Source organism: Falco biarmicus, chromosome 3, assembly GCF_023638135.1.
Source record: "Falco biarmicus isolate bFalBia1 chromosome 3, bFalBia1.pri, whole genome shotgun sequence".
Lineage (NCBI taxonomy): Eukaryota > Metazoa > Chordata > Aves > Falconiformes > Falconidae > Falco > Falco biarmicus.
Genome location: NC_079290.1, coordinates 94,055,133 through 94,126,346, shown reverse-complemented (window position 1 = coordinate 94,126,346; position 71,214 = coordinate 94,055,133). Strand labels below are relative to the sequence as shown.

General features: G+C 47.8%; 2 long non-coding RNA genes across 2 annotated transcripts; both read left to right on the top strand.

The window, feature by feature from the left end:
• Window positions 1-13,649: 13,649 nt before the first annotated feature.
• Window positions 13,650-16,556, top strand: LOC130147001 (uncharacterized). The gene is made up of 2 exons (XR_008821066.1): window positions 13,650-14,354; window positions 15,656-16,556. It is a non-coding gene; the product is annotated as an uncharacterized LOC130147001 (long non-coding RNA).
• A 42,005-nt stretch (window positions 16,557-58,561) lies between these two features.
• Window positions 58,562-60,874, top strand: LOC130146835 (uncharacterized). The gene is made up of 3 exons (XR_008821028.1): window positions 58,562-59,551; window positions 60,023-60,176; window positions 60,775-60,874. It is a non-coding gene; the product is annotated as an uncharacterized LOC130146835 (long non-coding RNA).
• The last annotated feature ends 10,340 nt before the right edge of the window (window positions 60,875-71,214 follow it).

Below are 71,214 nucleotides of genomic sequence, written 5' to 3'. Positions count from 1 at the left end.
CATTTTTGTAACACATGCACCTTTCTCTTGCTATCCTGATTTTTCTTAAATTCTTATGCTGCTGACCAGCGGTACTGGAAGGCCCTTCCCCTTTAGCAAAATTTCTTTTTTAGTCTGAGCTGGTACGCTTCAAACCCAGTTCCCCTTGCTCTAACATGAGGCTACTATTTGTTTGCATTGTCTTTCATGTGAGGAAGCATATCCTGAAAAATGACATGTACGATTTCTTCTAAATCCTATTTTATGTTTTTGTGCCTCTCAGTTCTGATTTTTCAGAGCAAGCTGTATACAATGAGGCTGATTTTCAGAGGTGCTGAAAATAACATGTTCTGACCTGAAACGCTTTCCTACTCATCAAAAAAAGGGGTGCTAAGGAGTATTGAGAAATCTGTGTTTGGAAAGGGAGAACAAAATAGGAAGGTAGTATGCTTTGCAAAGTCCTTATCCATGTTTTTCGTCCTCAGACCTCCAGCGAAGAGCAAGCTGGTGGCTGCAGAGGAGCTGATCTGTCAGGCACTCTGACTGTGCCCTGAGCTTGGGTGGGAGGACCCATGCACAGCCCTGTGACCTGGAGCACAGCCCTTTGTAGGAGAGAAAAAGAGTACAGCCTTGGGCAATGGAACCTAATTTCACTCCAAGGAGTTCTAGTTAATGGGAACTCAGAGGAAGCAGGATTATACCACAGTGACTGTTTCCAATGAAGTACAAAATGCCTGCATCTCCCATGGTCCAGTCGCTGCATAGCCTCTCCCGTGGGTGTTGGCTGAGTTATAGCAAATTAAGATAAGGGAAGCTGGGTGGGTAATTAAGACTTTTATATGCACATTTTGAAACAGGATCCAGTAAACTCACAGCTAAAGTTTTGAAAAAATAGGGTAGGTTAAGCATTTTAAGTCCACCATGTTCTTACTTGCAAGATGCAAATCTTTTGAGCTCCTTCTGAAGCATCTCACTGGAAAAAGGGCTATAAATCATTGAATACTTGACTTTTGTTGTTTGGGACACTACAAAAACCAGGGAAATGTGTTTAATGAACATTCTTCTTGTTCAAAGCATTTCAGTAGTTTAGCTCTGATATTGTTTCAAAACTGTTTTCTCAAGGCCCTCCAGCACATGGCGTTAGGAAAAAAAGTTGTCAGACTGGTTTTAACATCTTTTCAGTACTGATAAGCAAAAGTTCACGAAATAATTCTCAATAAGATACATGTGGAATATACCTGTCTTAAAGCTTTCTTGTTGAATTGAAACTTTAAGGAAATCTGTTGCATTCCAAGCTTAAGCAGCCTCTTTCGAAGTTGTTAGAAAAGTACAGGGATGCATCACATACTGTGCTGAAGACAGTCTATGTCACATCCTGTTAACCGTGTCTGCTTTTAAACCTGTTTTGTAAGTACAGCGAGTGGCTGACAGTCTCCAGCTGCAAACAGCTTTGAAACTACATGAGCGAGTTTCAAAAGAAAGCCAGACGCTACTCTGTGTTGGTTGCTAAAGGTAAAACAGTCGATAAATAGCATGTTTTTCTTAATGAAGTAAACGATTTAATCTTGAGACTACTTTGCTTAACAATGCCATCATTAAAATGGTAATGGACTTTGAGGTCCCTATTCAGCATAGTATGGCATCATACCTTTGCTGCTATTGTTTCATATTGTTTACACAGAAGTTTCTGCAGTTCAGTCTGGTAAAGAACAAGATATTAACCAAGGAAATAAATCTCCAATAATAGCATGTGGCTAAATCTTTGAATCTATTTTAATAGGGCCCAATCTATCCTCTCCTTGAAGCCAGTCAGCCACTTTAGTAGGATGCAAAATAGTTCCCCTGCCAGACGGAAACAAGATGAGCTAATAACTTTTAAAAAATTATTATTACCTATGTTGGAAACAATGGTTTTAAAGGCCAAAACATGATAAAATTACTTAGAAAAAAGTATTTTACTAAACCATGCACACTAGCCTGCTAACATGATTTGGTAAAACTTTATACATCTTTTTTCTCTCTAATAACCAGGGGGCTCAACTGAACACAGCTAGAAAAAGCCCTATCTAAATAGGTTGGGTTTTTTCTCACTTAATTTTCCAGTGTACAAGTTAAAGCAAAACCAAAGCAAAAATACTTTTGCAGATGGACTTGGGTATCAGACCTGGAACTTTTCCATGTTTCCTTTTCCATCCTTTTGCATTAACCAGCCTCTCACTGCAGACTAGGTCCATGCCCAAAGCTTGACTAGTCTAGGATGACATAATCAGCTACTGTTCAAAGCGGCCACCACATGTTGTAGGTCTAATTCTCTGTTAAACCTAAGCTGGGCTTCATGCCTTGTCATTATCTGGTCCTTCTGGGGATCTCTAAGACATCAATACAGATTTACAGCGGTGTCAAGGTCCCTGCCATTTACCCTTGAATAGAAAGGCCTTTGCCAGAGCCAAGAATAACTAGAAAGCAGCAACTTTCTGGCCACACCTCCTTCCTCACATCATCCCTACAGAAAGGGGTGGGAGGAATAGATAGGAAACACCGTGCTCCTCCACGGAGTGCAGGAGGATTTTGCCGTTACTGTTTCTGTAAGGCTTAACATGGCCTTTACTTGTGCAGAGGGGCATAAAAAGGGCCCAGCCTAACAATGAAATCAGACCCTCCCTACTAGTAAGTGAAGGAATGGTTGCCAATGCAAGTGCTTCTTCTCTGTAATATTTTGTTTTCCCAGTTCACTGGGTTGCCTCAACACACATGGAAATATGCTCATAATAAGTGGGACCATCAAGAATTCTTGGCAGACCCAGAAGAAGAAGCTTTCTAACCTGGCATTTTCACCCAATAATGGGAGAGACTTGTGGGGTCCCACTGCCCAGATCTGCCAGACTGCACGGCGGCAGTGGCCCCTGCAAGCAGATGGCATGAAAGACTGTGGTCACTGACTGTTCTGCATTGCCAGGAGAGTTGACAAAACCAAGTAATGTTGTTCCACAAAAAATAAGCAGAACATACCTAAGCAATTGTTGATCTTAAAGCTGTGGATAAAGACTGTCTAAATATTTCCCATGACTGGAGGCAATGGGCTACATTCGTCTATGAGGTATCCCCCACGCCCTTTGCCGAGTTCCTTTTAAGTAAGCTTTGTGGCCCACAGCACTTAAACCATTATTGGTTTCTACTTTTTTCTTAAAACAGGAATAATGGTACAATAGATTAGTTATATTTTACCATGAATTGCTTATGTCCATGTAACTTTTATTATTAAGTTTAGCTTTTAGTAGCAAATGATTTGGGAAATCAGCTTGAGAAATTATCTCACATAAAAAGTAGAAACAGTAACATTCATTGTGCATCCTTGAATGTCCTTGAATTAAAGGGCATGGATGCTTTTGAACACTGAGTAGCTTTCAGAGATGAAAGAAGCTAAAGGGATGTTTATTTATAGCAATACCTTCTTGACAAATAATTCAAAGGAGTAAAAGGAATTGGTCCACAATTTGCTCCAGTGACTTTTGTTCCCTTAATGAAATGTACATGCATACCCTCATCCATTGACTGGCTGCATACCTGTCTATTGCCTGGCCTGCACTCGGTGTATCCCCTCACTCCTGATGCATCTGTGAGCCTGAGAGCTCAGTTCTCCTCTGTTGATCCTCAGACTGGGAGCAGAATTGGTCCCATGTATATATAGCAACCCATTTTTTCTTCAGAATACTAGTGCTTTAGCAAAATCACAACTCTCAAAGAAAACTGAAGAAGAAACAGATATATCCCAGTATCTGTCTTCTGTGGTTTTTTTTCAGTTGTTCATTCTAACTCTGAAAAGCAATTCCCCACCCCTGTGAATAAACATCCCTGTGTCTATTTCTCTCTAAGAGGAAGATAGAAATCAGATTATAAGAACTGGAGGGAATAGAGAGAAATGACGCATGTCTGCACCTCAAGTTGAATATTTTTTTGCTTATTCTTTTAGTTTGTTCTCCACTTTGCAAGTATTTAGTTTGGGGATTTCCTATAGGAGCAGAGCTGATGAGTTCTCTCCTTTAATCTGAGTAACAATACTGAAAATTGTTAATCTAAAGTAACAATGCCAAAAAGAAGATGGATGCAAACTTAAGGTTTTGAGTCAGCGTTCACCTTTCCACACCCCTTAACTTTCAAAAATTCAGGCCATCAAGCAAAAGTTACTTGCATGCGAAAGAGCTGCACAGGGCTTCTTCAGAGCTGTGGGTGAGCTCTGCACCTCATGCTACATCAGTAAGGCAGTTTATTTCTATCTGTTTTCTTAGTAGTTTACAATACATAGGGGATGAATTCTGAGAGTTTTATTGCACCAGGAAATGTAAAAGTCGTGTACTTAACTAATACAGTTTGTTGGGACATTTTTTAAACGTTTCCTGACCTGACTGCAAGAGTTATCCAGCCTATACAGTTTCAGCTTCCTCCTCCTCCATTAGCAAGGCTCACCTATGATATTTACTGCATCATTGCATCCACGCCAAACTTGGTTACTGCGGCAACTAAGTTTTTCTTCTCAAAGGGTCACAGGGAAACACATCCTTCAGGATCCCCTAGTAACCGTCAGCATAGGACTGGGGAACATCAACAGTGAAATGCCTGCTTTCCATCGCTAAGGCAGCGCCGCCTGCGCCTGCAACAAGGGGGGCAGAGTCTAGTTACATTCCTGACCCACTTTCACATCCCTCCCTCCTCCTCCTCCATCTCCTCCTCCCTCCCTGAGCACAGCAGCAACAGCCGGGCAGCAGGAGCCTCCATTTAGCAAGCCTCACACACCCGCAGCCACCAAGCTGTGTGCTGTCTCCCAGCCAGCAGCAGAAGCGCAGGTTTCCCCAGCAGCATGCAGGGAATGGGAGGGGGAACTGCAAACCTCTAGGAAAGGAGGTCTTCCCTCTCACCACCCTGTATGTGCAGTGATGGTGCTTCTGTCTTTTGTCCAGCCCTTTCACACACCCGCATTGAAGCATGCACCCACACCAAATGCAGAACAAGGCTGTGTCCCTTCCCTCCACTCTCCACCCAGCTGGACGGCCATGCTTCCTCTCCCAACACCCTTCTGCCATCCTCTCATCCCCAGATCCCGGGCACACGTATGTGTCTGACTGTCCTGCTCCCCTTCTCACCCACCTCTTTTATGCAACCCCACCATTTGTCTCCCACTCTCATGCTCCTGGGGCTCACCCCTTTCCCCAGATATTGCAAAACCTCCTCCTGCCTCCCAATGTGGAGGGCAGCTAGGTGAGTAAGAGGAGGGAGCTCCTGACTGGTTTTGCATCCTGCGGCTGCTCACAGCACCGCGTGTTACCCTAGGAGGGCACTCCCTTCCCCTGCGGGCAGCTGAGAGGGATTTCACCCCATGCTGGGGGCAGCCATTAACCCCCATGCCTCACCTCACCTCGCCTCGCCTCGCCTCACCAGGGACTGCCCATGTATCCCTGGCCGGCCTTGTGCCCCGGGGAGGTGCAGGCCTTGCCAGGCCGCGGGAGGGCCCTGCCGCTTGGCAGGGGGGTGCAGACAAGGCGGGGGGGTGTGTCCCTGCTGCTTGCGGGGTGCAGCCAGGGCCTGGGGGTGCACGTACCACCCGGGGGGTACCAACGTGTGCAGTGCGGCTGGGCCTGGCGAGGCCTGGGAGGGGGCCGCCACCCGGCGGGGCGGACAGGGCCCAGCCACAGGCCCTGGCCTTTGCCGTCTGCCCTTAGGGTGCGGGCCCCCCCCTGAGGCAAGGAGAGGGGAAGGAAGGCAGCCCCAGCACCCCAGGTCCCAGGGCAGGTGGGGGGGTTCAGCGCTCCCTCCTCACGGGGACCTGAGTGGGGCAGCTCCCTGAGGAGGCAGGGGTGCTGGCCCCCAGGGGTGCGGGTCGGGGAACACCTCCCAGGGCTACGGGGGATGGCAGCTGCCAGGGCACCCACCGGCCCACAGCGGCGGCTGCGGGAAATGTTCATGGAAGCCATTATTGGTTGGGCTTTTTTTTTTCCAGTTCTGTTATTGCAAAATACCAGCTACAACCACGAGCAGGCTGCTCTCCAGCTGTGCTGCAGAGCCCTGGTTTGTACCCATAAAGTGCTCCCATCCCACAGTGTTAGACACCTACTGGCCTGGGGGCACAGGCTGCTGTTGGCCCTGCAGGCAGTCCCTGGGGGGCGGGAAAAGTCAAAAAAAGTGGTTCCCTGCTCCCCCCCCCTCCCTGGGAAGCAGCCTCCGTTTTAAAATTACAACTTAGATTTCACATGTTGCTTTCTCAGCCCTCTGGGGGCTTCTTTTTGGGTGGTGGAAACAGGAATAAAAATAGCTGTTTAATTTCTGAACACAAAAAGCGGCTGCCTAAAAAATTGTTCACTGTTCTTTGTGCTTGTATAACTTAAAACCACCTGTTTTCAAGTTTGGGCTTGATACATATTTCTGCTCCATTCCTGTAAGCACTTCAGCACATGTTACACACATGCTTACGTCTGCGGAGTCAGGGGCCTGAATCTTCAATGTCACCCGAAATCTTTAGTGCTGTACCACATTTACAAAACTAGTTGAGTAATAGTTTAATAATGACTCAAAATAACATGACACATAAGCAGTATATTATTTCCATCACAATGGAAAAGGTGGTTTTCCAGATTCTCTCTCTAAGTGCATATAGTGGAGTTCCAGGTACTATGTGGTACATTTGTATTTTTAATTATTACATTTGAACTAAATGTTCATACTTCTCATTTAACCTAATGTTTTACACACAGAAGTTCCCTAAAACGTATTTATTATTTACGTAAGCTTTCAATTAGCATGCACTGTCCTGTGTGCTGCCAGTACTAAGCTGTTAGCAGAACCTCAAGCATCTTTAAACCTTCCTCAGGTATTTCTGCGCAACAGTGAGTTGATGCCTATAGCTAGCCATACACTAGCAAAGAGTTACACACCTGCAGGGCTGTTTGTAAGGACATGAGATCGCACACAGGTTATTTCACTCCGTGGTAATGTTTTTTAGGTTGAGTGGATACACTGAGCTTCCCTGCATCTGTTGTGACCATGACAGTGACCACATGCCATGAAGTGCATTTGTCAATGACAGATGCTTAAGTGGAAATAAGCAAAGAAAAATTAGAAAATAACTGGGAGAAAACACCAAGAAAACTACCAGAAAAACTACTAAACTAATTCTGAGTGCAGTATTTTTCACTGAGATAACCAAATCTTGTGGTTAAGATAAAACACACTTCTGAATAAGCAGCGGTAGCTGTGCTGCAAATGCATTTTTCATGTCCTCAGAGCTTTTAAAGAAATTAAAGAACAGTGACCATTTGCAATACCGTTTGATAGTTTATTATTAACATAGTAGCATCCCCATTCCTAATGTCAGAAGGCATGACTGAAGCTAACTGCTAGGCTGTTTAATGAACAATTGTTGATGAGCAGCATATGCCTTTTTCTGTAAAGGATTTTTACTTCTTACTAGGCTTGCAAAAGTCCTACCCAAATCACAAACTGAAAGATATTTCTAAGAAGAGCTGTAGAGAAGAATGTATCGTCTGGATTTATTTCATAAAAAATTGCTTTTCAATACTTTATAGTGAAGATTTATTGATTAAACTGCTTGTTTAAGGAGCTTTTTGTGATAGTTCTGAGAGGCAGCAGAGAAAGGGAGGTGAAATTGTATGGTGCAAGTTGGTACAGAAACTGAGCCTAGCTGCAGTTCCTCCAGTTTAATGGTGCTTTGCAGGGATGTGTTTTGTGTATTGCAAGGCAAGTTTTAATGTTAATCTTTACCATATCTACTGTAGTAAAGATGATAGTTGTAATACCCTGGTCGAGCACTCTCCTTTGGTGAATTCATGTTATGGATAAAGAATGGTTTGCTCCAGAACAGATACTCAAATATCATTAGCAAAAGATGAAGTAAATGCATATGTAAGTTTCAAAAGGCTCAGAGGAGGGTGGCAGGGAGGCTGTCGTAGGCTGTCCTCGGACACGGGGACAGCACAAGGGAGTGTGCTGAGGACAGGAGCTGGTGAGCCTGAAACGGTTACTTAAGATGGCCTTTATATAGGCGTGCAAGGGAATATCCTGGGAAAGCCTTTCCCAAACAGCCAGGTGTGCCTCGAGGGGCCCTGCTGTAATGAGAGGCACGTGGAGTATTGCACGGCGCAGGAAGAGCCAGGTGGCATTGGGAATGGATCTCCTCACCTCTCGCCGCTTCCCCACGGCCTCCAGCCATGCTGCCAGCTGCAAGATGAAGGCCTGAGGGTTGGGGGTGAGAAAGCCCATCAGATGTGGCAGCACTGGGGAGCATGGAAGGGAGGGGGAGAACAAATAACCCCAAGCAACCCTCTTTTTATACCCTTTATTTCAAAACACACATTAAGGCCCGCCTTTCCTGCTCTCAAGGTTGGTGGGTTTTTTTCTAAAACCTTGCTATAACTGCTGCTGATGTGGCAAAATAGGTGAGGCCAGCAGCACAGCCCCATTTGGGGTTGACCCTGCCTGGTTTGCCTTGCAGTGAGGCTGAAGTTGCCTGGCTTCGCTGCTTTTTTACCTTGGGACAGGTCAGAAACATTACCCTGAGGTAAAAACCGATACCTCTTTGCATAGCGAAGGCAAGGCCTCGCTCTGCCTCAGCCATCTCTCTTGGTAACTGGAATTTCAGCAAGTACCTGCCCCTAAGATGAATGTTGCACGGCATTCCCAGGCACGCCCCACCTCGAACAAACGCTAGCCAGATCTTCCTCCGGGCCCCAACACAGCATCAACAACCTCCTCCCGCCTGGAGCAATGCACACCGGCTTTGGAGCACGGCTCCCTGCACCGCCTGCTACTGATTCATGCCGTTCTCCCGTCAGCAAGCAGGGAGACATCTGCCCCATCTCGGGGACGTGGGTACAAGTAGTTATCCAGGCAAAGTTCGTGCTTGGAAGAAGGTCTTTTTCTTTCTCTGCTTGCCCCCTTCTTGAAGATTTATATGACTGATTTATAAACTCTTCTTAATTGTAGAGATAATGTATTTAAAACACATGTGCTTCCCGGAGCGCTGTGCACGCTTTGAATGCTGTCTGCCTCTTGCCCTGTCTACGTTCACAGAAGGTACTTGTGCATATGGAAACAATCAGGCTACCCAAAAGACAACACACTTGATACTGCTAATTACACGGAGTAAACGCCGCTGGGACTATAACCAGTCTCTAGATCTGAGTCAGTTTTGCTGCTGAGCTAAAGAAGAAAGTCCATTATGTGCGCTCGTATTATAGCCAGCTAAGTCCCTGCTGCACATATTGCTGATTTCTCTACATGCTACATGGCAGAGAGCCAAGGAATTGTAGCACAAACAGGATTTTATAACCAGTGTTATTTAAGGATGGGCAAACTGTGAAGCTCCAAAAGTTAATGATTCTAGCGCACTTTCAATTAATTTTTATTGTCAAGCTATATTTCAGGGCACTAAAGACCTCTTGCGATGACAAGAAGGAGTGTGTGGGAACAGGCGGGAATACAGTATGCATTGTTATTCTCTCTGATTTATAGATCGGTGAATAACCTATCCAGCTGACAAGTTATTTCTTTCCTCTCATGTTAGATGGAATTCATCTCTGTGTTGAGCTCCCCGTAGCAAATGCATTTTAGCAAAATAAATACAGTATCAGGCATCATATTGCACAAATGGTACACTTGAGCTCCTGAACAGGAGTATCACCCTTTTTGCACTAAGGATATCTGTAATACTTGGGTGCTTAAGATGAGGCATCACTGAATGGAGTTTAAAAGTATTAACTACATCTTAATGACTTACAGAAGGAACTTCTGATAGGATACTATATTTTAAAGCATGAGTACATACTGCAGCCTACATGCCATAAGTTTCAAAGTCTGGATTAAAGCAGGCTGTGCATGAGCAATCAAAGTTATAAAGCCTGGCCTCATATGATGAGCACTGGGTTCACCGCCTCAGCTCCCTCCTTGTCCCTCTGAAACCGTAGGCCAGAGTCATGTGCCGGCTAATCGACAGCACAGGCTAGCAGTTGAGTTTTGCCTGCCTTTCTCCTTGCAGATGACATGAGTTTGGGCTCCTACCCGGACACTGGCTGATTTTGAGGGACATGCTGCATTTGAGACTCTTTCAGATTTGACTGAGATTGGACAGCAGATTTAAAAGGGATTACAGGAAGACTGAGGGACAGAGCAATTGCATAAGCCTTATTTCCTTAGGAAACGTAAGAAAAAAACCTCAGCCCACAAAACAATCCAAACCAAAACACAGACTTTGGAAAGTATTGGTAGACCTGGGCTGCAGTCAGGCATCGTGCTCTAGCTTGCAGCTGAGCGAGAAGGCTGCTCAGTTCGCTCCTTCTGCACTGCCCCGGGTTACTGCTTCATTGGCTGTGCTGATTCAGCTGTTTGTCTAGCTGCCCTTTAAGCCAGTTCTGTGAAATGATGTACTTAAAAGAAAAGACTTGCTTTTCAGAAAGGATGTATGGTGGGCTTTTTCTTTTTAACCCAAAGGTCCTTAAAAAATCTTTAGAGCTCAGCTACACAAACACTTGATTTGGTGTCATGGAACAGCAGGTGTAAGTGTTTCGGAGGGTGTGTGAGGGTTGAGGGGGAGCTACACCAAGGGGCTCTGCTTTAGTCTGAACAGATGTATGTCTGTAACCTGAAGTGACAAAACAGTGTTACATCTGTTCTGCTGTTCCGACTCTTCTCAAGTCCGCCAAGCCCATAAAGTGACCTTAAGCCTGTCTCCACAGTGTATGCTGGGTGGTCACTGTGGACAGCTGCTGTCCTCACCACAGGGTACTCACTGCAGCGCAATGACTTCCTTTGGACCACCAGTAGCCTGCACTGGTTTTTGCCATTTAAGCTATATTGTACCAATTTAAGAACTGAAATAATGGCAAAGCTATGCCCACACCATTTAAAAGGTTAGCCAAGCCTAGTGCATTAGCACCAGGCTCATCTCCATATGAAAGCTGGCATGTGACAGGCCAGAGTATGAACTTGCAGACACTGTCACCCTGCACTTAGTCCATAGATGTCCATGTCATCTGTGGCAGAAGTTACCATTTCCAGCTTTTCCCTGGCACTGGAGGTTCCTGCTGCTTGGGCTCCAGGGAGTAAGCTGCGGGGTGACCGCTCCCTGTCTTGCATTAGGTGGTAGCTTGTAACGTTGCAATACTGGGCCTCTGCTAACCTACCTCATTCAGACTGAAAAAATGTGAGAAGCTTGAAGCACAGGTCAGCAAATCAGATCTTCAAGGGATGGTAACCACAGGCTGGGAGGAAAGCCTTTACCACCAGCACCTTAGCTGGGGAGGATGTGCATCTGTAGCCCAGTCCCATGCACAGACGTTGTTAGATTATCTCTAGAGAGTTTATTGCAGAGAGACTTGCTGTTTATTGCTAGCATGAAACCACACAGCTCCTCTTTTGGGCTGGCATCATGCTCCAGCTAACGGAGGCAGCTATTCAGATCATCTGTGTCTGTTTAAAAGGGGCAGACATAATCTTTGTGTATGCTAAACGGGAGGTAGCTCACCTCTTTTTGAAATGCAGGTAAGCTACTTCATCGCTGATTGCAAACCAAGAGCATCTTAATGGGGAAGTTTTCTGCTGAAACCAAAGTGAAACTTTACCCTTGGCTTTCTTATTGGTACCTCCTGAGTCACCACATCCTTCTCGTGTCACCATCACCTTTCAGTTTAGAAAGTGGCAAGAAGCTACGGTGTTCAGCAGTAAGTGAGAAGTGGGTCTCTCTTTGTTTGTGGGGAAGGGATGAATTTATGCAGGAGGTAAAATTTGCTCTTTGAAAGCAGTGAAGACTGAAGGGTCCACCTGGGGAGAATGTTTCTGGTGTGCTGCAATTTTACTGAAGGGTCCACCTGGGGAGAATGTTTCTGGCGTACTGCAATTTTACGTTGCTTCCCTACATGTCTTGTGGAGACAAGCCCCAAGGAATCTGAAGACTTGGCTTATTTTCCTGGTCCTGCAACAGATTTCCTGTCTTGCCCAGCCATGGGCAATTCTTTCAGGTTCACATTTTCTAGCATGGGCTTTAATTTTAGCCCTGTAGCTTGAGATACCTAGAATCCGTCTTGCACATGTATTAGTCCCTTATAGCTCTAGCCAAAATTAACAGAAGCTGCCTGCACACAGAAGGGCACTGACAATTAGATGCTACTTAGAAAAAACAGGGCCAGCTCTGACTTAATCATCTTGTTCATATGTTCAGTGGAGATGATAACACCTGTCCAGCTGGGGACACATCAGGCTGAATTAATTAATGTTTGTAAGGCATGTGAAGCAATTACTGTTTGGTTTTTTTTTTTAGTAGCATTATTTGCAAATGTGACAGAGAAGAGCTCTTTGAGCACTGTTTCTTCTGTTTTGGTGTTTTTGTTGGACTCAAATGAGGATAAACGTTACCTCCTTCAACAGCAAGATCGCTGCCGATGAAGAATTTGGTTTTGCTTGGAAGGATTAGGGCATGAGATTTTGGTTCCTCTCACTTGTTTATGAGCATGAATTTGCTACACATAAATCACTGCAGGTCAGAACATTGCTGTTCCCTTAGCACAAGGTAAGAAAGCACAGAATCGCTCTTTAATGTTGTGCAATTGGACAGGATTTGGCTTGTCCTGATTTTGTGTTTGGAGAACTGGGACTGCCCTCTGTGCTTGATGTTTTACCTCTTTTTCTCTTGAAGGTCCAGTGGAGAAAAATCTGACTAGGCGCATTTGTATCACTCACTCACTCACTGTCTGCTTTTTGTCTGTGTTCAGTGTTTTGCTGAAATTAAAGTACAGCTTCCTTCTCTTTTGCTTTCTGTGGGATTTCCCAGTGTTTCACCAGGCTGCAGTTTGATGAACTCTTCAAGCTGGCACTGATGCTGAAAGAAGCAGGTGTATTTTCTTTATACCCGGTCCAGAGCGCATGTGGCTGTAAAGTGGACCAGACCAGGGAAGAATCTGGCTCAGAAAATAACCGTTTCTGGTTTTTAATCAGCTCAGTTTTGTGCAGTTCAGTTTCACGATAGAGTTGAGCAGCAGGGCAAGAGCAGGAGTTGCAGAGGAAGGGAGTCAAGGCCTGTTCCTTCGACTGGCCTTGCACGGTGGTGTTTGCAGAAGCGGTCTCACTATTTGCCACCTCGTGTCTCTTCATCTCTCTTAGTGCCACTATCTCTTGGTGGCTGGGGGGTGGTAGCAGTAAGTTAATGTTACTCAGTAGCCAGCAAGCAATGAGGATAAAGATCCATATTGTGCCTTTCTGATCCCAAGGCCACCCCCCTCCCCCTTTTCATTCTTTGGTTTACTCAGTAGAGCTACCCTGATTCACATAAGCTAACAATCTGTTTGAGAAGAAACAATTAGGCCCATAGAAACTGTTGACATCTTATTTTCATTTTTTTCAATGGCATAACGGGTACTTCAGTCCAGCATGTCCTTTTGTGTTCTCCATCCCAGGCATTCCTCCCAGATGCAAAGACCCTGCGAGGATGGCGACAGAACAGTGGCTCTCCCAAACATTTTGGACCAAGAGACTGCTAATGACACTTAGCATTCCTCACAGACCATGACGTGGCTGCTGAGCCGGCTATTAATTGAAAACACTGCTCAAACTAGGCAGGCTCCCCCAGCCAGCTGCAGGCCGCTTCCCGTGCCCTCTGAGCCCACAGTGCTGGCAGTTGCCGGGATGAGCTGTGGAGCCCGCGGAGGACGGGCTGCGGTTGCAGGAGGCTGTAAGAACAGCTTGGGTGTCTTTTCTGGGAAGTCGAGCGCACGCTCCCTGCTTCTTCTTTCTCTCTGGTCTTTTGGAGTTCAGCTTAAATCAGATTCTGAAAACAGCATCCTGCTGCAGAAGAGTCAGTGGCCTTAGAAACAGACTCCTACTATAAAAAAAATCCTACAGGAGCCAGATGCCCCCGACCCTGACAAAGATTGATCAAGTGGCTGGCCGTATCACCTTTCACTTCGCTTTGGCAAGGGGGGAAGCGCAGAATGATGGAAGGTTTTCAGGTGGAGTTGTGTTTAAGTTTGGTTTTTTTTAAGTGCTGCAGATGGGAGTCATTCTGCACAAGGCAGTGCCAGCACAGAGACAGAACGCGAGGACTGTGGCTGCAGAGGAGCAGTCATTCCTGAATGCACCGTCCTACAGATTTATGCTTTGTGAGAGGTCGGATTAGATCACCGCTGTGGAAAGGAAATCTATTAAATGTATCTCCTGGAGGTATGGGAGGCTCTGTGACAAATCTCTCGGGGCAGGGTGAATATTTGCCCAGAGTGCTGCTGGCCTTTGCAGAACCGCTGTGTAAGCCGCTCCTCAGGTCTCAGCTGGAGCTGAGGACCGTACCCGTTCGTCGCCGGGTCTGTCTGTTTCCGACCTGCCCGGTAAGTCACGATGCTTCTTTAAAACACCGCTGAGGGCAGCTCCAGGCGTAGCCGCCTGCCGTCGCCCGGGCTGCTGCGGGCAGGGGCAGCCGCGGGGCTGGCTCGGGTCAGGCCGGCGGGCGGGCCGCGGCCGGCGTCGTGCGCGCCACCAGGGGGCGCTGCGCGGGCGCGGGAGGGGGCGGGGGCCGGGCCACCCCCGCCCGCGCCGCCGCTCCCGCCCCGCCGCAGCCCCTCGGGGCCGTGCCGTGCCGTGGGGCCGTGCCGTGCCGTGCCGCGGGGCCGTGCCGTGCCGGGGCTGCCGGCGGCGCCGGGGCTGGCCGTCCGGAGATGGCTGGTGGCTGTATGGCTCTGCAAGGGGAGGAAGGTCGAGGCGGTGGATAAGGCGGTTGTGGCATCCCCGGGGATGTGTGTGTCGCCGGTAACGGCCGAGGGAGCCAACGTGGCTGCCCGCAAGGATCGGTTTGTTAACGTGGCGCTGCTCGGCAGAGCCGCCGGCCGCCGTTTAGCAGAAAGGCTTTAAGAGGAGACCAGGGAGAGCATCAGTCGGGGGATCGCATCCCCCTGCTTCCCCCCTCACCCCGCCGCGTGTGCGTGTGAGCATCGCTGCCGGCGCCTGCACGTCCCTTGTAAAGGCACCTCCTGGCACAAAGGTGGTCCCTGGGAGCGGGATCCTAGGTTGAAATGCAACCTTTTTGGAATAAGCAAGGACCAGGGGTTTGTTTCCTATTAAGCTAGCAGATAGTTGGTTCGTTTTGCTGCAGTTTGCAGTGTCCGACCAGATATGTCTTGTCTTCCTTCCTCTTTATATTTCCAGTCTGGAAACAGCAAAAAAGTTAGTGAAAAGAGTAACATCTGTGAGACAGAGAGAGAGAGAGAGAGAGAAAAGGATGAGGCAGGCTGGCCAGGCAGCCAGCCTCAGGAGATGGTAACACAGAAGAGCTATTCATTCTGAGAGCCAGTTGCTCCTCGCCCTGCTAGATTATAAATTGGACACCTTATTAAGAGCTGATCCTCCAGCAGCCCCACCCAGGGCTGTGCTCATGCTCTAAACCAGTGGAACGTAATCCCATTTCACTATTGATGCCTGTTCCTGGATAAGCACATGTGCAAGCAGGGCAGAGGGTACTCGGCAGAAAGAAGAGGTGCCCTGGATGTTTTCTCTCAGTGTGAGAAAAGAAGATGGAGTTTTGGGAGAGAACAGGGAAGAGGTTGGTTTGCACTAAAATTTGGGCACTTTTGTGATGATGCTAGGTGCTTTACCAAATAATTAAACCAGCTTCTTCTTCTTCTTTTTTTTTCAGTTATAACTTAAAATGCTGACTCACTAGCATGGTGTGCCAACCAAATGTTGCTGCTGGAATCAACCACTGGAAGAGCCTGAGGAGATACAACCCCACCATGGCATAGGTTTTAAGTGGGCCTCTTTGGTGATTCCAAGTTTCTCTTCTGATGGTTTACTTGGTCCCTTATTTCTTGTCAAATTAGCCCCAAAGGTCTGTACAAATTTAGGCAGATGTCAAGTTGAACAGTTGTCGTGGTGAAAATGCCATGGAAACCTAGTTTAGAAAGTTCAGCAACATTTTATCATCCTTGGAAAGACTTTCAACCTTTCAAGCTTTTCAACCTTTGCACACCTTTTAACCATTTGAAAAGTTGTCCAACAATTTACAATGCACAAAGTTATAATCAGTTGTCAGAAATAAGTATCTGACATGTATTCTTCAGGGCTTATTTTTGTGCTGAAGAAAAAAGGATGGAATATTACAAACCTGTTTTAGCGTTGCTGAATGGTATCCCTGCTCATACATGGATTTTCTTCCAGGCAAAACCAGCTTGAGGGTTCATGCAATACTAGATGCATCATGAGGATTCTGCATCATCAGAGTGTTTATTCTGAATATTGCATAGATACACAGCTGGTTTGTTCCCCTGTTGAGGTACCCCTGTTTTACTTTCCTTGGCAGGCAACTTAAACATTGATGTATTGCAGCTGAGCAGTGGTCATGGGATTCAAAAGTAACATGGAAATGCAGCCTTAAAACAAGGCCCCCTCCCTGGTGGCAGTGAGTTATGGACATGGATTCAGGTGTATTTTGATGGTGTCTTCTAGACTTCTTGACTTGTTTTACATCTTGTATAATTGGAAAGAAGCTTTTGTGTTTGTTTTAGGAGGAAATAAATTTATTTCGGATCTGATTATCATTAGTGACTCATTGTCATTTGAGAATATTTGTGTGATTCTGTCTGGGTTCTGAGTCCCTGACTGTCACTGGCAGTGGTCCTCAAACTTTTTAAACAGGGGGCCGGCGCGTGCATGAAGTGGCAGGCAGTCATCTGCGGCTGCTTGGTTTCCTCCCACAACCCCGGCGGGGGGGGTTCTGTAAATACCGGGGGCCGGACTGAGGACCCTGGGGGGCCGTATCCAGCTCGCGGGACGTAGTTTGAGGACCCCTGGTCACTGGTGTGTTGGAAAGCAATGACTCCTCAGATGTTCCTGAATACCTTTATGTATCTGCCTCCAGTTACTTTATCAGCTCATGAAAATGAACACAAGACATCTTCGACATGCCTTTCTCTCTTCCTCTCCTATTTTTTACATAGGGCAATTTTGCCAGTAACTGTTTCCTAGTAAAACGATGCCTCTGAATTCATGCTGTGTCTGTATGTCTGTCTGCGTATGTGATTGCATGTGCCCTACCTCCCCAAAGTGGTCAGTTGATTTGGCAAAAGAATACAGATCTGAAAGGGCAGTTCCTGTAAGGTTGAAAGAGAGAGGCAGATGGGTACGTGCAGATGGGTACACGAGAGAGCCTGGTTGCGCCACAAGCACCAAGGTGCTGCCAGCTCAGCTCGTCTTTTACCAGGCACCAGAGAACCTCCACTGGAGTGTGCCCTTGGAAATCAGACTTCATCCTGTCTGTCAGTCATGGACTACTTGTTTTTACTGGCGGTTTTGGTATAGTTAGAATAGAGATGGAAAGGCTGGGTTGAAAAACTGGCATTTCTCTTTTGTGCTGCACTTTTGAGGTTTATGGTTGTCTCCCACAGGTGATCAGGAGTTCACAGTGTATCTTAGGCAGTAAGGACTATCTGTCCCTGGCACACACCTCCTTCAAATTGAATATTTTTTTTTTGTTACAGAGCAATATAACTGTCAGATTTCAACAGAATGCTAGAAGTGTGGATGTCTCTCAACCAATTTTTGCTAAGGTCATGAAGGCTTTGACTGTAAGGGCAAAGCCTTGAATTTAAGCTGGGACTGACTGGTTCGCAGAGCAAAGAAGAGAGCTCAAGCTTGTCTGGTGGTCTTGTGCTGCTGAGTAAATGGACTGAAGCATTCTTGTATGAGGTGTCATTTCTAAACCTGCTAGGTTTTAGAAATCAAGCATAAGGGCCAAGTTCAATCTAGCAAGTCATCTGATCAGAAATAATGCTGAAGGACTGAGGGTTTTGCAGCAACACTTGTTGGGGTTTCCAGAATGAACGAGTTTGGATGAACATTAAATCTTCAATTAGTCTTAATGCCAGTGATGGAGATTCAATGACATTATGGAAATGTTAAATACTTTCCTATACCACTGTCAGCCCAGGCTTTTGCAACAATTCAGCTTCTGACAGCTTCTCTTCATTTGCTGATCTCAGCCAACCCCTTGAAGAGCTGGGTAATGGTGTTATTTGCATGGGAGGTGAAGATGATGTAGAGATGGGTGTCATATGTGTACTGCTGACAAGTCAGTCCATGGTGCCACCGAATCTTCTCTAGAGGCTTTATATAGATATTGAACAGGCTGGGTGAGGGGAAAGAATCTTGTGTTATTCAACAGGTGGGAAAGGTTTTGGAGGTTAAGGAAAGAGCAAGTGTTTATCATAAATCTCATGACTGTACAAGAGATTTATGTAAGGGATGTCTGAAGATGTACCAGCTCAGTTCCATCAGGCTGCAGACAGACATTTATTTTCAAACAGCTGAACTGGCTGGAGATCTTGCAGCCATTCCAGATGCTTGCTACCAACCCTCTGCTGATGGCACCTGTACCCCTTGCTCTGTTATTAGAAAGGGTGAACCAAGGTCTTCCTATATGTCAGGTGAAGCCTTTCAGATGGTTTTAAATGCTGACAAAGGTGGTGTTAGTTAACCCAGCTGACATTGCTTTACCTTTAAGAGGGAGCTGTTTACCAGCATAGCCTTACCCTGAGTTTTAGAAAGGAGAGAAGGTGGCTGCAGCTTTTCCCACAGAACATGCCCATAGCCCCTATGTGCATTGCCTCCTATAGGTTTGAAGATGGGTAAGGAACATGTGTGAGACTGGATACATCTACTGGAATAATTATGTTACTCCTGTTTTGTGTGACTATGCGCTTGGATGTTTTATGCCAAGCATGTGTGTAAAATATGTGTGAAGTACTTGTTTGTTGTATGAGCAACTAAAATGGAGTATTTGGAGCTGTGTTGGCCTCCTGTGTAAACAAGAGCTCTAGGATGGGTACACAGTGTGGTAGAAGTCAAGGTAACTGAGAGATCATTATTGTCCAAATTTACTAACAGACCATTTACAAGAAATAGGTATTAATTATTATGTTAGTACCCCTGTGGTTAAAGCTGAACCAGCAAGTTATAATAAAATCTTTAAGAATATCCAGTTGCGGCAAAGAAGAAAGATCCTGTGCTCAAGGGGGTCATTCAGAAATGGGAGGAAGTGGGAAGAAAATGTACAGGTGGTTTTGAAGAGATCCTGGAGTTCCTACAGGGTTTTCAGATCCAAAAATACAGAACTGTTGAAGATTCCTTGATGCATGCACGGGCAAACCGGAGCAAGCTATAGTATTGTGTGTGGCCTGTGCTAGCAGTGCTTTAACATGGAGAGCTGATAGTACCCACTACTGTGATTTTCAGGTAGTGAAACATGCTCCCTGTTGTCAAATGGTCTTCTCTGAGGACTGATGAGACTCAATAGTTTTCCCAGCATCCCAGAAACAACCTGCAGCCTTTCTGAAACATGGAAATGAGCACACAGTTTATAAATTCTCCCTGCATCAATAAATAAACCGGCCCTTTTGTGTAAAGCTGCTGATTTATTGTATGACACAAACCTGTAAAAATGGGCCACCCTCATGTCTGAGTCTGGTTCTAAGCAAGATCCCTAACTTACTGGTCATACTGGGCCAGAACGAAGCATCCTACCTTAACAACAGTCTGTAACTCTAGTGGAGTTTGGACTTGGATCCAAACTCAAGGCACAGGCTCTTCTCTAAATAAAAATAACTAGATCACAATCTATTTTGGGGTGGTGACTTTTAGACAAGAAATGTAGGGCTTACATAGGTTTTTACTTCTGTCAAATACATCTGGATGCCGTCCTTGTTCCAGCCAATATTCTGAAAGTGCTTTCACCAGCTCAGAGCCAAATAACCCCAACTGGAAGGTAGAAACTGTAGAACAACTGACCTTATTCACAGTAAACACTGGTGGTTTTTTTGGTTGGGTTTTTTTTCCCCACACATAATATTTTGCTACTTTGCTGCTGATGCTGATATAATTTCTGTCAGAGCCTGTGATGAATAGCATATGCAATGCTGGGTCAAGATAAGAGCCAAGAGTGTGCTGGAAAGCCTTCTCTAAATATGAATCCCTATGGTTCTGGCTTTCTTGACAGGGAGGCGGTTAACTAAATTGTTATGCCTGGTACCATTTACATAGCTGCCGAAGCTGCTGATTGCCATCACCTCCCTTCCCCTAGCACCTGCTAGCAAACCTGGGTTTTTCCTGTTTACTTGGCTGTACCTGATATAATGATATGAGTCGTTTCCATTCATGAAGAATGTGATGGGATACAGCTGGCTATAAGGGGTAGGAAGCGGTATGCTGGGACCTTATTGTCAATGGCACTAAGCAGCAAGCACTAAACCATATTTTACATCAGTGGGAGCCGGCTGTGCGTGGTACCAAACCAGGAGCATTCCCACTGTGCTCAGCAGATGGACTCCAGGAGGGTTTCACTGCTGTGTTTTAAGGTAACGGCACTTTTCACCTTGGGAGCTCCAAGCAGTCTACAAACTTCAGTTAATTTAAAGCTCTGGACTGTGTAAATTATTATCCTGTTGTGTTGAAGAGCAAACTGGTTTGCTTAAGATGTCAAAGGAAGTTTTCAGCTTTGCCAAGGGTATAAACTAGATCGTCTGACTCATAGGTCTGGGCTATAATCGGAGTTTTCTTCCTCTTAACGCAGCTGGCTACTTTCTCTTTGATATTAGCCCGTCTTCCCCTAATCACTGGGTGACACCTGATCTCCGTGATTTACAGCATCTGAGATCTATTGTATTTGATCCAAGAGCTCACCTCCATTTCTGGCTCTTCTAATTCCATTTCAGTCCCTGGCAATTCCAGGAGGGTCATCCCAAGCCTGGCTGCTGAGCCCTTGGAAAGCGGGGTGTGCCTTGGCAGTGTATCTTACTATGGCGTGGAGGTTTCCCTGGATCAGCCACAGGAATGGTCGCAGTGTCCTCCACTAAACTCCAGCATGGAGGATGGCTGTTGCCACCCACACACTTCCTGCAATTTCTGCTTAAAGACAGTGTCCTTTACTCGCTGCCTGCAGTCGGTATGTAAAGCTGCTTTCTGTAGGTTTAAAGCTGCTGCCCCCTCTGAAGTGGCTTTATTTTAGTGTTCAGGTCAGTGATTTCAACAAAATACTTACTAGCCGGTATCTAAGGTTTTACTTAGGGTCAAGTTAACATATAGCATTGCTTTTGTCAACATTATTATTTTTCTTCTGTCTCTAATCTCACTAATTGTTTTAGGGCTATTGTCTTTTTTTTTCCCTCCCTCTCCTTTAAGGATTTGCAATTGTTCTTTTGGGCTATAGATGTCATGGACCAAATCCTGTCCTAATTTACACCTGTAAGACCAATGGAGCTGCATACACACTCATGAGGACACAGTTAAGAGGATGCTGAAGTTGTTTCCCTGTGTTGAAAAGTCATGTGGTCTAGAGGACTGATGCTGGGAAATGTCATTTAGGATTACATAACTCCTAAATCTGTAAATCCTGATGTATAGATAGCTTCTCTCCTGGCTATGTACTTTTATTGCTGATAATGTATATATATTTCTTGAGCAACTTAAGATGCTGTATTGGTAGAACCCCTTACTGGAGTTGTAACACTTTCATAACAGCATTTTACACAACACAGCACTTTTCCTATCCTGCCTAGTCCTAAAGGCTTATCTACACCAGGAGATTTCACAGACTGAGAATTGTATTCAAATAATGTTTAACATTTGTACATAGGATGAAAATTGAGATTTAGGTTTGATTTTGTAGAGGATTTTTACTCTTCAGAGTTTGATTTGGCAAATTTTAAAATCTTCTGGTTTTTTAGTCCACACTTTTTTGTTGTTTTGTTTTCGTGTGTTTGGGTTTTGGTGGGGTTTTTTTTGTTCATTTGTTTTGGATCCATTGGAAGCTTTGATTCTGAGTTTTGCAGCTTACCTAATAGAATACAAACAGACACAGAATTAAAATGAAAGTAGTTTTGAAACTAAAAAAAACCAAACCCACCTATGTCGCATTTCAAACATGCTGAAAAATGTTTCAACACCACTGGAACTCTTTGTTTTCCTGATTTTCTTAAGAAAATCCTGGCAAAAGTCGCTAGATTTTGTGATGCGTTTTCATTCCAGCAGAACAGGATTCCAGCACAGACGTTTTCCTGGTGGATGGAGAAGAGCAGGACCAGCAGAGCTCTCCGTGCAGAGGGTGTTATTCCAGAAGAAGAGCACTCCCTCACCCGTGGAGAGGAGTGATCCAATACGCCTTCCGTCTGGGGGCAGGAGGGGGAAGGAGGGAGGAGAGGGGGGATAAGGATGCTTCCTTCCCAGCACTCGGGGCTGCCAGCCAAGAATGTAAATCTAAATTCAAGCCTGGTGAGTGCTGTGCCAGATCCAAAGAGTTTGGAGTCCTTTTGTCCAGAAGCTTGCAATACTCGAGGGAGTTGCCAAATGGGATGTGTGGCATCCATGTAATATATCTGATGCATGGAAACTGGTTCCTACTGAGTTTACCGTCGTGCCTGAGGCAAAAGTACTTCTAATTCCCTACATGATACAGCAATCACCAGACCACTGCTGTTCTCCTTAAACCCAGCTACAATGGCAGTTCAGGACAGCCTCCCGCCTCGGGTCAGGCTGAGGCAGATGGCACGCACAGGGAGAGGAAAGGTGGTGCTGCCTTTGACCCTGCTCGCTCTCTTTGGGAAGGGAGGACCCGATGCTGTTTGCATTTCTCCCTAGGCTGAACCATTAAGTCTGATGACAGAAATGAACCTTTCCCCCTGGACATGGGCCAAAAGACTTTTTTTTTTTCCCTTTCCTTTCCCCTCTTGTCTCTTTCATAACCGTCATTTTCATGTATCTCTGGAACATATCATGTATTACTGTCATGTGCTGTAGGTGTGCTCCCCATTTTTTCTTCAGCTATGTCCTGCTTCCCATCTGCCAGATAAGAGTCTCTCCTTGTCTGGCTGATGCTTGTTTGCCACGGGTGACAGGGTGGACCAAAGTCATTGCTTCTGCCCCGAGGGAGAGCCTCTGCATCTAGGAGAGAGGGAAATCTTCTCTGGAAACACCATCTGTGTCAACAGGGCCATAGCAATTCCTGTGGGATGGGAGTGCCTGTGCTCCTGTGCCTTGTTGGAAAGTTCAGCCAGTTGTGCTTGTGCAAACCCCTGGAGGGCTTCTGAGGTTGAGCAGGTGTCAGTGAGGACATAGCCCAGGTTGCAGAACACCTACAACAGGCTGTGCTGGACATAGGAAACTTGTCTGGGTAGGAATTGTTTTTGTGTTCCATAGGGATGCCAAGGGGGACAGTAGACAGGGGGAATCCCGTGATGACACCTCCCAAACCAGTAGTACCCAAGGTGGGTTTCCCATTTCTATCTTAATGGGGTTCACATCAAATGCTGGGGGTTGCTGAGGGCTGCCTGTGGAGCAACTCTGATACAGGACCTGCCATTGCGCAGCCCTACACAAGGTCATCAGTTCAGCTAGTGTCCAGGCAGAGGTGAAGCAGAAGCAACGTGATTTGATGTGGTGTGGTTCTCCTAGGCTTGAATTCCTGCTAATACAGGTCTGAAAGAGCCCACTGGCACGTGTGGCAATAAGTTTATAACTCAGGTCTGTACCTGGATCCAGGTTATTGCTAGAGAGGCTAAGGAAGATGTGATCCCTCCATCCCTCATCCCTCCTGATGTCAGTCATGATCCTGGCACATGTTCCTCCAGCTTTCTGGGGCTTTTTGTCAAAGCTGTGCTGCTGCACTGAGATCGGGAGCTCTGGACCAGAAAATGAGAGCTAAAGCTTTTTTCTTGGGGCTACCCCAGCCTGGGCAGCCGTGCTGTCTCCTGGGCTGCAGCTCAGCAGCTCCGGCTCCACAGGCAGCAGCCCTGCTTGTCTCCAGCACCGTGTGCCAGGAGGCGGGTTTCAGCTGTGAAACAGAGCATGGTCTGCCCTGCCCTCCCTGGGTGGAGGTCCAGAGAGTGTGCCCTTTCCCCGGCATCTCACCAGCACGGGAAGCTACCTTTTCCCTGGCGTTTCACCCACTCCTTCATCTTCTCCTCCATTCACATCAGGGCTGCTTTTTCCCCGGACACAGCGAGCAGTCCCCCGCCTTTCTGTCCCGCGCTGGCTGGGAGCAAGGCTTGCTGCGTGAGCCTCCCAGGCAGTGTGACTGCTTTCCAGCAGCTACAGACAGGCCTCTATTCGGATGAATGTCCCTGTTAAATATGTATGAATTCGATTGACTTTGACTTCCTAGTTGTCCAGGTTTTATTCCTTTCTGTTCATTCACGGATGCCTCCTGCTAAACAGGGAGTTGAGACCACGTCTCCATTTTAACTTGTTTGAGAGGCTGCCCTCAATCTGCTGTCTTGAAAGCTTCCTCCCCTCCTCCTCTGCTCCATCTCCCTCTGGCTCATTCCCCCCCTCCCTTCCTCCCTGCAGCTGCTGGACAGCTTTGTGACCACCAGTTAGGATGGCTGTTTGCCACTCTCCCATGATTGCTGCCATGTGCTGTTTTCCTTATGCCTGTTCCCTGTTTTCTTCCCCAGTCAAAGAGGAATTCTCCTCTGCAGAGAGAGAAGCAGGCGCAGTTGTGTCTGGGCTGAAGTGGGAGCTCGTGCTTAGTTCTTACTCCATGGAAAGCCTAGCTTTTTTTCTTTTTTTTTTTTTTTTTTTTTTATGCTGACCGTGTACACTTGGCAAGCACAAGCAGCTTTCTCAACCCAGCTGTTCACTGCTTCTCCACCACAGGTTACCAGCCATCAGACAAGCAAAATTCCTGATTGCACCTCTGCTGTGGCCTTGTGGAGTCTGGCAGCTCCATCGGCGGAGCGTCAGGAGGAGCTGCTTTGGGGCAGGCAGGCTGTTTGTCCCACCAGATCCCAGAGGGAGCGGGGATGAGTGGTGAGGGGCAGCGTCGCAGCTGCTGGGGCTCACTTAGCGATCGGTGCTGTGAGCACCGGCGGTGGAGCTGGAAGAGGAAGCTGGTGCTTTATAAATAGACTTATTGTTGTGGATGGGGCAAAAGTCCTAGTGACAGCGGTGCCTGTGCGTGGGCAGGTGTGCTTGTACAACCTGCTTGTGCTGGGCCTGAGGACTTTGGGTGGGATTTTCAGTGGCACCAAAGGAACTTCAGTGCCTGACTCCTGCTGAGGTTTTGTCTTTTAAGCTTTTGGGATGTTGTGATTTCCCTTTCTTCCAAGCCATCAGGGAATCTTCCCAGACAGGGCCATGCTAGTGATGTGAAATAACAAGTTTTGGTGGAGAGATCTCCAAGCGGACGTGCTGACCCACAAGCTAGTGTGCCACCTGCTGAAGTGGTGGCTGGTCTGAAACACCACCTCAGCTCGGGTGAAATCAAGGGTTTATAGATTTTGCAGCCTACCCCTGCTGTGTGTGCCCTGCCAGTGCCTTTCAGGGAAGCTGGTGAGCCCACCGATGCTTTAGACATTGCGGGCCCAGGAAAGAGGACATCTGCTCCCTGTTGTGTTCACTGGAGATTTCACGCCGGGCAGCAGTCCCCTGCAGGGACCTGCACAGGCCACCTGGCCTGGCCAGTGATGTCAGGTGTCCTTGTCCTGCTTAATGCAGGAGGGTGTGAACAGAAAAAGGAAGTGTTTTCCCCTCCTCCAGCACTGAAATCCGCTCCTGTGTTTTCCTGGGAGCACCCGCGGCACCGGCTCTGCTGGGAAGCTGCTGTGGCCTGCGAGCTGCCCCAGCCTTTGACCCGGGCGCTGGGTTCCTGTTGACTCCCAGCCAGAGCCGCCCGTGGAACAGCAGCGTGAATCAGGGCGAGATGGCGCCCGGGGAGGGGCAGGCCCCTTCACTGCCTCCTCCTTCACTTCACACCTCCCGAGGGCAGCCTCCTGGGGGGGTGGCGGCCATCACCCCGCTGTCAGTCGGGGTGTTCTGCCAGGGGTAAGGCCCTGTGAGGCCCATCCTTGCCCTTCCGTGAGCGGGGACAGGGCTGTGCTGCTGAGGCAGGAGCCAGGCACGGAGGTTCCTTTGGTACCACTTAGTGGCTGCTTCCCCATTCCTCTCCCCTCCATGTTTGATTTTACATTTAAAATGTGGGGGGTTTTTTGTTTCATCCTATTCTATTTGCGGTTTATATATTTATTTTTACTATCTTCTTTTACTTTGACTAGCTCTATCTTCTTCAATCCTCCCCCCACCCCGAGTGCTCTTCAGGCTCCCAGTCCCTCTGGCCCCGCTCTCTGCGCCTCCCTCTCCTTCTGCTCGGTGGGAACGTGCTGGAGCTCATCCCTGCATGTAGCCCATCGTTGGGCTGAGGGGCCGTGGCAGGGCTGTCCCCCCACCCTGGCTGGGCAGCAGTGCTCACAACAGGCTGATCTTTGTCCTCTGACTTGGGCATCCCATGTGCTTGTGGCCGCTTGCTCATCTTTTCCTGCCAGGTCTGAGATGAGGCCACAGGCCACCTCTCCCGCACTCCTGTCCCTCTTTAAAGATACAATATGATTCCTTTATCTCCCAGCACCAGGCGAGCCTGGGATGCTCGGAGGTGCAGATAACACTGTGGCTGTGCATGCCGGGGGCTGGGCAGCTGAGCGGAGACCTCTCCTCTCCCCCAGCGCTCAGCAGATCACTGCCTGGTCATCTCTGTGCCCTTGCTTTTATTCCTGGTGGGCACAGAGGGGACCAGTTGCCATTTCTGCCCCATGTGGCCCCTCCAGATGCCAGCGGCAGGGGCACAGGGCAGGGCCTGGGGAAGGGGCAGCAGAGGCAGCCAGGGGGATAGCTGGGTTCAGGCTGTGGTGTAAAAGCTGGTGGGGAAGCCAGGCCACACACAAAAAAGCTGTTTATGGCCTGGCAAGGGAGTTGGGCATCCCTCCCTAAACCGCAAGTGAGCATTCGGGGTTCTTGTTTCTTCGGGCCTTCTTGTCCAGGAGCACAGTGTATGTGGCCCTATGGATGCTTATAAATACCTAGTTACTTCTGTGCTGAGGTATAAAGTCAAAACTACTTCTGGTAAATGCACAGAGAAGAGCAAAATCTTCATCACCATTAGCACAGAATACCTCTGTTACTTCCATCCAATACCACAGTGCATTTTCCTGATATTTTACAGTGAGAGCTTAAAGCCTGGTGTCTTTCAGTTTTATAATTTACAATTTACAACAACAAAAATATGTGGGAATTCAATATTGTCTGGGTCATTGGATTAAAAGCCTGCCTCCCAACTTATTTATCCTTCCACCTATGTCTTTTATTGCACCTGTTTCCACAAGCATCGGAGCATTTGTGTTTCGTCTGTCTTCTGTGGCCGGATGAAGTCATCTTGGAGCATGGGTGCGGTGGTGAAAGATGCACGCAGTGGATTTACATCTCTGGGATAAAGGGAGAAGCTGAAGAAAGATTCCTCCATGAGCTGGCTCTTACTGTCAGGGTGAACGTCTTAGTCAGCACAAGCCCAGACTGCCAAAGCTGTGCAGCCGGGTCTGTCAGGGCTACAGCCCCCGCAGCTTCCTGGCTCCCCGGATCAGCCAAGGATGAAGGCTCCGGGAGCTGCTGCTCCTCTGGCAGGGACTGCTGAGCCCAGGTCGGGTGAGTAGCAGGCATCTGAAACTTGGCATGTGACCCTGCTTCTCTGGAATTTAGGAAAACACCCCCGTTTGATTTTAACAAATCACCCCAAGGCTAGGTTCTGTCCTGTGCCGTGTTGAGCATCCGTGTATATTGGCTAGAGCTGGGAGAAACCAAATGTTTTGAAGAATCATTTCCATGATACAGATGTGATACTCAAGTGGCATATTGTGTGTTCAAGCACTCAAGTTTCCAGGAAGCAAGGATGTGTGGATACTCTGACTCATTAGAAGAAAAGTTACTTTTAGTGACTCAAAGGCTTGGATGCTGTTGTTCCCTAGTTAATCACTGTGCTCCACCGTGGGTCCAAAATCCTCCTCTGAGGACTTGAGAAAGTTTGTGGCCTTGAGGATCCTTTCTGCTGCAGTGCAACTCTCTGGGTGGAGAGATTAACCTCTTGCTGCCTGTCAGTACCACCTGCAGACCTAGCTCATTTCTGGGCTGGTACCACAGAACACCTGGTAGGCTCTGAAAGCCTGATGGTGATAGTTTTACCTAAAAGGTGGACTTTGTGGGGGACACTTGGACTTTGATTGAGTTACCATGTGATCTGAGGAACCCCACAAAGATATACTGCAGGTTTGGTGTCATGATCTGAAGATGTGGGGGATGCACAACCACAGGGGTGGTCATTCCTGGGAAGAGACTGATCCAGCAGGGCACTAGAACTGGGGAACCCCAGGGAAACCTGCAACCTTACCCTTCTTTTGCAAGAGCAGCCTTTGCCTTGGTGTGACTGGTCGACCAGGAAACTGTTCCCATTGGGCAAAAGGTGAAATTTCTATCTTTTGAAGCTTCGTGTTTGTTTTTTGTGTCCTGTAGCTGTTTTGTACCAAATGGTACAAAACCTGAGTATTATGTGTTGAGATTCCAGATAGCTCATATCCTCTGCCCTAAGACCGAAGTATATGCTGCTGTCAGCACAGGAAAATAGTATGTCCATGGATATTTAATTTCAAAGTTTGTGTTAATTTTGCACTTAATTGGTATGTAAGAAACGTAGCAAATCATAATTAAAAACTGACTTTTCCTAAAACTCAGTCTTAAAATGTAACTTGCTTTAAATGTCTGAGAAGAAAAGGCAAGCTTTTGAAAGAGATGAAGCATGCCCTCATGTGGCAATATTATTTGCTTATAATACCTGTTTGTTTTGCTTTTAATCCCCAAATAATCTATTACAACGAGTTATATCATTACAGCAGAACTGGCATACAGAGTGGGTGTTGCGATACAAAGCTGGCATACACACAAAATGTTCGGAAATAATTATATGGGCTCTGACTCTCTTGTTACTTGAGTCCCTGCATGAGTGCTTTTAGTCTAAAATAAGACTAGCTCCACACAGGAATTCTCAAATAAACAAAGGTGTGAATTAAAACTTGTCCTGTCCTCTGCTCTGTGGGAAAGTTGCTTTCCATGACCAAAAGCAAAGTTTAAAATTGTTACAACACCGTGGGTGGGCACCTTTTTTTTTGAAACCAGAATAATCGATCTTAAAGTCAATTTTAAGCTAAACCAAAATAAACTGAAAATGAAATACGTGTTCTCATAGCTGGCCTGAATAACTCACTTCAGAAATCATGTTATTTGTTGAGCTGGTAGAACTTCCTTATGTCTACATAAGGCTTGCAACTGTGCGGATAAACATTGGGAAACCTGGCTCTGCTGTAAATTTTATATTTTTGACAGGTAGAGGTTGGATTTTAAAGCCCCAGCTGACACTGCTGTGATGAATTGGGAAGTTCTAGTCTTGCCTGGTACTGCATCATCTGCTTTTACTGTAGATAAATTTTCTTTTTTTTTTTCCTTCTCTGAATTTAAATAGTAAATGTGACTTCTAGAAATTACTAGGTTCTAGTGGCTTATTGGGACTTTTTATAGCACTTTTTTTGTGTGTGATTACAGATGGATTGTTATCTTTCATCCAGAGGACCATAGGGAGAGCAAAGATAAAAATGAATGAGCATCATGGGATGCCTGATTTGGAGGGGTGTGATAGTTGCCACCAAGTTTTAAACTGTGGGGAAGCATTTGAGTTCCCAGGGATTCCAGTCTGTTGCCTGCTCACCAATTCCCTTGGCTCACTCTTTACTGGCTTGCCAGGAAGATGGAGGCAAGGAAGATGTACTGCATGTACAGGTACCCGCAGCTTGACCTCCGTCCAGCGCATGATTTCTCTTCTAAGGGACCAGCCAAGGGCAAGCCTTATCTGCGTGGGGGACCTGTGACCCCTCTGTGGCAGCTTGTTGCCACTGTCACCAGGTGATCACCTGTGCTGCAGGTTCCCCAGGGTTCATCCTCTTCCTCCCAGAGCCTTGCAAAGCTGCATGGGCTTGCAGGGTGGTCAGGTCAGCTTTCTGAGAGAGTGACCAGAGCAGTTGCTTTCTTCTCTTGTCTTCCTCTCCAGCCCACACTCCCCACTAATACAGGCATCTCCCTCCTATGCTGAGGGAAGTTTCCACAGCGTCAGGAAATATGAGAAGCAGAGAAATGGGAAACTCAGGATCCACGAGGCTCCGCTTGACTCTCCTGGGGGTCCTGAATGTGTGTGAGAGCTGTGGGTGGTCTGAATTTTGGGTGCTTGATCTGGAGGCTTTGGATATTGGTGTGGATATCCAAGTTGCTTTGAGAAGACTTCAGGCTGAATGAGAAGTGAATTCCCTAAATCTCTCCCCTAGGGTCTCATTGACTTCTGTGGCAGCGAAATCCTTCCTCAGAGACAACTTGGCAATCTTCTTTCATTGCATCCTCAGCAACACTCTGCTACCGAGTTCCCTTTGAAAAGGTTTTTGTGCTGTAATCTGCTGGCTGGTTATTTAACCGGTGCTATTTACAGACCTCTGCTAGTTGTTACACATCTTGTAATTTTTAAGAGTTTATTTCAGCTCCTTTGTGAAGCGTAAGGAAATGGATGATTAGCGAAATTCTTCCCAGTATTTTAGAAGCATTAGTAAATATTTAATAAAGGGCAATCACACTGTTGTTTTCATGGGAACCGTGAAAGAAAGTAAGGCTGCTAGATTAGATGCAATCCTGCTCCTAAAGTCACAATTCTTAGGCACTACTTTTTGCACTTTGGTGCAAAAACTTATGTGTGAGAATGTGTGCTTGTAATGAGCCAAGTAATTCAGCACTGCAAGAATCCCACCAACGTAATCTCCAAGCTGGTAACGAACACAGGCCTGGACACACTCAACTGATTTGCTGCCTGCAGAAACCATCTTGCACTATTTAGAGTCAATGACAGCAGTGTCCTTCAAGTGTTGGCTTTGATGCAGTAAGTGTAAGTGCCATATCTGCTTCGTTTCCCCTTGCTGTGCCCTAGGCTGGTTGTAGCTGTGCTTTGCTTTCTGTCACCCAGCCAGAGGCATCCTGCATCTGGAAAAAGGTGAGCAGGGCAGGCGAGCGGGGCAGCTCTGTCAGCTGCCCGCCAGCAGTTAGTCCATACCTGTGCCTTGCTGCCCATTCGCGCGGCCTCGGTACACAAGCCAGTGTGTTTCCAGCTGGCCGGGGTGCACCTAAGCAGCACTGATGTCCCTGCAGCAACTGCACGGGGGACTGGAGCAGGGTGGTTGGAGCGGAGGTGCTTGCTGACGTAGCTGACTAGATGAACTGGTCCACTGGTTAAATATTGGTGGCAAAAGAACTTGCAAAGCTGCTTTGAAGAAGTGGGTGGGTCTCAGCCACTGGCTTTTGTGTTGTGCCCTCAAGCCTGATTTCCATTTTCCGGACACCCTTTGCTTTCTGCTCTTCTGCTTGTTTGGCAGGAGATGCTGGCCAGTGGGTTGTGGCAAGCTGTCAGCAGTGGATGGAGACCTCCACTGGATGAACAAAGCCTGCCCGTTCTCTGCCCAGCCTGAAAACCTCACAGAAGGCATGGGATGTCTAGTCACATCCCTGTCGCTCATCTTTCAATCTGCAGGAGAGTGGAGTGACAGTGGCACCGCAGGACACACCGCCCTGGAGGCATTGCCGTGAGGCGCATGGCAGTGTGGGGGTCAGCTGCTGGTTTTCAGATGAAGAGCACTTAAGGCCATGGATGTGAGCACTCTCTCTAAACCCCTTTCCCCCAGGTGCTTCGGCAGCTTTTAATGCTTTCTGGTTCAGATACACCTGAAACACGTATTACAGGGGTACATGGCTCTTGCCGCTCCCCTCCAGTAAGGCTGGGGGTGTGAGGCAGGTAGCCCACTCCTCTCCAAGGGACTTCACCCATGAATGCTCCCTGCATTGTGGGGAGCTGCGCTGTTTGCAGAGGTGGCATGTTGACCATTTTTGCCTCTTGCCGTACACCAGTGAACCCTGGCTGCTTTCCCACTGATGTAACTCACCACGCCAGCAGGATGTCGAGGTGGCAGGGAGACAGCAGCTGCTGGGGATATGGGGGGGGAGGAACAGCTGGCTGCTGCCCCAGCCCCGCTGCGTGGGGGAGATGCTGGCCAGAAAGGTGGGGGCCAGGAGGGGAGAAATGCCTCTGAGAAGGAGCTGGGCCACCACGCTCGCCTTCCTCCGAGCGCATCTGCCCCTGCTTGTCAAAGGCGATGCCTGCACGGCCGCCCAAGGTTTTATGCACATAAGCAGACACCAGTGAGGTTTAATCCAGCTGGCTTGGGCACTGGTAGGCAGGGAGTTGCTGCCCCAACCTTCCATCACCTGAGCAAGCACCATGTGAACCTGAAAAACTCAGGCTGAAAATGGCAGTGTTGCAGCAAAAGGTAGAGGTTTTGTCCAGCACTGATCCTGGCTGGCAGCTCCCTTGTGGGGGATGGGATGCACTGTGGATGGTCTTCTGGGCTGCTCAGACCTCCCCCGAGGTGGACTCAAGCTCACGATCTCTGAGGGGCTCCGTCCCTGGCTTGCAGGAAGAGGAGCACTTGTCTGGGCCAGGGGGAATCCTGAGGGCGCTGAAGCACGTGGCCAGGTTTGCTTGTCTTCCAGAGGGTCCTACATCAACAGTATTGTGCGAGGAAGAGACTGAGGCAGGACTGTGGGCTTTCACAGGACAGTGGCCTCCACTGTCAACTGAAATTTTGCTTAAATACCTTTCCAAGTCATATTTTTTTTATAAATAGGACCAAAATCACGTGAGAGCCAGGGAAGGGTGTTTACAGGAAAGGCAGCTATGCTAGGCTGGGACCTCGTGTGAGAAACTGGGATAGCACTGGCCGCTAAAGTTAGACCATGAATTTGGAAGGGCCTCATTGCACAGCTGGATTGACCTTGATGTTTTTAACCTGACAAAGTCAATTCATGCCAAGAAGCAGCTTCTATGTCCATGTCAGGGAGAAGAAACCATGAGGCTCTGTGACACCTCTTCAGAACACCTCCCTGAGAAACCTAATGGACCAGAGAGATGCCCACACAGTATAGAAAAGGGTGCTGTCAAAAACTGTAACCCCAACATCCAAGAGCCATCCTCTTTTGGAGAAGGAGTTTGATGAGATGGGGAGGAGGCAGGGAAGAAGTGAGTTCATTTAGAGTCACTCGCCGTTTTCTTCCTTAGTAGCTCTCAGAGCATTTTCCCAGGGACACTGTTATTCTTACCTTGCCTTAATCCATAGGGAAACTTAGGCACGCAGCAGTAAGGCGACTGACCTGTGATCGGTGCAAAGCCTGGAGAAGGACCCTGCTCTTTCAGATTCCAGCCAGGTGCTCACTACGAGTTGTAAGTGGTATAAAAATAGCTGTTCTGCCCTCTTTATTTAGAAATCACCATTTCCAGTGGGAAACAGGTAGGGGGGGATTGGTAAGCCCTGCTGCTGCTTTTCCTTACTGGCCTGCCTGTCAGTTCCCTTTTACCATTTTACATATGGTCACTTGATACCAGCAGCTGCTTTGGGACATCTCTGTCTGTCACTTCCTTCTTTATATTTTGGTGTCCAAAAGCTTCACTGTTCCACAAAAAAACCCAAACCAAACCACACACCACCACCCACCACCACCACCCCAAAAAAACATCAAAAACCCCACCTCTGGGAGCACAGTTTCCTTCCAGGTTCGGTTCTAAACATGTCACTTTAATGATGTCTAAACTACGCAGGACTTGATGAGCAAAACATTACTATCTTCTAGCCACATTTGTTTTCCCTGTCTCCCAGAGCATTATAGTCACCCAGGGAGAACTGCGTGTTCTACTTCGCTGCTGTAAAGCTATTATGGGTATGAAAAGTTCCCATTAATCTGCTCCACACATGGATGTTTCTGGATAAAGTTCAGTAGCCAGATCCCTCTTTCTTTGTGTGCATCAAACGAAGCAGAAAAACGCCTCCAATTTAAAGACACCGAATGAATAACCAAATAGATGAGATTAATTTTTGTTTAATCCACGTGGGCAGCGAAGCCAATGGCCAGTGTTTGTATGTGGACTTCTCCCGGGAGTTCATTACCAGCCAAGTCTGTAATAAGTTAATGCAGAGATTCCATGGAAATAGGGGGTTAATTATATGCAGAGGATGTTGGCCAATGTACAGCTTTGAACAACAAAAATAGCCCAAAGTCTTGTGTTTTGGATGTGGAATCAATTAACGAGGTCCACGACATGTACCAGAATTTGTTAAGATAGTTGTTGTACCATAAGGATGCTTTATTATTATTTTTTTTTTCTGAAAAGCTAAGAAAATAAGTGGATAATGGAAGGCAAGGGACAGAAAGACATGAGACTGGTAATAAAACACTGGACTTTGGCCTGGGGCCAAGGCAAGCTTTTCAATGGGTCTGCAGTTTGGATGACAGCAGAGTTTGAACCGGTTTTCACTAACTGTCCAAAAGGTTATACCGTAATAGATGGAGAGAAGAGGTTGCTTTTAGTTTACCAACTCCGTTCTCTCTTCTGGCAGGAGCGTTATGCTGCTAATATGCTGTAGTCATTAGACTGACGGATATCAGCATGTGGCGCGGCGTGCTGCAGATTCAACTCTGAAGCTGAAACGTAAAATATACTCCTCGATGCTGGTTGGCACAAACCTAATTTTTCCCCCCTTTCCACATCTGGTCCTAATATAAAATGTGTCTTTCTGCCTTTTCTTTTTTTTTTTTCCCTTGCCACATCTTTAGAAATGGCTTCTTTAAAAAAATATAGAGTGCCCCCCCTTCCCTTATATTTCTAGGTTTTAGAACTAATTGTGTCTAAGTGTGGTAGTTTAATAGCAAATAGTACAGCTTGGGTACTGACACAGCACTATGCCTTTGCAAGGAGATGTCGTTTCACAAAAAAAGCAGAGAAAGATGAGATTACTTTTACTTCTCTTCAGTGTTCAGAGCTGCGAAACACTTTTGGCTGTTACATCTTTTCAAGGAGCCCCTTAAACAGGTAGAATACAAAATGTAAAAGAAAAAGATCTGACCCATTTTCACCCTGTTTCATTTTACCACAAGCTCTGGGCATGCTCCAGGCATTTAAGTCCCTCAGCTCCTACCGCTTTTTCTCACCCCCTTCCCCACAGCTTGATCCCGACAGCCATTAGTTTGTTCCTAGAAATTATCTATTTGTTTGTTGTGTTGTGTTTTGGCTTGTTTTTTGTTTTGTACACAGAAATCCGCAGGCCAAAGCAAACAATACTTCAGAAAAAAGCTGCAAGAGAGCCCTGTTTTGAGCCAAGTGCCCCTGATAACTTCTCAGCACCTTTGCTAAAGCGGTGGAGGCTGGGGCCACTGAGGCTCCACAGAAAGCACGGCAGGGTAAGGTTTGTTTAACTAGTTAGTGGCAAACCTGAGCACCATTGTGGACTGCAATTTATGGGGTTTCCACCAGGTTCTGTGTTCAGCTCCTCACAGAGAGGGTGGCCCCCTGGATGTTTTAGCGCGTGGACTCCTGGAGACTGCCTGGCATGGTCTGGAGATCTCAGGGGAGCCACCCAGGGCGCAGGGACATGGCTTGATGTCGAGTGTCCTGCAGTCCTCTGCCCCTGCTAGCGGGCCAGCCCCATCACTGACCGACCGCTGTCCCGAAGGTACTTGGGTGGGATCCAGGATGCAGGCTAGGACAAGGGCAAGATGATTGCTGGCAGGGTTTACAACACTGTGAGGAGGCTGACTGCACGAAGGACCTTGGTGGGCCACGCTGGAGAAATGGACTCAGTCAGGAGAGCTGGTGCAGGTACCACCCTGACCTCTCACCCGCCTGCCTGGCTGCTCAAAGTTAAAGTGTTACCAGCAAAGGTGGCTGCAGCCTTTACATAGCAGGTCTGTTGTGCCCGTCACCTCCCAGGGCACCTGGGGACAAGGTCAGAGCAGTGGGAGGGAAAGGTTATTTCTGTGGCGGCTTTTTAGATAGATGGGAAAGTGGAGGCAGGGGAGGTCAGGCAGGAGGAGGATGCCACCACTGAGCTGAGGGGACCAGCCCAGGGCCATCAGGTCGATGAAGAGACACAGGAGCTGTGGGGCTTGTTAGTCAGGGTCCCAGCCTGCCAAAGGAGCCAAGGGCAACGAGAATGGTTTCTTAGAGATTATCTGGGAATGGGCAATGCTTTTATTTTCCCTGTACTACCAGGGATGGCTTCAGGCACTGTGCTACAGGTGCACTAACAATGAACGTTGGCATGCAACTCCCTCATGCCCCCGTACCCACCAGGTGTTAGAGCAGGCTACATCTGCTCTCCAGCTTGCCAAAATTTTGAATGGAAAAGGTATATCCCAAGTATACCGGAGCACCACTCAATTCTGTTTATATCCTGCAACTGGTTCGATAAGGGTCACAATCAAGTGAACTGGGAATGTCCAGCCCAATTCATGCCGTAAGCATAAGAAAACTGCAGATTTTTTGTTTTCTGAACAGTCTGGGGAGTGTCATAAGAGAGGGAGTCTTTACCGTCTCTGAATCTGTTGGTTTTAGTTCTTCCTTGTTTGGGAGTGCTTTAGGATGGGGTGACCTGCTGCTGTCGCCACTGCTGAGCAATGCCATGTCCCATGCCTTTAACTCGGCTGAAATTCTTTAGAGAGCAAGAATGGATGATGGCAGCCTTATTTCTCTGTAACCAATCTGAGCAAGGAAGTATAATTATGATAGTTATCACTGGGGGATGTTTCAAAAGGAATGCATGCTAGATACTCTGACTAAGCACTTAAATTTTTTTTTCCATCAAATTACTTCCAGCCCAGCAGTTAGCTCTGCATACATAATACCTCTGTCAGCTTCAATGAGGTCCTCCAGCTAAGGTCAGTTGAGTACCCGCCCCATGACAGCAGGCCACAGAGCAGATGTGAGACACCATGGTGTCATCTCATCTGCTCCTTTCCCCTTCTGCTGCAGACCCCCACCCCACTGGCTACTTGTCAGCATTTTTCCTTGTATGGTTTTTAATGAATCAACTCCATCTGATTTTACTCTTAAACCACTTGATCATTTCCCTTTTAAAATTCAGATTTTTGTTCACACTCAAATAAAAATACATACCAATATTTTATAATTTCTGCAGTGTATCCCCAGGCACAAATTATATTGTAATAATAAACTGGCTAGCTTGTTTTAATAGTTCCTGGCTTTTGGCTTTATGCAACACTGCAGGTGTGATTCTAGTAGCAATACTGTAGGTGTGAATTATTATGTTAGTGTAATAGGCTGTACTTTGTTGTGCTTTATTGCTTAATTGGCTTCTTCCATAAGGATTCTGCAGTTGTTACTGGGACATAATGCCAAGCTTTTCCATTAGAAGAGTGATACTGGGTTGGTTTTTTTTGTGTTTACTAAGGTCAGTCTGATTTCAGTGTGTGACTGGGTTTGGGAATTGAAGGAAAGATGTCATTAAATGAATTAAGAAAGTGCTTACTAAGTCCTTAATAAAAAGCAAAGCAGGCTAAAGGATGCTCCTTGTTATGTGTAGATACTTGTATACCCAAAGAGCCCTTTGGGAAAACAGCTGGCTGAGCCTTCTGGCAAAGGAAGCCCTCTCCCATGTTCGGGGGATTCCCAGGTGGTGGGCAATACCCCTGAGTGCTTACATGCTCTGTGATCTCCTCTTCCCTTCCTGTCCTTCCCACCACCTTACTTCTTCCAGATGGTGGAAGAAGATCAAAGTTGTCTTCACAGCAACCCACAGGCCCTGATCCCCTTGCCAGCGCACCCCTGAGCTGCCCCAGGTGGGGGCACCTGTGTCCCCCGGCCACGCTGACCCACCCAGAGCAGCAGGGATGCTGGCAGCCTTTCAGAGCATTGTGCAGGTCCTGCCGCTGTGCCTGGGAATCAAAGGGGAAGGGAGAAGGCCCAAGGGTGCCCAGGTGCCCCACAGTCACCTCTGCCACTTGGAACCTGAGACACCTCCAATACATACAGCCACACCGCGGTGCGGGGACCGAGGGCGTTTTTTAATGGTTGGAAACAATGAAAGCTGTCGGTCCTGTGAGTCACTCAGATTCCCACAACATGCTCTTGCTAAATGATTTCCACCTCTGCTTCCCTATGCTCCCCAGCAGTGTGCCTGCTCATGCTGCTGAAGTCCATTGTTGGCCTCTCCACTTCATTTAAGCCTTTTTATCTTTGTCTGGAACTGCAGGTTCAGCAGAGGGATCTCTACGTACTTTCAGCAGCGTGAAATGTTTATGCCTGGCATCTTGTTTGCAGGGATAGTGGGGTAGGTGATTTCCCAAGTGGGACCTTCATCATGCAGAGTAGGAAACTTTTGATTTTCCTGCTTCTTGTAATGGTATTTTTCAAAACTACTAATGAAAAGCAGGGCTGAGCAAGAGCTACAAAGTATGGATGCAGATCTAGATTTTGAAGGAGCAGGGTTTTGCTTGGCTCCCCCAAAACAGTGAGGCGGTACATGTGCTAAATGCTATCTTGCCTTACCAGGGATCAAACTGAAAATCTGCAGAGCTGGAAGCCCTATGGATGCATCATTAATGGCCGGGTTAATAGGAGTTAGTCATGCAACAGTTTGTCCTTTTCTATGGCTGAGGCACAAAAAGTGTAGTACTCGTGCCTTCCTTTTTCAAGGTCTCACCAGGTCTGACCTGCGGAGGATAAGCATGTTTGAGCTGTGTTTGTGCTGTGTGCCTGGGAAGACTTGTTTCGGCCACAAAGTTCTCAGTGGGATTTGTGCTGAACTGGGTTTCCACCATCTGGGACCTACCCAAGAGCTACATCATGCTCTCTTAGAGATAGGAAAACTTCATAAAGAGGAGACTTTGAATTAGGAGTCTGCTGGGCATTGCAACATTTATCACCATGATTCACATACCTCCAGTGTTACTGCAAATCGGGCCAAAGTGTGAAATGATTCTCTCTGTTATCTTTGAGGAAATGCAACATGCTCCAACCCTGCTGACTCTGAAAGCCAGCTCTGCCCTGTTTTGGTCCACGTAAATTGGCAGGAGTATTGGAAAAGCTCAACAAACCTCAACAGCATAATCTACCCAATTAGTTTTGAAGTACTTTGGGAAGCGCTCAGTAAGTATTTTGCTTTTCTTTTCACCTTATGCAGCTCCATAGAAACCCCAGGAGTTCTGCAGATACATACTGAGTTACGAAGGAGCTGGAGGCACTTAGAGAGCTGGAACATGATTAATAACTTTCAAATTACAGGGAACACTTTAAAATCCCTTAAATCGCTTAAATCTCTCACCTCCTGTACTTTGTTCTAGGAATTAGGGCATGAGCCTTTAGCTAGGCTGTCTTTCCTTGATGCAGTCCTTTCATTTGTGATGGGAGAGGATCTGAAGCCACGGGCAAGGTGTTCAGAAACTTTAGGACAAAGTCCTAACATGGAAAAAAAGGGAGAATGGGTGAGCTACAGCACGGAGGATCACGCGAGCGAGTAGCTGGTGTGTGCATACCAGTGCCAGAGTCCTCAGACTCTTTCATCATGGGAACCACAGCTTGACTGCCAGATAAACCACCTCCTTTTGTATTCACAATTGCAAAATATCTCTGGAGCAGCTCTAGCAATTGCTCAGAGAGAAAAGAAATAGAAAAATTGCATCCTTAGCATAACAGGTGTTTTAACAACAACAACAAAAAAGTAAATTACTTGTGCATTTCCATTTGGCCCTTTGCTATATCTCCCTTTGTGTCTGGCATGTTTTCTTTGCCAGAGAGACAAGGCAGTCAACTCTTTGCAGACCCCTGACAGTGTTTTTAGGTTTATGAATTTTAAGGTTGTTTTCTTGCATAGATTTCAGTGTTGTTTTTTGTTTTAGATTGCATGGAGTAACTGTATATATTTTGCTGCCATGCTGTCTTTTGCAAAAAATTTAAGAAGTTTATTTCTCATTCCTGTTTGTCCTGGAGGCCTCAGTCTCAGAGTAAATTATAGAAGAAACCCAGAAACAGTTAATCGAATGTTAAGCAAAATGAATGAGGCTTGTATGGTGCCCTGAAGGTCATTAGACTCAAGGTCTGAGTGTCTGCCAAGGGGAGCGAGCTCCAAGGCAAGAGCATTCATCTGAGAAATCCCTGTTGCTGGCCACGGAGGGGTGAACTTGGGAGCTGGCTGCAGGCGCCTCCCAGCTGAGCTCTGCTGCTACGGCTGGACTTGGCGAAGGACCTCGTCCCTTCTCCAACTCCTGGTCCAGAGAGCTCTGCACGCGGATGGGAGTCCACATCCTCCTCCATGGGAGGGCAACAGGGACTTGCCTTATGGCTCCAGCCAGCTGGCTGCTTCCTTCACTGCCCGTGGAACAAGCAGGTAGCTCTAAAATCATAAAGACAGACAGCTGCTGGGAGTTAGGGCTGGTGAAAGGCTCCATGGACCACTGCGAATATAAAAGTCTGGAAGTCACGGAGTCGAGGGGTGCAGCAGGCAGCGCAGAGTGACCAGTGGTCAGCTATGCATCCTCTAAGCTGCTCTCCATCCCACCCACGTCTTTCCCTGCCGTTCAGAATGCCTCTGTGGAGGGGCTGCTGGTTCATCTTCCACTTCAGTCCCGTCTGTTTCCAACTTGGAGGTGGAAGTGAAACCACAGGATATGGATGCAAGATGGAAACAGAGAGGCAGAGCGTTGTGGTGCCCGTTCAACTTCAATGTCTCTTCCAGTGCCTCTTTCTACCTTACAGAATAATTTTGACTAAATAAAGTCATTAAGTGAAAACTATTATGAGCAAGGCTGAAGATGTATCTGGGTACCCGTGCACTGTTATTTGTGAATGTTAAGCAGCATGTCAAGCCTTCCTATGGATCAGTTTGTGTATCTGTGGGGCAGTCTTGGTATTTTATTCCTCATTCGTGCCGTAATTGCAGGAATCCCTTATGCCAGTGTAAACACTGATCTCACTGCATGTTGGAATTACAAAGTATATAAGGATGAGGAGAGCTGGAATAACAAGAATGTGTATTTTCTGAAAAAGTAGAAGGTTTCTGGAGGAGGAGTTTTCCCAAAGGGAGCTAAGTTTACAGATCTAACTCATTCAGGCCTTTTTGCTTCTGAAGCTGACACACACATGCACAAACACACACAGTCCAGTATCCATTTCATGGGTGCATTCTTCCCATCTCAGTGCGTAAAGGTCTTGAAAGCAATAGCTACTGGCAGTACCCCAATTCAACATATCTAATAGGTCCTTTCCAGTTACAAAATCACTAAGGACACATGCCCAAATGAAAGTGGGACTTAAACTACCTTGCTGTCAGAAGGAATGAAATAAGCTGTGTGTCCTTGTGGGCTTGATTTGTAGGTTCTTTGTTTTTCCAGTCTTGGTTTGCTGACTGCATCTCAAGAGTGGTGTTGCTAGAGCAACTTTGCTAATGTAACTCCTGCAAGTAACTCCAACAGTCTGCAGGACTTAAAAAAAATCTAATAATAAACTGCAATGGATTTTCATTGTTTTCCAAATTTTATGGATTAATAGGCAGCAGGTGGAAGGAAAAAAGGGTAGATTTGATTCTTTGCAAACTACCTCTGACTCAGTGGATCTGCTCAGATTTAAGAGGGCATGCCCTGCCTACATACTTAAAGCAGATATTTTGGATCAGCATCAAATGGCCTAACTCTACTGACTTAAACACAGCATTTCTAATTTACATCAACTCAGTGTTTGAACCTGATGTTACGTGTGCAGACATGTAGGCAGAGGAGTGACACTACCTCCCTTCAGCTCAACATTTGACCTTCTCTGTGTCTGTATGTTTGTATGCATTTGTGCATTTAGAGATATAGAAGTACATATATGAACACAAAATACCTGTGCTCTGCCATGTTTTCCTGTCTGCTTAGGGGGGAAATCTTAGCTACAGTAACTATTGGAGAAAACTTCTGGATGCAAAAAACTGTTGGAGGAAACAAATGCCTTGAAAGTGGTCCTTGTGGTTTGTACCTGGTAAGGACATCCTGAATCTCCAGGCTACCAGGAACAGAGTTCCTTACACACTGACATGCATTTTCCAGGCCTAAATTTCTGTTAGGGGGTGTTGGGTTTTTTTACATTGGCATCCCTCCTAGCATTTGTCAGGCTGCCTATTCATACCTCTCAGCCTAGAGGAACTCTGGCCAGGCTTTATCTTAGTGGTCTGTATTCCTATGGTCACCAAAATAGTTCAGGTTTATTCTTTTGAACAAAATTAATCATTGTTAGGTTATCTAGGAGTTGGACGCAGACACTGTATTTCACTAATAAGCATCATTTTGAAGCGCTTGTGTTTAAAAAGAATTGTTATCTAATGCTTACTGGCAGGTTTTGAATCTTCCATCCCTGTTGAGATTGATTTCCTGTACATGCCTAATTACTGATGACACAGTAAGATATAAGCTAAAGAGCTATCTTGCAACTGAAAAAAAAAAAAAAAAAAAAGAAAAAGATTTAAGCCAAGTTCCCTTTCACTTAAACAGAAGGAGGCTTCATTTTACTTCATTTAGTAAAGTCACAGTGGAAGGATCCTCCTCCAAAAACTTGCAGCAATATAAGGAGTGTGTACAAAACAAGTCCAGACATCAAACAGGGCAACTCCCAAAATGTCTCTGCATTTGTAAACATGCTTCACATCTGCTCAGCTTTGCAATAAGCATGAAACATAAAACTTGGGATATCTGTCTTATTCATTTGAATGGATGCTAATTCAGGCTGCAGCTTGATGAGATGGAGGTGCAGCTGCAGCTGGCTCGAGAAAGGGTTTTAAGAAAAAAAAAAACCACCCTGAAAAATTAAAGATATTTTTATTTAAAAAAAAAAAGAAAGATCAGTTGTCTGATCTGATTTGCAGTGCAGCCCTGTGAACAGTTGTTGGAGCAACTGCGTAAGCACTGCAGTCACTGTGACCCTTTTCCTGGGATCAAACAGCAATCTTTGATCTGAAAGATGTTCACGGATGATGAGAATGTGGAGGGAGGGAGAAAAGCATCTCCTTCACTGAGATATGTGTCCTTTGTTCCAGAGTACGTGTGAAAATGGCTAGGGAGCCTTCATTGGGATGTTTGTTGGAGTTCTGTGTAACCACCACAACTGCGGACTGGCCTGCTTCAGCAGATGTACTTTTCCAAATACCTGGTAGAAAATCTTGCTGTGAGAATGGGAGTGTAGTAGTTTATATGGATGTAGAGTGGCACAGCCTATCCCCAAGTTAGAAAGATGACATACTTTGTCAGTAAAAAACTAGTTTTATACCAGCATAGGTACCTGCACAACAGGGCTAGTACTCTTAGAGACCACATAAATTAAAAAAATAAATAAATAAGTAGCATCTGCCTATATTTGGTACATAATTATGACATGTGGAGAGTGTATGGAGAGCAGATCTGAGACACGTGTGCTGTAAAGCGACTGCCATGAGATGACCTTCTTCGTGGCCAGGCACTAAACGAGACTCCTTGTTTAAAATATTGTAGACACTACAATATTACACCAATCTGGACCCACCTGCTGGAAGAAGTTTTTGCCCACAGTTGCTTATCACTGTCCCTTCTCTGCAGGTTGCATCTCTAAGATTTACTGGCAGAGCTGCTGGTCTGCTTTGCCTCGTGCACTTCAGTCAAAATATCTACCTGTACATCTCACTACGAGGAAGGACGTCTGTCCGTAGGCTAAGGCTTTTGGCTTGAAGCAAACCGTATCTGGTACAACAAGAACAAGCTGACCAAGAGTGATCTGGACTTTCAAGAGTTTGGGGACCTGAAATTAAAAGAACAGGGTCTTACAGTTTTACAAGCTTCTGTTTGAATCCATAAATACAAGCACCACTACTCATGCCTTCATTGGACTACTTTCACACACTGGTTAGTACAACTATTTTCTCTCTCCTCTCATGCCAGTTTCTAGTCAGATGTGCCAGCTGAGCACACTCATTTCCATGGAAAATGCTCTTCTTTGTGTAAAGAATCTATACATTTTTTGATGTAGACACAGTAAACCTGTCACTAGTTCAACATGTAAAGCACAATTTCAGGAGTGCAACAACCTCCTGGAAAACCTTGGGCTTCACAATGTAGATACTAAATACCATGTAGTGAGAGCTCTGTCTGGGTGTTGGCAGGAGAGCAAGGGGAAAGTAAGGCACATCCTAATACACAAGGTGATGTCTGCTTCTTAAGGATGTAAAAATGGCAAGGATGTAAAAATAGCTTGACTTTCTGTCTTTGGCAAAACTTCACTTTATACGTGCTCTGTGGCTTGTGTCACTTGGCCACGTCCCAACATTAACTCTAGTGTGGCTACATTTCAGCAGCGCGGTGTGTGTAAGTGTCATCAATTATTATTTATATGGCAGCAGTACCAAGAGGCTTAAGCAAGGGCTGTAACCCATTGTGCTCAGGGCAAACATACTATGAAAGGCAGTCTCCCTCTGAGCATCTTGTGATCTAAAAAGACCGGCAAAAGTGCAGGAAAGGAAAGAGAAACAGAGAGCTGAAAAATTTCATCCAGGGTTGCACAGCGTGGAAACAAGGCAGAAGATGTTCCTGCTAAAATGGGTGGTGGCTGTTTTCGTGCCTTCCCAGCAGTGAGTGTTGTGTCACTGAATGGTGCAGAAGGTAACTTTTGGGTTACATCTACGCACAGGGCTTTTGCAGGGCAGCTCTGGCGGCTTTTCCTGCTGTGGCAATTTAAGAGCATTTCTCATCCTGTATGGCTGCTGTGTCCTACTCCCACAGCGACTGTCCTAATGCCTTAGTGAAAAACAGGTACGCGTGCCTATGTAGTGGCTTCTCTAGTGCAAAGTCCAGGCTTTGAGTTTCAAACTGCTTGTACCCAGATCATTGGTACTGCTGGAGGTTGGCCTTAAGTACCTGGACTCCTAACGCCCACTAGCCTCCACCATACGTTTCTGGCTAAAAGGTGCTGTGCGAAGGATACGTCACATCGTTAATACAGCCAGTTTACCAAAGGAGCTGGGTGCGAGAGGTTATTTTTGTTCATGCTTTCCTAACTCACAAAAATGTCCGATGTTCTCCAGAGTACAATAGACTTAATCTACACTGCTGATGCTTATTTCTGTTCATCTCCTTAATAGGAGTGAGGGAGCAGTGACTGGTCACCCCCCTGAAATGCCACGATCCTTCCTGAACCTTTTGAGTGACTAGGCTGGTAGGAAATGACGGCAGAGTGCTGATGAGATTAGCACTTCTTGATTTTCGTAGAGTAAAAAAAACCCCGAGACTAACTCATTCTTCAAGCTCCTCAGTGACTAATAGGTGTTTTATCATCCTTTCAATTAGAAAGCATTTATCAGCAATCTTTGCTAGCTCACTGCATGAACTGACCTGTCATTCACAGCCTCAGCCCTTGGAACTGGTAATTAAGTTTAGCAATCTGCCCCAGCATCTCTGATTGAGATGTGTGGTACGTTTCCATGTGAGTAGGCAGATACTTTGGGTTTTCCTTCCCAAAAGGGAAGGGCTTTGAGAAAAGTGAATGTAGGGTCCCAGCAGATGCCTGCTTATGTCAGGTACCTGCAACCGACAAAGCCTTTGCAAGCAGAGCGCTGGGGGTGGCATGGAGCACTGCTGAGGCTGACCTGGCTACCTGTGGCCCTGGGACGGGAGCAGCTTTACTTTGAGCTGGTCGGCATAAACTGGTACCAACACACAGCGCTCTTTAGCCCAGTACCTGCTTCATCCCCAAAGTTTGCAAGTTGCCTGCTTGTGGGGCTGTAAAGGAGATCCGTGCTTCATTCCTGATGTTCAGGTATGTCAGCCTTGAAGTTTAGGCACAGATATAAAACTCTGAGGTCCAGGTACCTCTTTGTGTTGAGCAAAGGGTAAAGTAAAGCAATTGCATTGAAGCATGTTAATGTGTGATGAAATCCAGAGGTGAAGAACACTGACGTAGGTCCAACGTCTTCTCTGGTACAGTTCTCCTCAATGCCAGCAGAGGACATGTTTTATTGACAGTGTAAACAATAAAAAATAAAGCAAGCCAGTCTCCTGCTGAAGGAAGTTGTTTAAGGAGTTAGACCCTGTGGAAACGTGACCAAACTGCAATGTTACCCTGTGATTTGCTGTGTTAACTTGCAGTTAATGCTAGCAATGTCACAGGTATTGACAACATCGAGGCTGCATGTCTGTTGTCATCTCTTGGCCTGCCCAGGTATCATTTTCTTTTTAAGATGAGAAGAAATTTGCAGATCACTTACATTGAGACCAGACTTCTAGTGAAGAAGCTTTTTTCCCCTCCTTGTCTAAATCTGGCTGACAGTAGTCGGAGGCCGATTTTCAGTAACTAGCCCACTGTTTTTTAAGCAAACTTTGCTCTGAAAAAACAGACATCTTAAAAAAACCCCACCCAATCTTCTTCACAACTGCCAAGGGGTACAGGAATGCCAGCATCCCTACTACTCGCTTCAGAATCAGGTTCAAGTTGCCTGGTTTGGGGTTTTGGAGGAAACGCGCAATTTGCAGAGTTCACTGAACCTCACAGAAGATTTGGATTTGAATTTGTCTGGAGCTGCCCTGAAATATTTCTTACTGTTCCTCAGATATTCCTTACTCTGTTTTACCACAGGAAACATCCTGAGGGGATTTTTCTGCTGCTTCTTTTCCCCCTCGCTTTTGCTACATCAGGCTTGTCTCCCTGCTGTCTTAAGGAGACCACCTACAATTTAAAGAAATAAAGACCTCTGTGAAAAAATACAGGCAAACCTGATATTTAAGGGTCACTTCCCCACAATATTTATCTAGTTGTCTGAACTGGTCTAACCACAGAGGGAGGGGGAAAAGGCATTATCATGTGGTGGTTGGGAGGGTAAAAAACAACAACAAAAACAAACCCCAGCAACCTAAAAGTGATGGGAAAAGTGCCAAGTGGGAAAGTGCAGAGCAAAGAAAAAGGACTCCGATATTTATGAGGTATAGCAAATAATAGCACTGGGAGGTACCACTGCTTACAAAGTATGTGCTTGGTGAGGATAAAGCAGCAGACACACTTCTTCAGTTTTGGAGCAGAGAGAAAGGGCCCTGCCTAACACAATTTATTTAAGAGGTTTCTCTGGGTTTCTAAGGGGAAAAGTGGTCCTGGACATGAAAAAAAAAAGGATGGAGCTTGGGCAGCAAAATACGCTTTCTTCCCTGAAACCACCCAGAGGTTCCTTACAGCCTCCTGCTCCCTGAAGATCACGTGCGTTAACTTCAGACCCAAAAAAAAGAGAAGGAAAGAAACCCTTACAATTTGGAGCAAAGGCCGCCTTTCCTCACCGAGGCACTAAGCAGGGACATAAATTACAGGGTATCTGTTTCAGGCCCCTTTCAGTATACGGCTCCTCTAAAAGCTCCAGAGTAAAATAATCCTCTGGAGATCAGAGGCAGTGTGTTATTAGCAGAAGCTCATAGGTTACGTTTAGTGGTGTCTGGGGTACCTTTATGTTGAAGTGTTAGTATCAGCCAGAGAGCCCATAATCTTTCTCCTGAGTCTAATTATATATTCGTTGTGCAGGCAACAGAATATTCATATGTATTTAATTAGTCAAAAGATTATGCTTTAAACCCACAAAAGCAAGGCAGTAAGAAGTAAGGATGAAAAGTCAAATAGCCCTGAAACTGGTCTTTTATCTAAGGGCATCACTGGCTGCCTGGGAGCCCCCAAGCCCCAGTGTGAAAGACACTGTAAAAACATTTAAACATAAAGCCATAGTTGAATAAGCTACAGCCAGCGCAAAAACCTAGATCTCTGTGACGCTTAATGACCAGTTGAATTCTTTCTGATTTACACCAGTTCATATGGAAATTGCACTGTGTATCGTTTGTGTCTGCTCAGCCCCTCAGTTGGATTGCCTATAACGTTTGTGGTGTGGGTGAAATACCTTCTGCTATTTGTAAAAGCAGTTTGTTATCTGCTTTGGAAATTTCTCATTTAGATTTTCCCATTACGGAATATTAAGTAAAGTTCTCAAGGATTTTGCATTAGAGTTTGGTTAATAGCTTAAATAGGGATTTATATTTAAATATAAACTGTAGAGGCTTCACCCTTGAAAATAATGCCATTGTTTTATCTTCTCATCTGAAATACCTTTTTTTTTTTTTTTGGTGCGGTAAATTAACTGGATTTTGCAGGTGCTTTCTGAAATTTAATGGTGACATAATGGTTATATAAAGTTGCAGCAGTTAAGTTTTTACCAGAGAGCCTGCAGCTAAAGAAGAGATCTGGGAATGGGGAGCACGGAGGCACCGTTTGTGCTCCTGCCAGTTCCCTTGCCGCCTAGCCCTGGGCAAGCTCGCTCAGCTGAGATTCGACTGAGTGGTCACTCAGTCCTGAAGCTGGTTGGTGTGGCATTAATTTTTTTAACCTGTTTCTGAGTATCAGCAGCCCCGAAGGAGAGACTGGCTGTCTCTGGCCAGGTGACAGCCCCCCAGCCAGGCATCTCAAAGCTCCCCGGGAGCCTAGTGCCCCAGCCATCCTCTGGGTCAGCCCAGCTTCACGCAGCTTCCCCTGTGCTTATCCCTGTTCAAGCAGTATAATGCCTTCATCTCAGAGACATTTCGGTTGGAAAGCACATCTGGAGGGACACCTTCAAATTAGGGCCATCTTCCAAGTCAGATCAGCTTTTCCCCTGACCAAGACAGGGACTTGCAGATACGGGTTTTCCCAAGGGATATGACCATGCAAAGCGAGTGCAAGACTGAAAGGAAAAAAAAAACCCCAAACATAAAGGGAGTTGAAAATCCAGCTCCTAGAATTAAAGGAGTTAAGGGGATTCAGTCCTGCCTTAACAGAGTTCAGACAATTAAAATAAGCCATTGCTATCGAGGATTAATCAGCTCAGTTGGGATGGGTGATAACGAATGCCCTTCAGTGGGCTGTGACTGTGCTGATGCTGCATCCCTGGCCCATCTTTTGGAAGCTGCAGACTTTCCCCAGAGGAACGTCAGAATAAATCTGCTCGATATCCCCAAATTGAAAATTTATGAAGGTTTCATCCTGGGAAGATAGGACCCCAGTGAAAGCAGAGTAGAAACAGAGGGCCGCTTCATGCTAAGCCCTATAATACAACATAGCGATTGTTTGATTTCATACATCTAGGCTGGGAGCATCGTGCCATATGCAGAGCATGAATCAGGATACAGAGAATTTATTCCTTTACAGTTTTTAAAACCATCACATGTCTGTGTATGCAGCATGTGGAATTCGTCATGCAGACTTCTGGTCTTTTAAACGCCCTTATAAAGGATTTGAAAAGGATCTCAAAGAACACAAGATATCAAGGGACTGATTGCAGATCTCTGGTTAGAGCATGGCAACAGGAGACACGGCTCCTGCACTGTGGTCACTTGCTCTTGCTATAGGCACTAACTTGTGGGAAGATTAGATGGCCATACCTCCATGGTCTCTTCCCAGCTCTGCAAGTAAATGCTAGGTAAGTTTTAACCATCTGGGAAAACCCAGGTGTTCAGAAATGTTTGGATACCTAGCTTGTCTTTGTTACTTCTTCTACTTCGTTACTACAGCAAGTCCTCCTGCACTGACTCTTTAATAGAGGAGATCTGTTCAAGTCAAACTTCCTTCCTCCCTACACCTCTGCAGCTCCGTCATTCAGAGATGTAGCTGAGGGCAGGGTTCATGCCAGTGCGTCTTTTGAGGAACAGCTTGGGTTGTTTTATTTTTTTCCCCTGAGTGTGCAATGAGCAGGCTGTGGAAAAGGCGTTCAGAGGGCTGGAGCCACTGGGGCACAGCTGGTCTCTTCCTACCTGGAGCTGGTGGGATACCGAGGAGGAGAGAGTGAGCTGCAGCTGTAATTGTAAGCACAACCTCTGGCTGTAAATTTGGATGTAATCAACTGGATGTTTTCTTGCCGAAACACCATCTGCTTGTTACTGTTTACATTCCATCCCAACCCTTGCACATTCAGGCAAGTCCATGCTACTGGGACACACGTGGTGGCAGCCCGAATGTGGTCAGCCTTGGGAGCCAGGTGCACACAAAGCGACCACCTGGCGCTGCCAAACCAAAGCAGGCAGAGGCGGAAAAAACCCTGCATTTTCAGTGGCCTGCCTGTTTCAGGCACGCTTCTGCAGCTTAGGTGCTCAGGCTTCAGGGTTTATTTTTGCTCTTTTAAGAATGAGGGAAAAGAAAGGGTCTAAGCGGGCTCTGAGAGGGTTATGTAGGGCCTGACTTTCAGGAGCCTTGAGCATCCCTCACCAAAGCGATCTCTGCAGCTTGGGAGGAAGGCAGCCTCCGTTTGCACCACACTTCAGGCTGAATTAACAGAAAACTGCCAGTGGTTCTGGGCACACTACTTTGAGCGTTTATGCCACTTATCTGGTACCTAAAGATGGAAGTTTTGAAGATACATTTTTATTCTCTTTTCTTTCAGCTGCTAATCTTAAAGTGGCAGGAACCAGCGCTCATGGAAAAGTTGCACCAAGTTACCTTGAGGGGCTTTAGATTTTAGTTAGAGTGATGTAGGATGCCTTCTGCATCAAACCAGTAAAGCCGAAGTTCAACTGGTGCGTCTTTCTCATCAAGAAAACAAAGTGTTATCTTGATGAGAAAATAAAAAATAACATTCTATGATAAAATGGGAAAAAAAAAAAAAGCCCATGAACAGGGAGAACAGCCTTACAAGCAAAGTGCGACCTTGCAGCTTCCCATCGTGCTCTTTCACTTCACTTTTCCAGCTGGTCACGAGAGCTCAAGCAGAAGGTGGCTGACTGTCCCTGTCATTGCCCTTGCAGGGCTGGTGCTGTGCATCCCCCTGTGGAGGAGCTCTCCCTGGCATGAGTTTTGCTCCCTGACAGGCACGTGTAAGCAATGGCAGGACTCTGGGCAGTGGATCCGGTGCTGGATGGGCTAGGCAGATGACTCACCAGAGCCAGGTTTCCGCCCTGCCGACAGGCAGGAAAGCAAGCAGTGATGCAGCCGGTCCTCTGCAGGGTGACGTGAGCCTCCCTGAGGCAGCCCTTCATCCCTTGGTGGGAGGATGATGAGGAGGTATAAATCACAGCCAGGTTTCCACACAGTAACCTGCAGGCCTTTACCTCTGCAAAATGTTTTGCAACTGGCACAGTGGGCTGAGAGATGACTTTTGTCCTCATAGTTGTTTTCCCACCCAGGCTGGCTTGGTCCTTCATGAAAGTCAGTTGGCAGCAAGTTTCTTGGGTAACCCCTGCTCAGCAGCACAAAATGAGGGAAAAAACAAATTGGAAAGGATGGGCTGTTGGGTTTTGCCTTGCTCATCCTTAAGGACTGTGTGCAGGTGTGAAGCACCAAAGGTGAAAATCTCAGCTAATGTCATTAGGAATGTCTAACGCCATTGACTTCAGGTTTCTTCCCCTTAATTTTTTATTTCCACCGCTACTGGGCAGGATGGATCCAGCCTGTGGATGCCCATACCCCACTGCTCTTTCACAGGATGCTACCCAGTGTCTTGGTGAGCACAAGGGCTTCCTATAGGAGCCAGGTGCGGCTCAGCCCATGGGACACATCACCACCTCTGCCGTCGTTAGCGGGCTGAGGGATGAGCGAGGAGGCTCTTGCAGGAGGAGTGCTCACAGCTTGCAACTGCAAAAATCCCAAAGCAAAACAGCAGAAAACTGGCTGGATAAGTGTGGAAAGTGCTTGGAAATAAACAACCCACAAAGGCGCAGCCAACCTTTTTGAAATCAATTTAAAGTGATCAGCGACTGAGTCCTCCTCCATGTGGGTTGAGATTTGGGGGGAGGCTGGTGTCCCCTGCGATGTTGGAAGCCCCCTGGGGCTGTCACATGGAGATGTGATGTGGTACTGCCAGCTGGTTGTGCTGGAGGCCAAAAGCCTCCTTTCCCAGGGGCTGGAGCAAAGTTGAGGGCGTTGAGCAAGACGTAGGGCTGAACCCGGCATCCCCCGTGGATGGCAGGGGAGGGTGAGGGCATGGCGGGGCTGGGCAAGACGTTGTGCGTCTGCTTCGCAACACTTTCAAAGTGCTAACATGTTTTACGATGCAGTGCGAGCGAAAACAAAATAGTGGCTCCTTGCTCCTCGTAACTTGTGTAAATTCCAGATGTGACAATCCTTTTACTGGCAAATCGAGCTGTTTATCCCCATGTTCTCCTCGTGCTGAATTAGCTCCCGCTAGGAAGAGATTGCTGAAAATGTGCCTGCCTTGCTACTAAATGGCTGCATAATTGTCCCTCTGCCCCTTCCCAGAGCTGCACATAAAAAGTGCAATCCAAATTCCTGGGCAAACCATGCAGGGCCCTGGAGAGCACTTCCCACCCCCCTTCAGGAATTGAACGTCATTCCTAAAGGATAATGCAGGATTAGGGCAAGGGGAAAATGAGTGGCTTAAACAGATCCGAACTGCAGCGAGGCTCAGCAAAACGTGTCCTTCTCCCCACCCCTGGCCCTCTCTCCATTTTTTTTTTTTTTAATACATTTTTTTCTTTCTCACAAGGGGAAGGAGGAAAGGGCCTCCAGATTGTGAAACGGGCAGAAGAGGAACAGCGTTAGTTCCCCGAAAGCCACCAGCCCGGGTGGCAGGGCAGCCCTGCCCACCGCCACATTGCAGCACACATGGGAAAAACCTTCCCGGCCCTTCCCCGCTCGTCCTCCCCCACCTCCTCCTCTCCCTGAACACACAGGCGCTAGTTATTAGGGATTAGGTGGAACAGATGCATGTAAGATGCTTACGGCCTTTTCCAGACACAAGGCCACTTTCCAATCAGCTCAGAGGAAACAGGGTAATTAGATGGAGTTGCGGGCAGGGAGCAGGGGGGAATTAGCCTGTTACCCAACCAGAGACTGCAAACCCACCTCTTCCCCCCGCCTCCCCCTTCACCCCCACCCCCCCTCCCCATTCCTCTGCTCGCTCTGTCATTTCAAAGCTTTTTATTTTTTCTTTCCCTTTTCCAGGAGGCAGCTGATGCCGGCTGGCTGCTGCCAAACAGGTCAGGCCTCTGCAGCCGAAACCGCCCGTAATGCTGCAGCGGGCGATGAATCAGCTGTGTCCTTTAGAACATTAGAAAAGGCACCCTGCCCTGGACGTGCTGCTGGGATGCTGCGGCCGCCCCCCACCCCGCCTCCCCACCAGTGTCTCAGAGCTGCTGGCCGACAACAATGGGTGGGTTGATGAATTTGGGTTAAGTCTTCCTCCTCCCCCTCATAACCTCATAAACCAGCTTCGCCTGCTGGTGAAGATATTGCCCCTTAAGCTGATGATAGCAGTTATAGATGTCTCAGTGGAGGAGGAATGCTGGGCTTTGAAGGGAAAGATGCCTTGCTTGTCATTTGCCTGCCTTTAAAAGCATATTAAGGCAGCTTTGGCTTGAGTGCCCTGCAGGCAGAAATTCTGAATGGGTGCAGGCTGGTTTTCACCGTGTCCCTCCTTGCTCCCCAAAAAGCTTTGGCTGCCAGAGCTGCTGGGGTGCCACCGCTGCAGACTGGGGGCTGCTGTTCCCGGGCTGCCTCATGCCTGATGGCTCTCTGATGGTGCAGTTTTTTCTTTTCCAACTTCTTTAAAAGTTACTTGGGTGTGCTTACACTTCAGTTCATGTTCATCCCTGGAAAGATTTCACCGGGAAAGTCCTCCAAATGTGGAGAGCCATCCCATCGCCACCATGCGCAAGGCAGCTGTGGCAAGGTGATGGTTATCGGGCGCCAGGGGCTGTGATTATGAAGCTGGCTATTGCATTTATTACCATCTCCTCCCACAAACTCCTGCCTTGCTTGTTTAGTTTCTGAGGCCTGTCTGTACTGCTGTTTATTGGGAGAGCAATGCTCTCCTCTGAGATGTTTGGTTTTAAAACCATCAGAATGTCCCCAGGGCGTTTGAAAGGGGATGTGCCGTATCACAAAAGGCAGTGTTCCCTGTGGGAGGGGTTTTTCCAAGTGACAGGTCAGTTGGGCAGTAAACACGTGAAGGAAGATCACCATTACAGATGTGAGTGAGCTGAGGAGATCTGACCCTCGTTTTGAGGCAAAGAGACCAGCTAGTATCTGAACTTCTCCAAAGGAAGGCGCAGCTCCTCGCTGGTGGTACCCTTTTGCACATCCTGTAAATCATTTTCTGAGATTGACATTAACCTCTTCTCATGAGCATGCACAAGCACCGAGTGTTGAAATCCACTTGAGAGCTGGATGGAAAATTTCTGACAATGGTTTGCTGTCAGGAAATGCTGGTTCAGCAAGAGGAAAAGATGTCAACTTCAACAGTAAAAAAAGATCAGAAAGAAGCAGGGGAAAAAAATTATACCATTGAAGATACTCTCCTGGGGGCTTTTTGAAGCAGTGGGGGTTTATTTTTCAGTGCTCTGTTTTTATTGTTCATTAACATGTGGGATGGATGCAGCCAGGGCAGAGGCTGCACCATCTTTTTACCTGTGGTTTTGCTCAGTACGTGACAGGTAATAGCTTCTGCCTACCCAACACGTCCCTCCCAGCACATGCACTAACATAGGTGTTAATGGTGTGGAGGAGGGGGAGGAGCTCTCTCTGATGTCCCATCTTCCTTAAGGAAGAGGAAAGTGCTTCTGTGGAGCGCAAAACTCCCACGGAGGCATGCTGGGGTCTGTCTTGGAGCTGGCTTATCTCCTCCACTGGCACCCTGTGCTCCCGGCTGTGTGGGTTAGCTGATGACCTAGTAAAGCCATCAGCTCCCCTCAGCTCTCAGCGTACTGCTCATTTATATACCTCCAACTACTTAGGTCCAGTAATTCTAAGAGCATCATCCTTCCTGAGCATCCAAGTCCTCAGAGGAGTACAAAAATAAATACACAGGACAGGAACAAGACACGGGTGCCCTGGAAGAATAAACCCATGTCGCACAGTAAATACGTGTAGTGTCAGTTACTGCTCTGCGTTTTTTTTTCTGTCTGACAAATACATGAGATTGAAAAGTAAACCAACAAAAATATATATCTGTTGAAGTGAAAACCTAAGCAAAACAGTATTGCAGTGTGGTTCTGGAAACAGCCAATCAAAAAAATTCCCCTCAAATACACATCTTTGATACCCAGGGTGGCTGTTTGGTTCCAGACCGCCCCAATTAGCATTATAAACAGACCATAGCGTTATGCATGTTTTAGAGGAAATTGCATAAATACGTTATTACTGTTGGACAGCAATTAAAATGATTGGCTAGTGTAATCTATGTCCTGGTGCAGTGCCAGATATCAGAGCTCCGGTGTATGTGCCTCCCGCTCCGCCCCAATGCTGTTTCTGAAATGGGACACTCTTTAGAAGGGGTTGTGGGGAAGCCTGGCAGTGCATGGGACAGGAAGTCTCTCACAAGCGTCAGGCCACTTGTACCCTGAATTCCCCTCCGGGAAGTGGGATGGTGAAAGGACAAGGGTCCTGGTGCTTCCCATTGCCACCAGTGAACGGGGCTGGGCTTGCCCTGGACTGCAGGTAAATGCACCAGACTGGATGCTCACACCTAGCCCCATGCCCGCTTGTTCTTAGGAAGGAAAATAGAAATTTTCTGAGGTTTTCTTTGGTATTTCATGTTACGGTGAGGTTCCTGTCTTGGAAGTGATGCTTGTGTTTTATCCTCCTTTTTCAGCTGCCCCATAAGGTGGAGGATACAGGAGGGAAGCATAAATTTTATGACGAGGATGTGTCCTTTGAGATTGTGACTCCCCTTGGCTGGCATATGGGATACTGTGACCAACCACGCTGTCGTGTTTTATGTCTTTCTCTGGGACAGCTGAAGTGCTAACATGTGACAGATAGCTTTATAAGATGGATGTACTGGCAGAACCAACATGTTTTACTGAGGTTACCGAGAGTTTTGTAGCTGTTATTCATTAGCACAGGGAGCGCCTATATGTGTCCCTATCTCTTACTGCAGTAGCAATGCTTGTCTTGAAAACCTGCTCATCTGCTTTCCCCCTCTTTGCAGTTTCTCCAGGCCATGCTGCCCATTTAGCATTTCCCTGAGCTACAAGGGACAGACTGAGCGTCTGGGAATGTGTGCACACATCAGATGACCCGAAACAGCCTGCTTTTTTTTTTCTTTCCTGTTACTGGAGCACTCAGGTGCTCTTGCTTTGAATCTCCCTCTTTGTTATCTACCCGGGCACTTGTAGCTGGAAGCGTGTGGGGACAGGGACAGTTTGACACAAGAGTGGACAGCACGGAGGAGCAGTCTGACCTGCTTACAGGCTCCACGCGCTGCTGCTCTAACGACGATGGTGATTTTTTTTCATGCATGTTATTGGAAGAAGGAAGTAACTGTTTGCAATAAGTCCTGTATTAATCAGGAGCTGGATTTCTGGGGACCTTTTTGCCTGTTTGTTTTGTGCTCTGAGTGACTCACCTCTGAGCGGGACACTTTGCAGCCCTGCGCCTTTGTCAGCCCTGCCTGGGTCTGGCATTTGTCAGTCACTCGGAAGATGGGAGCTCAAGCGAGAGGTTTTCCCAGCTGCCAAATATCATACGTATTTAGGGAGGCTTTTGGTCCCAGCCTCAGGGGAGCTGTCAGGGTTCTGGCTGCTGGGCGATGCTCCTGCCAGGCTAGGGGCCAAAGAGGAGAGGCGAGGTTGTCCAAGTCTCTCGGCTAGATAACGCCTGGGTTTCACCTCCAGCACGTGATGCAGCTGTTCTGCAGCTTGTGCATGCAAACGCTGTTGAAAACCAAAGGGGCATGGGAGAAGAGGAAGAAACATTTCATTTCTCCTCTCCCCTCCTCTGCCTGTTCTTGTCATGCTGCCATTCTCCTCCTCCTGCCCCGCTCCTCAGCTATTTGGCAGAACCGCTGCCATTGCAAATGTACGTGACTAATCTGTTACTTGAGGAACGGGGAGGCAGATTCACAGGCACGGATGACCTAGGCTGTCAGGAAGCTGATGGGATTCTCTGCTGGGGAAAGTTTTAATTTTTTTTTCAGAGGGCTGCTCCCCTTGTTAAATGACGGGAGATACTCATCTAAGTATTAGATGCGATGGATACGGTCTCTGTTAAAGAGGTGGCCATCTTCCAGATGTGCTGCACCAGGACAGCACGTCCCCCTGCTTCCCCCCAGACCTGTGGATGCCATTCCCTCGCAGTGGCACGGTGCCATTAGCCGCGGTGTGCTCACCTGAGCGCAGAGGCTCTGGAAGGTCTGGGTGTGAGATCAGGGCAGATCTTTACTCGTTCACCTCCTAACCAGCTCAGGCAGAGGCCTGAGGCTGTGGGACCTGAATGCTCTGACCTGAATACAGCCAGGTGCCTGCGCTGCAAGCCTGGTCCTCACCTCCCTCCACTGCTTTTCCTTGCTCTGTTTCAGCTGTGCATCCTTAAGTGATTCAGGGGCTCGGGGCCAGAGGGCTCTCTGCCTCACCGAGCTGATCCCGAAGAGAAGGGGTGTTGTGCCAGGAGGTCTGGGAGGCGAATGTCATTTCATCACTGTTCTCCTGGGAGAGGTAGAGGGATCCAGCATGGGAACAACGGGGGTGGGGGGCAGGGGTTAATGAGGAGAAATGGGATAAATTAAAGCAGGGAAAATCTAGGCCAAGGATTGGGGGAAAACATATGTTTAAATCCTTGCAAGCCAAGAATTATTTGCTCAAAAAAATAAAATCAGTAAATTCCAGAGAATGACTAAATTATTGGACACAGCTCCTAACTAGGTACCTAGAAAATGTGTTGAATCGGGCTGTCAGTGTGAATTACTAGCCCAGCTCTGGAAAATATACCCTAGGGAGCACCAGCTTTCCTGATTTTCCACTGATCATAATGCCAAAGTGAAATCTCCTGAGGCAAAGGGCTTGCACATTAACTAACTTACAGTGCCATCTAGCCCCGTCTAAGACATAAGACGTTTATGAGTGGCTGCTAATTTTGTTCCTGTAACCAGGAGGCTGAGTCACTTGCTTGAACCCACCTCCTATCCTAGGACATGTGCTTGGGGGGTGTAAGTGTATCTTCGAGTATATCTGTACGTGCACTGGGATGTATTTTTGAAGACTCGTCCACGAGTCACAAATGTAAATGCCTGACTGGGAGCCATCCAGCTGGACAAATCCTATGTTTTTTCATGGCCACTTGATGTGGGGAGGGCAGTTCAGTGTTGCTTAGGCCTGCCTGACACTTCCCATTGACGAGACCTTACTTTGGATAGCTTAGAGGTTTGCCATCTGCAACTGCTTGGGCTGGAGCATTGGGTGCTGGGTGCTCACTGCCGGCTATTTGTAAGAAGCTTCCCCAGAGCAGTGTTTGTACAGCTCCCGAAGGTGAGCTATGGACCGATGCGTGGGTTTGCTCATTCTGGAATGAAAAAAAAAAAAAAAAAAAGAAAGCAAATACAAAAGTACATACGCGATAGTGCTACTGCTACCGTTCATCTTGCGAAACACACTGGGGGCAGAGGGTGGTGGCTCTGGCTCCTGCTGCCCACGGTGTGCTGTGGCTGCATCCCTGTGCCCTTCACCACCCCCGCTGCAGATACATTGTCCCCTGAGAGATGGGGCCAGGGGGCAAGCTCTGGTGACCTGCCAAAGGCCACAGAGTGGAGAAAGATGCTGTGGGCTCCCAGTGCAAGGGCTTGGGGCCCCCCGAGGTCTGTGAGAGTCCTGAAGTCACTGTGTTGGCTCTTTGGGCAATGGCTTTTAGCCCACGTGGGCTCTGGAGGGTTTCGGGGGGTGCTGCTGGGGGCCGTGGGTTCAGTGCAATATTGTGGTTTTGAGTCTGCTAAGCTGGTGTCAGCCTTGCTTTTCTGACTTGCAAAAGACTAATGCAGGGAAGCTGACCAAAGGTAGCAAGGTAGGGAAGTAAACCTTTTCCTATAGAGGAAAACACCCCTTATCCTAACTGGGCTTGGATTGCAAGTGTTGTTTTGCACTTTCTCCTTTATGTTTCTTTTTTTTTTCTTCTTTTTTTTTTTTTTTCCTTGTGTGCTCACAGTAATGTCCGTAGCCAGACATATGCTCATGGCCTGGAATGAAGTCGATTGCAATTACATCCTAAGGGAGTCACTCAACGGGGGTTTTGTGAAGGCAGGACGCAGGCTTTGGTGGAGCCTGTCGCTGCTGCACATGTGTTGTTAGACCTCCAAGTGCACTCACCCTGCCTTCAGCTTTGTGGGAACGAGGAGCAGAAGGCTCAGAAATACAGCCAGTCTGGTGCACATCTGGAGGCACTAATGTGAGGCAAAGGATACACCTCCTGTGCTCAAACGAGGTGTTTTCTTGCATTAGTGATTTCAGCGCATCAGCACCAAAATGCTGCTTTTCAAACGCACCCGAGCTGCATCCCCCGTGCTCCGTGTGGGTTCGAACCTTCTGCAAGCGTAAAGGTGCTGGGAGCTGGGTTGCAGGGTCAGGCCTCTCTCGGCAGTACTTTTGCCTGACTTCCTTTATCTCCAAAAGCAGCAAGAAGCACATGCTGCGGCAACGTAATCATTTAATCCAGGCTGGTGAAACCTGTTCTCCAGATGAACAACTGACATATCATTTGCTCCGTAGCTCTGCATATGAATGCAATGTTTGTTGGGGCGGCTGGATATCGGTGCCAGCTTTCCACTCTTATTTCCAGCAAAGCCAAACAGCAGCCTGACTGTGAATCTGCTGCCAGCTCCTTCCTCTGCTCCCTGCAACACGCTCGCCGCAGCCACGTTAGTCCTGGGGCTCTCCCTCCTGGGCTGCTCGCCTGTTGTGGATGCGGTAGGTGCGCAGATCCCTGCCAGGCGAAAGCAGTCCTCGGAGGAGCACGGCGGGCTTGTGGCACTTGGGGTAGGAACGTGTTTGCCAGGGGAGGCAGGTGATACCTGAAAGGGTGCAGCCAAAACTAACAAAGGTGTGTTCGGAGATAGATACAGTGTGATCTTTAGCCCCTGATACAAAGCTTACTTTGGCTGGGGAGGCGGTTCGGCCGTGCCCGTTTGTAAGGGCGTAACAGCCTGGCATATTGCTGGGGATGGGAGGTGCCAGCAGTGGGTTGGAGGGGCGGCGTTTGCTCTTTTCCCCCTTGCAACCGCTGTGAGTTAGCAGGGGCAGGAGAGAGGTGCATCCCCTGTTTCAAGCCTCTGAAGTTCTCCTGTCTGAATGTCAGATGCGGGGGCCAGCGCATGTGTCGGGAGCCAGTGGTTCACTGCGAATTGCGCAAATGCATGTGCTCGTGTAGGTTTTCTGAGTGCCCAGCACTGACAACATGTCCTCTCCCAAGCGCTGGAGGTACTCCCGATGGGCAGTCTGTCCTGCTCTGCTGCCGGAGGCTGCTAGCCCTTGTTTGCAGCTTCTCTGGTTTCAGCTTCCATTTCTCTTCCAGATTTTGTAATGCGAGTAGCCTGGGCTGCTCGGTAACAGCTGACAGTCCCACAGCCCAGCCGATGGCTCGGTGGCCGCACAGAACCAGGGAGAAGACTCTGGTGTGCTACTGGTGGCAGCCACTGCTCTGACACACAGCATTGAAAAATTCCCAGGTGACTATGCAATGGTTTTGCAGCCGCCTTCTGTTCTTTTTGGCTTATGGAACAAGCCCAGACATTGGGCTGAGGCTCTACCGGGGCCAGTTTGAGTCCTTTGATTTGCTTGATCTGCTTGTGTTGCTTCTGAGGATGGAGAGCTGAAAGAAGCTGCTTGCATTCAGATTGCAACCCAGATTTCTTTAAAATGCCTTTTTTAAGAAAGGCACGTGTTAAATATTTTTGAGGCCAGCACTGTGAGGTTGGCTGAGCCTCCAGAAACGCTTTCCAAAGCTTGTTGTCCAGAATAGCATGCTCTAAAAATGCATTGCATCCAACTGGTCCAGCCTCCTACCCTATCTGTACAACAGGGTTTTTCCTTCAGCTCACATGACAGTGGTCTCATGCAGCTGGTTGCAGAAACACCCTTGCAAGAGCAGCTCTCCTTCCACGCTTGGTTAGCTTGGCACCATCTGAACCCTGGGAGGTAAGAAGCCTTCAGGCCTCTTGCTCCAACTTCATGGTAGCCCCAGTTGCCTGCTGTCGCAGTCCGTCTCCCGTCAATAGCTCTAGCTGGTGTGGGCGGTTTCTAATGGACACATTTTGTTGCTCACAGATGATGTCAGATTAACAAGCTTGGACATGTGGAGTAACCTGGTCACCTACCAACTGGCCGTGGGTGGGAGAACAGGCACCCTTCTCCCACCCCCCATGGCTTTGCCGGTGTGGCTCTCCTGGAGCAGTCACTTCTGTGGACAAGTTCAGTGTTCAGTTCAGGGCTTGACCCATCAGCAGGGACTGTAAAATCTATTCCTGCCGCCATGATACTTACTACTGGTTTTACTGTGTTCAGCTGAAGCCTAGTAAAGGCATCGGGAACCCTCACTGACTGATCTGAATGGACTTAGGATCCATATTGCTTTAGGGTCCTAAGATCCATGTTAGGATCTGTATTTGCTGCATGTTGCAACAGCTTCCTTTTCTTTCTTGCTCCCTCTTACGCACCCGTGGTGCTAGCTCTGTGCGAGACAAACGCCTGTGGGGCATTCAGGGAGTGCAGGTCTGGGCAGTGTATCACCCTGTCGCCAGGACCCAGCTAGGAGAGGTCAGTACATGTGCACAGCTCAGAGCAATGCATGCTTGGGGGGGATGGGAAGTTTAAAAGGATCACTGGTATTTTATCTTCAGTTTACCATGGCTCAGGTTTGTCAGCAAGACACCACAGTCCTGAAATTTCAAGCCTGAGGCAGAGCTGGGAAGAACTTCCTAGAGCTCCCGGGTCGCTGCCTAGGGCTTTGGACGAAGCTTCTCCCTTCCTAAAAGCAGAGAGATGTCGAAGTGTGATGATTGCATTGGTTATGTGAAGTCCACTCAGACCTATTCACCCCCCTGCCTTTGCATCACTTTTGGGGGCAAGCATTAACTGATAAAGAAAGGAGAAAATCGTGCTTGAAGTTTCTTTTTCTTGCTGCCTCTGTGTCCCACCCGCAAACTCCCCGTGGCAGGTGCTAAAGAGGCAAAAGCTGGTGCTCCTGCGGAGCAAGATTAGCAGTGCACAAAATGATCTCTGTCCTCCTGGTGCACCTCAGAGCCCAGGAACTCCCCCATCTCACCAGCCTTGCAGCCCCGTGGCCCCAAGCCCCAGACGGCAGGGATGGATAGCAGCAGGCTGCTGGCTGCACTGCAGCCTGGGCGATGGAGAAGATAATGGGAAGGATTTCTTGGTACAAGTACGAGCATGAATCCTCTGAAGAAATATTAAGTCTACTTGTGGTGGGAAAAAAAAAAAACCAAACAAAAACCCACCAAGTAAAGCAAGCACACACACACACACACACACACGCAAGCATGATCTCGGCCTCACGTAATGTTGGAGGGTTTGGTTGTGTCTGGTTTTTTTCTCAGCTGCTGGTCCTCCGACTCCTCCTGACACGGCTCCGCTGCTGGTGCACAGCTGGAGCGCCGAAGTGCACCGTGGCGCTGCCAGCGCTCCTCGCTGCAGATCGAGCCTTGCGCCGTGATACTCGGGGATTTCCTTGAAGCCCTCGTGCCTCTCTGCTGGAGTGCTGAGGCCGCATAAGAATTTTGGCTGTCGACAGAAGAAAAAGGGGGGAAGGAAAAAAGCTAATGAAGAAAAAAAAAGTTTCTTGCACTCACTATTGTGTAAGGGAAATTTAAAAATGGGAAATGGGTGTGATCTATAGCGAAATAATAATCAAAAGAGTATTCTATCTTTTTGCCCTGAGCGGGGCTGTGTGAATTGTTTGGATGATAGCGGGGGAGAAAACAGAGCCCTGCTCAGCAGTGCAGCCCTGTTACTGCTGCAGAAAGAGCAGTGAAAACTTATTTTGCCACTTTGGATGCTAACTCGTGACAGGCAGTGGCTTTAGATATAGTGAACAACATGGTTGGTGCTTCCTACTCCTGGCTGCCGCTCCCTTTTGCCAAAGTCTACCACAGTGGCGGTGGCCCAGTGAAGGGTATGATGGTCCATCACAGATTAACTAACTCCTAAGCCTTAGGATGTTTTGCTAAGTGAGGTGCTAGTCCAGTCTGTGGAAATCTTGGTCTTGAATTATTCTTTTAAATGTTAGACCCTGCCTGCAAAGATGAAGTTTTTCCTGGCCTCGCTTTTCAGTATTGCTGCTATTCTTTCCATCCTCTATCTTCATTGCTTCCACTGTGGGTACAGAGACGTGAGCTTTCAATACCTGCAAGTTTCCATCCCATTTGTTAGCAGCGCTCTGCGTGAAAGAGACCATGAGAAGTTGGAGATGCTACAGGTAAGCATCTGAGAAGTAACCCTCACGTCCTCAATGAGGCAGTGTGTTTGCACGGTTAGGGTGGTGGAAACAGAACTCGTGAGTGACAGAGCAAAAAATCAGCGATTACTATTTGGCAGGAGATACTTAAACTTTGTCAAGCTAGGCAAGTATCTCCATTGTGGTCTCTGACTCACAATTCAAATATGCTGGGAACATTTGAGGGGGCTGGGTCAGTCCTTTAAGCAGTGGGAAAAACAAGGCTTTAATACATCACGGCGTAGCTTTGGGTCTGTGCTTTACTGTTCTGCTTTTCTTTGAGGGAATTGGTGTGGCTGGCAGTGGGGAGAGGGAGGTGTTGTGAAACCGCACACACACGCACACGCGCATGTGATTTTGATCCCTCCTAACAGCGTTTCAGACTCATTTGACTGTGGTGGCTGAGCTGCACCACTCCCGACTTACCCTCCCTAAGGTGACCAGAGGATGAGCCTGTGCGCTGTGGCTGGTGACAGCTCGGTCTCCACCTCTGTCACAGCAGCCTGGCTGGGGTATGCGATGCAGGGGAGCTCATGGAGGGGCTCTCCGGCCCCTTCCACCTACTCTATAGCACTCCCTGGACAAAAGAGTGTCACAGAGCGGCTGGTTAAACCAGGTTTGCAGCTCTAGTGTGTCATCGGTATGGTGGCAAAGAGCAGCCGGGCTGCTCTGGTGAAGCGGGCTGAGGGGAGGAAGGCTTGCCCTTGCCGGCAGCTCGGCTCTCCCCGCTCCGTGCACTGCTGCTGATAAAGCCGTGCAGCTGCCCGGGGAGGGGATGCATTTGCGCCCTTACCGAAGGTGCTTTCTGCTGATACGGCACGTTCCTGAGCGTGGAGGGAAAGGCAGATATGGCCAGACATCCTCTCCCGGACCCTGGTGCATGGGTGAGAGCGGCTGCTGGTGGTGAGGTTGCTCCTCCATCCTCCTGCCTGCTCCTCTGGCTGGAGGCAGCCACCCGCTCGGGGATGCTTCCCGGTGAATATAATTGCAAAGTGCTTTCAGCCCGTGGCTTTGCACCTTCTGCTCCTGGGAGGGGCTGGAGGAAGAACCGGGAAATGGCGCTGGAAGAGGATGGCCGCAAATGAGCAAGACCAGGCAAGGAGTGTCCATATGGCAGACGAGCTGTTGGCTCCGTAATTAAGCCAAATATTTGGGATGCGAGAGGCTCGGCTGTGCTCAATTCAGAGCCTGGCTTCCTGTGTGTTCCTCCCTCCTATGATTTTGACCAGAAATTCCATTTTTGACCTGAAAAATCTTCCAGATGAAAATTTAATTACAAAAGTGATGTATTCCCACAAGAAACTTCAGTGTCAGCAAATAAGCATTTTTTTGATGAAAAAATGTTTTATTCACACGCACAAATAACTGGCTCCCATTGACTCTATGCTAGAGCATTATCTTGGTAACATCTCTAGTGTTTTGTTTAATAAAAAATGATTGTGATTTGCAACTAGCATCCACTGGGCATACAAGTCACAAAGAATTGATACCGACACGGCGGTCCTCCCGTACTGGATACAGTTTGTCAGCAAGTTATTAAATCCTGACGTACGCTATGCCTGTGATTTATAAAAGGTTGCTGTCGGTGGAGAAGTGGGATGAATGAGACATGGGAGTGTTAACCCAGAGAACAAGATTTTCTTTCCTTTTTTGCAACGGATTGCCTGCTTTCCGCACAGCAAAGGTGCAAGCATTTTCCTCCAGCCGATGTGATGTGTAACACAGACTTTGTAAATATTTTCCGTATGCAAAGGGCTTTGCTTGCGGTTGTTATTGGTTCCATATTTACTCCGGATCTTCGCATGCAGAGGATGACTTTTGGCTTGTGAAGAGGAACTTCTCTAAGGCTGGACCGTTTCCCCTCACACAACGAGTCTCTTCAGGATTGTGCGTAACGCACCGAAAGCCTGCTAGGGGCAAGGTGCTTTTCCACATAACAGAAAACTCTGCAAACTCATTAATAAAGGCCAAATAAAATACAGCTTAGAAAGTCAACATGTTTGAGAAGATATGTTGTTCTGGGAAAGAAGCAGATATGGGGTGTGTATTTATGTGAACAAAAGAAGTCTAAACTGTAAACTAGAATATATCTGTTAGCTCATTAATGTGTCTGATGGTGACTAATTCCAGGGGTGTTCCTGCTGCCCGGCAGCAAAAGTGCAAATAAGTGGACAGCTGTGATTTAGTGCCAAATATTTAAACACATCGTGACAATTCAGACCACCCACACTCTTAAGTAAATACAACTTCTGGAGAGTCATTTCAGACCGGGCTGAAGTGCAGAGCAGCCACTTTCATGTGCATCAAGGCCAAACGGTCTTCAAGTATTTGGGGCCAAACTTTGCCCTCTGTTGCACCCTGGGAGCCCCCATTTACTCCACGGAGTTTGCAGTATGTAGCTGAGGGCAGAGCTGACCCTTGATGCTAATCTGACTTTTTCTAGCTCAGTAAGTACAATTTTGCATGTAAATGTGAATGTGGAACAGATCTGGACTCGATTAGCTCCTGAATCCTTGACAAAAAGCCATAATTGTTTATCCAGATGATTTTTCTTTGTCTTTCTTTTATTTTCTCTGCACTGTAAAACCTAGGTTTTAACGGGCTTGTAAAATAAATACATGAGTGTAGATTACAGTGGTATAAAAGGTGTGAGGAAAGCCCTTCCCTTGTCCTCAGCAGGAATAAATGCTCGCTTGGTGCATGCTGAAGTTGTGTTCTCCAGAGCCTTGGGCACGGGTGGCTGTAGATCCGATGGTAGGAGGGAGGGTATTTCCACGACAACGCTTAGCCCGCGGCTCCCATTACAGATGTGAACAGATGTGAAGGACCTGCGATATATATCTTTTTCCTGCTAGGCAGTGAAATCTGTGCTAGTGGCAATATCTGGGGTACAGGGTTGTTGGGGGAGGGGCAAAGCAAGGGAATATTAAAAAATACTGTATTTATCAGGGTAATATAGTCTAGCTAAAACATTTTAATCACAATCATATGGTTATGTGTCACTGCAGGGCAGAGTTAAGGCTGTTTGTATGCCTTGGTTGCACATTGCCACACTTCAACAAGTTTGATTTTATTTTAAGAATAACATTAACTCTGAATTCCCTAGGTTTATAATGCCTGATCTGGAAATAGGTGCAACCTCTTTATATTTTACTTTACTCTGAAATTAGGCTTTCCACTTTAGCTCTATTTTCTGTTGGCTTGGCAAAAGCATGGGCTGTCATTTCCTGCCCTGCCAGGTTTGCTGTTCGACTGGAGAAGGCAGTGTATCCGAATAAAGGAACAGAGCAGTAAAAGCAGGGATGGGACATGGATGTCACACACAACGAGCACTTCCAGGGCTGCTGTGCGCACAGCCCAGTTATTGCTTTAACTGCCCAAGCCTGGCTGTCTCCTGCGTGAATGTGTGGAAACCCTTGGTGCACAGATGCTTTTTGCTGGGGATAGAAGAGACCCACATGGGATCGGAGGTTGAAATTCAATGTCATGCTGTGGAGGCGATGTCAAGATGCCAGCTTCCAGTTAAGGCCACTGGAATCGGTGGGATGATGCTCAGCTCACACCAGGGTGCCTGCGAGCTCGGCCCACAGCTCTGGGGCTACATGCTGTAGCTCTCTGTGTGCCAAGATGGAGGGGGTCCACCTGGCCAGGGATGGGGGTGCAGGGATTGTCCCCTGCAAGGGAAATCACTCCGTTTGCCTCCCTGCAGGGGAAATCACCTCCTGCCTCTTGTGACAGGGAGGGCTGCTGGCTCAGTGAGCTCTGGGGATGGAGTCAGTGCCCCTGCTGTTTTTAACGCAGGTTTCTTTGGACAAGGCTCCTTCTTGATAGCTGGGACATGGCATCATCCCTGGAACTCTTCTACCTCTGCCTTGGCTTCTGCCTGCAGCCATCACCTCCTCCCCCTAGTCCTAAGCCTCATCCTGCTGGGCTTCCTGCTGCACATCCAGAGACATGGTCCACGTGTCCCTGCTCTCTCCCTCGCTCTCCTGTGCATGCTCCCTTGCTCTCTCCCTCATTTACCTCCCCGTGCACCCATGCCCTACCCCCTGACTAAAGCCAAATTGCCCTTTTTTTTGGCAGCTGGCCTTCCCAGGGGCCCAGACTAACAGAAGCCTGAGCCCTGACTCTGCCTGTACCTTGGCCAGAGTGAAGCAGCTCCTCACAGACAGATAATGTTGCCTTAAAGGAGAAGGGATTTTTTATTTCCCCATCACGCTTACCCATTTGTTTCCCAGTTCCAGTGGAGAGGGGGATGCCTGTGCCAGGGACCCACTGCCACACAGTCACCTACGGGGAGTTCCCCTCTTCCCTGCAGGCTCATTCCTGGCTGTGGAGTTCATCTCTGAGCCAAGCCTCCCATAATTAATGCAAGCCTCGCTGTTGACTTTCAGCAAGTTTTGGATAAGGCCTTTCCAGGACTTGCAGCTTTCCTTCAGCTCGGTCCTTGCATGCCAAGTGATGAGGCTTCCAGGGCTTCTCCCGTGGGATGGCTCCAGTGCGTGCATCTCACTGTCAGGAAGCTTTTCCTGCCTCTCGGCCTAAATTTTCCCCTTTTCAAATGTCATCCTGGTACTCCTACTTAGCATGCGCTTTCTGTGCTTTTTGCTCCCTCTGAGCAGGCTGATGCTTTTCCCTCTCTGCTGCCTGGGCTTTTCTGGTGCTTGCTGGCTCTCACCCGCTTTTCTCACACCCGCCTCAGCTTAGGCAGTCAGGGCATATTATCTTACAGCTCATTTCCTTTTATAAATCAACCTCCTGGCCAATTTTCCTTTTTTTTTTTTTTTTTTTTTTTTTTCCTCCTCCTTTCCCCTCCTCCCTGCGACACAGGATTGATTTCTGGATGTCTGCTCCACAGTGCGGAACATTCTTCTCTCCTGTTCGGGCTGACAGCATTTTTAGTGCAAAGTGCTGACACTGCTTTGTCGCGCTGGGCAGCCAGCCCTCCAGTAACCAACGGCTGGGGATGGGTAGAAGCACAACCACCTCCGAGCTGGAGGTCCTGGGAGCAGCCCGGGCAGAGGACCCTCAGCCAGTGCTGCTCTCATGCGCTCTCCAGTATCAAATGTGGGTTGAGCTGCTGCTGTCACCTTCCCCTGTGTGGCAGCATGATCGCTGTCCCCTGTTTGTCCGTCTTGCCACGGATTTCATGGATCTGAGGGTCCTAACTTGCTTCCAAGTTTGGTCTGCATGAGCAATGGCTCCAGTTCAGGGGGCACTGGAAAGGAAGAGGGGCAGGTTCTGCCCCACGCTGAGCACACATGAAATGACTGCATGTGCCTCATTTCTTTATCAAGCCCGGCTGAATGCGCTTCCTGATGAGGAATATAGCAGCACCAGAATGGAAAAGAGTAAGTGACACCTTGCTTTCCCTCCTGCATCCAACTTCTTTGCTACCACATGGATGCAGGTTTTGTTCAGGAGTAGGACCTGGGGCAAAGGTCTGAGCTGCCCTCGCACTTGCACCGCTGCTGGTTTTGTGTTCTTGCTTTGCCGAAGCCAGAAATGGAAGGTTTCACCATGCAAAGCAGCAAACACGACTGTGGAGGTTGCCATGACAGCTCCGAGGAGAAACTGGGTCAGCCCTGCAGCCCGTGGAGGGGACCAGCAGTGGCTGCCTGGTGGTCACCCGTAAGCCCACAAGAGCAAACATGTCCCAGCACTTGTTATTGAGCTGACTGCATTGGTACTTTATTTCCTAGGAGGAAACAAAAGAGTTGTTAACTTGGTTACCATTTTAAACTTGGTGTGGTTAAAATGGTTGGTTGTAACCCACACCACTGCCATGGCAACAGAGTTGCTTTGGGTTTTTTTGAGCATGCAATGAGAACAACTTTCCTTGGCCATAAGTAACTCTTCAGAGAAGACGTTGAGAATGTAGTATTAGGAATGAAATACTGAGAGGCCTGATGATACCAGGCTGGCACAGCTGAATACAGGATTATTTCAAAGTTAAAAAGAAAGCTCAAAGGATGGAGGCTGAGAAGGTGCTTTGGCCAGTGAATGTTCTTCAGTAATAGTGGCTTCCATGAGCTTAAGACCAGGTTTTGAAATGCACCATTGTTTTGACATCAAAATAGGTTTTTCAAAAGGCAAAACTGGGTGTTCATTGATTATTGACATTGGAGAATGTGGTCATGAGCGTTTCAGGTGCTCATGCCTGAGGCCAGTGAAAGAACTATCCTTTTTTCCAGCCATTTATTCTCCTCACCTTCTCTATCTCCCCCTCTAAGGTATTATACTGATCTATCAATTCCCCTTTTCTCCTCCTACTTGCCACTTTCTAGACAGGTGACACCACTGTCTGGGATCTGGGTATCCTCCTTGGAGAACAAGAGGGATGGGTAAGTTACATACACCAGTGCCCATGGTGGAAGCAGGAGTCACCGCTGTTCCTTTCCTTCGACATCACCCATAGTGCTGCCGTCGGGTCTCTGTGCAAGGGAGGGACAGACACTGAGGGCCTACCACCATGTGGGTCGTGTGTTATCAGCAGTTTCACAACAAAAGAGTTTTAGGCTTAACTCCGGCTCTACTTTTGTGTTGATCTCAGTGATGGGTAACAGTGTGATCTGTTTAACAGTGCGACTATACAATCTGTGTTTATTACCAAGTCAAAGACACTACATCCTTCTGTAGAGACTGGGAGATTTTTTGGGAAATTGCACGTGTGAAATATAAACGAATACATCGAACTGCATTTCATACATACACACACATGCATGGGTGTGCACATGTACACACACGCACGCACACATGCATGCACGCACGTACACACACGCGTGTGCACACACACACAGACACCCCCACACACACTTGCATGCTGTGCTCCATGACAGTGGTGTTGATGTTAAAGATCTTGCTGCTGCTGCCTTCTGCAGCCTCTTTCCTGTCACAGAGGCAGAGCACCAGAGGATTTGCCCCCAGCACACCAACAGCTCGGCACTTTGCGTTGCATAGCTGGAGGGTCACTGAGTCCGGTGTCACCTGGCCGGGAGCAGAGCTGCTCCTCTGCTGCTAGCGACCTTGTGGTAGTGACCTGGCCCTTAGGGAGAGGTGCCTCTGTGTTCCTCTAGGACAGCAAATATTGTGCTGCTGGGACAGCGGCTCGCTGAGCGCTACCACCCTGCAAGTATTTGGGATTAAACTGAGCCCGGGCTGAATCGGCTGGCACAGAAGCGGGGCTGGGCACAGCGTGTCTCGGCGTGGGGATGGAGCCCTTCCGAGGCGTAAAAACATACAACTCCTTCCTGCCAGCCTTCTCCCTGCCTGGTTTTCCTTTCTGCCTGTGGTGGGATGACGCTGGCTGGATGCCAGGTGCCCACCGGAGCCGCTCTGTCACTGCCCTCCCCAGCTGCACGGGGGAGAGAAAATGTAACCAACGGCTCGTGGGTCGGGATAAGGACAGGGAGATCCCTCTGCAGTTACTGTCACGGGCAGAGCAGAATCAGTTTAGTTTATTACCAATCACATCAGAGTAGGGTAATGAGAAAAAAAACCCAAACCTTAAAACACCTTCCCCCTCCTCTCCCTTCTCCCCGGGGTTAACGTTACCCCCGATTTCTGTCCCCCCTCCCCGCCAGCGGCGCAGGGGACGGGGCATGGGGGCTGCGGTCAGTCCATCACAGCTGTCCCTGCTGCTCCTGCCCCTCGGGGGGCTCCTCACACCCTGCCCCTGCCCCGGCGTGGGGTCCCCACGGGCTGCGGGGGGGGATCTGCTCCCCCGGGGGCTCCCCGGGCTGGGGGCACAGCCTGCCCGGCCGGGGGCTTCACCGCGGGCTGCCGGGGAACCTCTGCTCCAGCGCCTGGAGCCCCCCTGCCTCCTCCTGCCCTGGCCCGGGGGGCTGCAGGGCGGTCGCTCTCACAGTCTCACTCTCTCCAGCTGCAATTGCCTAGTGTGTCGTGTCTGTGTACCCCCCCCCCCCGCCCCTTATTAAATACGTTACCCCAGAGGCACTGCCACGGCCTGGTGGGCTCTGCCTTGGCCAGCGGTGGGTCCGGCTGGGAGCTGCTGGCGTTGGCTCTGTCGGACACGGGGCAGCTCCTCACAGAACCCATCCCTGTACTTCCCCCCGCCCCGCTACCAAAAAAAAACCTTGCCATGCAAACCCAACACATTGTCTTGGACACCATCTCCTCTCTGAGTTCATCTGGAAACAGTTCTTTCCATGTTTCTAGAATCCCAGAAGGGAGCTTAATCGCTTCAGCAAAGTGTACCTGGGGCGCTGGATGGCTGAATAACCTCTCATGCACTG